The 72089-nt window shown below is 44.7% G+C and overlaps 1 protein-coding gene and 1 long non-coding RNA gene across 2 annotated transcripts; both read right to left on the bottom strand.

Annotated features, from left to right (window-relative positions):
* Positions 1-3203: 3203 nt before the first annotated feature.
* On the bottom strand, positions 3204-4286 carry LOC120700281. Its single transcript, XR_005685862.1, has 2 exons — positions 4115-4286; positions 3204-4025 (listed from the first exon to the last, which is right to left on the bottom strand). It is a non-coding gene; the product is annotated as an uncharacterized LOC120700281 (long non-coding RNA).
* Positions 4287-14584: 10298 nt separating this feature from the next.
* On the bottom strand, positions 14585-20801 carry LOC120700279 (ankyrin-3-like). Its single transcript, XM_039984513.1, has 4 exons — positions 20250-20801; positions 17024-17299; positions 16795-16932; positions 14585-16472 (listed from the first exon to the last, which is right to left on the bottom strand). Exons 1-4 carry the CDS (start codon positions 20559-20561, stop codon positions 14892-14894), a joined length of 2307 nt encoding a protein of 768 aa, XP_039840447.1. The 5' UTR covers positions 20562-20801; the 3' UTR covers positions 14585-14891.
* Between the last annotated feature and the right edge of the window lie 51288 nt (positions 20802-72089).

The following is a 72089-nucleotide window of genomic DNA, read 5'->3' as shown; positions in this document are numbered from 1 at the left end:
AAGTAAACCCACGTACCTTCAGGCGAATTCAGCAATGGTGGCATGCAGTAAATCTGCAGGACAACAAGCTCTTGGTCACCACATATTATGCACTACTACATAAATGCTTTGTAGGGGCGGGCAAAACTATATTTGTAGGGGCGGGATACCCGTCCCTACTCTTCGCAGCTAAAAATGCTCTTTGTAGGGGCGGGTCATCTCGTCGCCCGCCCCTACTAACCGATTTAAAAATCAAAATTAAAATAGCAGCGCCGGCCGTCCAGGCTAGCCCTGCCGTCGCTCGCCAGGCCACGCCGGCCGTCTGTCCGTCCGAGCTAGCCCCGCTGCCGCCGCTCGCCAAGCCGCCGCGCTTGCCGTCCGAGCCAACCCCGCCGCGCCAGGCCGTCGCTGCTCGTCTGGCCGCCGCCGCCGCTTGTCCATGGCTTCACGACGAACCTGATTGGACCTGCGAGAGCAATCATCGCTTGCATGGAGGCATGTATTGATGATTCGTGGGTGTCAAGGTGATGTGTGTTGTGTGGCATGGCATGGTAGCGAGCTCGTAGACGATGCCGCTGAAGACGGAGCAGCAGTCGCCGCTTGAAACGCCGCGCCCTGCTCACGTTGCCTGCTCCGCCTCGCGTCAGGCCGCCGCTGCGGCCGCGGCGTGCCCTGTACATGAACAGAAAAATTAAACGAACGAAGACAAGCAAACACCAAACATTCGAACGAAAAATACTATCTCAAAACTCCACCTATTCAAACGAGATTTGATCCATAGATGCAAGGTCACAAGGTCTAATAGATCCATGAAAAAGATCGCAAAACAATCAAGAAACCACTATGAATCGAATGAAAATTCGAGTGTCTCTTCCATGAACGCGATTTGGGGAAAACTCAAAATTCAAGCAGATTCAGGAGAGATTCGAGAGGGGATTGAATCAAAAATACACACAAGAATACGGAGCCCGCGGTGAGTGCTTTCTAGGGGCGGCTGACGTGGTCACCCGCCCCTACAAATGTCAAGTATTTGTAGGGGCGGGTGACCCCATCACCCGTCCCTAAAAATATATTTTTAGAGGCGGACGGATGCTACAGTAACATCGTTTTATTTGTAGGAACGGGTCACAATTTGATCCGCCTCTAGAAAAAAATGTCGTGTTGCTACAAATCATTTTTGTAGTAGTGATAGGCAATGTCAGTAGCAGCCGGTCCGAGGAACATCACCATGTCATCGGACCGTGTTGAGAGCGGTTGTAACAGCCTCGTGGGCTACTTTTTAAATCATAAATCCCAGGACATCCATTACCAAGATGAATAACATTGAAGATAGTGGGTTCATTGCTCATAACTTGAATGATTAATTGTTCGGAGGATGAACTTTTCCTATTAATATTCCACAAGTTCCACCCATTCATGACGTCCTAATATATAAAGCATGGAGTTGATCCTCTCTTGCATTGATCACCACTCTCATATACTTTCATAGTTTTGTAGAAGTAGTGCTTGAAGTTCCCTACTGGATACCGTGATGATCTCCCAAAACATCATATTTTGGAACAAGTGGGATATTCAATTAGGAAGCCATTTGGTGAAATGACCTTTGCCTAAACTTATTGAACCCTTTAGAACAAATGCTATTTATCATCCTCATAGAAGAATTAATCAGGGGGTCCACTAACTATAACGCGGAATGTAATAAGTTTTAATAAGAAAAATAGCAAAAAAATAATTGGAAATGCTATTTTATAATAATTGTTGAAAAGGTATAAGAGTTAATGTCACAGATACGTATGGATGCTAAGGAATAATCTACTACTCGGGAAGCCAAAGGTTTTATACATATTCCTCCCTAATCCTCACGTATCTCCTTCCTTATTATGCAATCACATGGAAGCTGATCCCGGCTTCCATAGGCTTGTATATATAATCCACGCAAGGTTACCTTTAATTTGAAGGTGAGGTGAACGTGGATTCTCTCATGACTGCCCTTACCCTCTCATCCCTTGTTTTTCTAGTCTCCATGTGTTCTGGTCAGAGGGTCTTCCTGTTGGACAATGAAATAGCATCTAAGCCCCTAATTTGATTTGGATAATTTATTATGACAACATGATCATTTCGATTAACATGCTTTTTGCAGCGACAATTTTGAGTTAGGTCACAATTAGGGGCTTTTCAAGCTTTTATTGCCCCATCATTGATTTTCACAATTTTGGTGGAAATGATACTTATATGAAGACTAAGTCTGATTTAAATATCATTTGGTGTTAATAGACAAAGTAGTTTTTGTCTTTGTTTTCCCATTTTCCCATATTATAAAGGGCGCTAATAAGATCAGTAGCTAGCTTAATCTAAAATGAGACCAAAGCATAGGTCTAGTGACAAGTGAAATCTAGGTCTAGGTAGCTCATGTGGATTGGGCAGCTAATTTTCAAGCTATGGGTGGTCAAAAGGGCCTCCTACATAGAGCACCCAACTTACACTTTTTATGCTCGCTTGATTTAAAAAATTAATCCGTACATAGGACAAATTAAGGATTATAAGTTGCTAACATCTTTACTCAACTAGCAACGGATATACTAATTAAACATTTGTGCACATCACATTGGCCACTAAGGGGCCATATATATCAAAATAAGTGGGGCATCATAAATCATCTAACCCATGTGTAGAGTGAAAAACGGCGCTTCTATTTTTTTTTGCACTAGGGATACTTTGAGTTCTTTTTACATAATTTAGATTTAAAGAAGAAGCGCATTAATAATAATGTATGTTATATATGCTCAGTTAAAATACTATTTTTGGCAGATGTCGAAGGCAGCAGAACAAGCAGATAAAGTGAAGGAAGACGTGTCAAAAATAGTAGCAAGTTCAGTTGCTTGGGACCTTCATGATAGACTACAACTCATCGATGACATTAATGCTACATTGACTGAAATTAGGACTGCTAATCTTACGGACTGTGATCTTCAAACGGTTGCTATGTGGTTTTATCTGCTTCGTAAGCACGGACACATAGTTTCACCAGGTAATTAAGATATGCATGTATGGATCGAGAGTGTTCCAAATAAATAACATTATAAATTTTAATTTCTAGCTGCTTTGTACCGCCTCTATTTTTAATTACATGTCGTATTAGGCTTGTCTTAAGTCAAACTTAGCAAACTTTAATCAAACTTTTTGAAAATAATAATAATATTTACATTAACAAATTTGTTTTATTGAATCCACCATGAACTATTTTTTTTTGCGAAACACAATACATAAGAAGACACTCATAAATGCACGCACACTCACTTCTATAAATACATGCACACAATTCAACCACTATGAGCACCTTCGATAGAATGAGCCTGCAGATCCTTGAGATTTACGAAGTTACCACTGGTGCCACGCTATCGACGGGCATGTCGCCTACCACTAAAAGAATATCACCGGTTAAATCCTAAAATAGAGCAGGTTCCACCACAAGGAATCTTATAAGCTGAGCTACGCTCACTACCGGACTCAGCGTATTTGCCATGTGCCGGATGCACATGGCAAAGCCCATAATGCACACGGCAAAAGCTTTGCCGTGTGCCACACACGGCAAACCGCTCACGGCAAACGCCGGCCGGCAAAGCTAGCTTTGCCGTGGGCTTTTTTTCATGCACTCGACAAAGAGTTTGCTGTGTGTTGAACCGACACTCGGCAAATACTTTTAGAAATCATAAAAAAATAAATAATCCATCGTCCCCACTGGCCGGCCACCACTGCCGCCACCAGCCCGCCGCCGGAGCTCCCCACCGCTGCCCGCACCAGCCCTGCTCCCGCGACAGTGCGTCCGCAGTGCAAAGGACGGCAGGGGCCACCTCGCCGCCGTCGCCGACGGAGTGCAGGAGCATAGATCCCGGTTCCCGGCCGCCTGCCGCCGCCCTTGCTCCCGCGACGGCGCAGACGCCGTGCAGGAGGACGGTAGGGGCCACCTCGCCGCCGTTGCCGATGGAGCGCAGGAGCGTCCCTCGCAGCAGCGGCGCCGGCATGCTTGGACCTCCGTAGTGATTATCCTAGTATGAATCAGATGTTCAGAATGAGCACACAGGATACAGAATTGAAAAATGAGAAGGAAGCATATAATTGGAAGAAAACTTCGTACCGCCAAATTAGAAGATAGGGCAAAAAAGCAGTGGTCCTAGGTGGAGTGGCCACTGCTGCGCGTCGGGGTGGGGGTGCCATGGCGGAGGGGCGGCTGATGCGCCGGGGCCGGCGCGTCGGGGTGGCCGGCGGCGTGGGGGCGGGGACGCCGCGTCGGGGTGGAGCCGCCGTGGCGGGGTCGGCGGCGCGGTGGTGAGGAAGTGGCGGTGCGGCGTCGGGGTGGGGTCGTCGGCGGCGCGGTGGCGTCGGGGTGGAGGCAGCGTGGGCCGGCGCATCGTGGGGGCAGCCGGCAGACGGTGTAGGCCAACAGAGTGGGGTGGCCGGCGGTGTGTTGTGTGTGTGTGCTGTGTTGTGTGTGGCCGGGGCTTAAATGGGGGTGAGGGGCTGTTTGCCGAGTGTTTCAGATCGGGCACTCGGCAAACAAGAGTTTGCCGAGTGTCCTAGATCCGGCACTTGGCAAAAGTTTTTTTAAATTTTTCTTTTTTTTCATTATTTCATGCAATTCTACCAAAATTATTCGAATATATTTTCAAATTTGGTCAACGACACTACCAAAATTATTTTCAAATTCTTATTTGATGCTTCAACAAAAAATATTTTATTATTTCATACACTATTAGCTCAATTTTAATTTATATGAACTAATTTTATAATTGCAAAAAAATTAAAAATTACCAAACAGACTTGAAAAATAGCCAAAATTTAGCAAGAACAAATCTATGATGTCTATTGCCTATAAAAAAGTTTGGAAGTCAAACCCCAATTCGATCGTCACTATAACTCGAAATCTTAATGAATCCTTTTCAACTCTATGGATCTTCTTCGGAGGTGCTTTGATTTATAAGCAACATATGTGTGAAATTTTGCGAAAACCTTCCCAATTTTTTTACTATAGTCTCCACGTACAATATCATGATATCATGACAAATATCATGATTTTCAAACTTTATTTGCATTTTATAGAAGTTAAAAACAATTCAGCCGCACGTTCATGGTCATGTTTCGTGAAGAAAGTGGTTGAAATTTCCTTTCATTTCTGGAAAAGACCTCCAATTGGACTCAATAAACATGAATATAATTTTTCAATTAATCATATTCCATTATTCGAAGCACTTGCAATTCATATTTGAATTATCCCCCAAAAATCCTTTTAATAGAATAAATTAACAAAATATAGCAAACAGACCGAGAGATATACCAAATTTTAACATGGAGTACCACGTATGGCATGTAGACAACAGAAAAAGTTTGGAGGGCAGATGAATTTTTTTATTTAGTTTGCCGAGGGTCACAAACGGCACTTGGGAAATTGAAATGTTTGCCGAGTGCAGTAGAAATACACTCGGCAAATAGCTTGTTTGCCGAGTGCCTTATTTCCTGCACTCGGCAAAGAGCTAGTTTGCCGAGTGCCATATGTTTATCGTGTGTATTTAGAGGGGCACACGGCAATCAGCTAGTTTTCCGAGTGCTCGTAAAAATGCTCTTGGCAAAACTTTGGGCACTCAGCAAACTAGCAGTTTCCGGTAGTGGCTCAGTTTGCCATGAAGTATATGCTGATAGTGCATATGTTGGGTAGTGTAGTTGTTGCCATAATATTCTATAGATTTAGTCAAAATTAGTCAAGTTTAACTTAGGACAAATCTAATACAACATGTATAGATTTTGTGGTGACTTTTTTTTCTTTGACACGAAGATTGATTATCATCAATTTCTGCACCAAAAATCAATAAATTTGTGTAGAATTTTGCGTCAGAATAGATGGATGAAATAAATTATATTAATCCATCCTTCTGAATAGTTATAGCAAATCAGAGGACGACTTGGAATTTTTATTTTGATAATTTCCTTTGGTGTTTATATTCATCTGTTACCGATATTTGATATGTAGAAGTGGTTCTTTCTAATAGCTTGTCCACATGAAGTTAGATGTTGGTGTTTCATCACCAGCTAGTAAATTTGGGTCGTGCTCCAGAGAGTGAAAAGAGTCAAGATAGAGAAAAGAGGGCCAACTCCATATATATCTTGGTGGGCTTGGCTACGTTGCGAGAAGAACGGGTGTCACCCCCAGGGTTGACATCCCAGTGAAGAGGTCTTGAATGCTACACGTGTCCTGCTAAAGCCCTCAGTCAGCTACTTCTGCTGCATCCGGGAGCCAAGCCCTGTCGTCCCACTCCGCTTCGCCGCTCGATGTGGCCTCCGTCCACAACTACACAAACCCTAATATGTCCCAGTTGGAAAACACTTGTTGTCCCGGTTTCCCAACCAAGAACGCCAGTCCGGGACAAAAGAAGGGGGGTCCTTTTGTCCTGGGTCTAACAACCGGGACAAAACGTGCTGCCAGTGCCACGTGGCTGGCGCACACTTTTGTCCCGGTTGGTGTCCCTTTTTTTTTCCTGTTTTTCTTTTCTCAATTCTTTTTCTATTTCAATTATACTTTTGCATTTCAATTAAACTTATGTATTAGAATTCAGTGTGTATGATCTCCACTAATATATATAGTTACTTATATAATATTTGTCATAGATAGTTTTCATATATAAATTAATTCACTTATATATATATGTATGCACATATCTATACATGTGAATTCTTTTACATATGAAAATGTCTAGGACCAATATTATATAAATATATATATACACATATATATTATTGGATTGCTTATATATATAATACATACATACTCATAAATAGAAATTTAATACATACACACATATATATTTACATAGGTATATTCGTTCTTAATTACATATATACGCGTATATTATCATATTTGTTGCGATTGTCAATATTAGATAGTCCATCATAGTAGAATTCACCGTTTGGATCGAGGACTTGCTCAACAATAAATCCGGACAATTGTTCTTGAATCGACATAATCTTTTCCTCCGGTACGAGTTTATCGCGCATCTCCTCGACCTATGGAAAAAGGGGATAATTAATTTCGTCTAATTAAAATACGAGTTCAAATATTAACAAGTTTTTTACTTACTTCCTCCTCCCAATCTGTCCAGGCCCTTGGAGGACCTACCAGACCATGGATATTCTCGCATACTATTAGTATGCGCATAAATTAGTGCCTTGTTTCTGCCTCATACACTTTAATAGAGAAGAAATTATCAGGTATTTACATGAATATATAATAAAACTAATGAATCGTGCAACGAATCGTCCAAGGGCGTACCGCAAAATCTGTCTTGATCTTCAATTCCTTGTCAAATTTGCTTGAATGATTTTTAGCGAATTGTTTCCAAATCATGTGCATGATTAGAACAATTATAGTCAAGTAACAAAGTGATTCAAATTATCGGTCATCGACGGAGTAGTGGTAGAATTACTTTTTCATCACGTTAAGAAGATTTTCGTATTGTTCTGGATTTCTCCTCAATGAGTCCATAACCACGAGTAGTCTCTTCTCGGGAATTATGACAATTAGGACCCAGTGTTCACTGCAAGATTATACGGAGGCAGTTCTTGGTAGTTAAGGTTTAAACAATTCGATTATAGAATAGAAAGAGTTAGACGGAAGGAATCACTCATGCAAAGTTGTAAGTAAACAATATCATTTGCTTGTTGTGATGAACGCTTATGTACTTGAACAAGTTTTGGAATAGCTCATCGGAAGTGTCGCGTAGAATCCTCCAATTACAAGTAATTGGGTCGATGAAGCCGAGGTGAGAGTATCCCTTTCTCCTGCAAGTTTGTATCTCCATTCTACATGATACCGAATAAATCAAGGGATCAGTATGTTGAGATCATGCAAAACAATACGTAAGGAGAGTAAAATACATACGGAACCCACAAAGCCGACCATAGAGATATCAAGGTCCTTCTGATGGAATAGTTGGTAAATTTCTTCCCAGTTTATCCATATAATGGCCTCCCCCCTAAAGAAATCGTCATCTTTAATCTTTGCGCCCTGCATGAAGATGCAATCGGCCATCGCACGCATGTAGTGCTGGTGCAGCTTATACATTTGCATTGGAAGCACGGACACTACTTCGGGGGGTACAAGAGATTTGCCCAGCTCATACGTCCATTTGACGACCACATCGGCCTTTGGAATATCTCCCCCCTGCAATCTGAGCCGCCGTTAGGTTTGATTCTTTCAAAAATGTAACAAAGTCTTGTTGTTGCATCGTCTGTCCCACTACGAGAGGCTCTATTGATTGTTTCTATTGGGCTCCGAGCTGTGGAACGTCGGACGACGATGACTTTGATTGTCTCTTCTTTTTCTCAGTAGTTTTGATAATTGTGCGTTCGTAGTCTGAAGGGGGATCTCTTGGAATAAATTTTCTCTTATTTGCTTCGCACATTCCCTTAAAAAATTTCAAATCTATCGGATTTATCTCTTTCTCGGGCTCTGGCTTCGGCTTCGGCTTGAAGTGCTCTTTAACTCTTTCTTGAGTTATCCGATCGCATTCTCAAGGCTCATGTCCCAGGGTTTAATAGGAGCCTCCTTGGTTTTCTTCTCCTTTTCCTTCTTCTTTGGAGGCTCCTTAGCAGGTGCAGCTACCTTCTTTGCCGGCGGCTGTTTCTGCTTCTTTGCCGGCGGCGGAGGGGGTGACCATGGAGGCAACGGTGATGCTTGAGTGTTCATTGGCGCATGAGATGATGGTGATGGAGAATGTGCCGGTGAGCCTTGCCGAGACAGTGCTGCACTTGGGGAGTTTTGTGGAGATGCCGGCCTTGGAGAGGCATGTTGAGATGCCGGTCTTGGTGTTTGATCATCCGACTTTAGGACAATGTAACGCTTATCCCATAGGATGTAGCCATGAATGGCTTCTGCTAGTTTCCTCTCCCCATCGCCTCTAGGAATATCAAGCTCGAGCGTCTCCCAACCCTGGCACACCTGCTCCACGCCAACTCTTGTGTATCCTAGCGGAATTTGCTGCCCGTGGTACACGTCGCCTGGTTGGTTTGGCATGGCAGTACCGTACGCAACAGTGAACATTAAGTTCTTAATGGCAGTCTGCATGTCACAAGGTGTCCGCTGGGTGATCTCATCCACTGGAAATCGCTGCGGGGCCGTCACTTCAACTGCGGCCTAGATCCCCGTTAGCTCGATGACGGCGACGTCTGTGGAAGCGCAGCTGCTTTTCTGCTGAGACAGATGATCGGCTGCGAGATTAGGCTCTGGAGGCACCATTTGCACTTGCTGTTGCTGGCTCATTGCTATGGCCACTTGGTGTTGAATCTCTTCCTCCAGTCTTTGATCGTGTGACATGAGCCGTTCCTCTAGCCTTCGCAAGTGCTCCCGCTCATCATTCTTTCTTCTTTATCGGCTTCTATATGATTCAATGTAATCCCTGAACCCATACTTCCATGGAACCACGCCTTTGCCTCTTGTGCGGCACGGATGCTCTGGATTCCCAAGGGCGTAAGTCAGCTTGTCCCTCTCTCTATCCGGCTGGAATGTTCCCTCGGCCGCTGCTTGTATGGCCTCCTGTAGTCTCTGGGCTGCTGGCTGGATGTTTGGCCCATAGATGCAGTCACCAGTCAATGGGTCCAAGCTTCCCCCGTGACCATAAAACTAGGTCCTTGAGCTTTCAGGCCAGTTCATGGTCGCAGGTTGGATGCCTCTGTCAAGCAGATCCTGCTCCATCTTCTCTCATTTGGGTATTGCAAGCTTGTAGCCTCTTTGGCCTAGAGTGTGATGGTACACTTTCTTCGAGGCGTTGTCTTTGGCCTTCTGCACCTTCTGAAGCCCAAGCTCTGAAGACTTGTATTCCACAAATGCATCCCAGTGACCCTTGAGCTTTTTGAGCTCGCCAGTAAATACGGGTGTGGTCCCGGTCTTGATATATTTCTTCGTCAAAATTTTCTTGAATGATTGCAGCTGTTCGGCCATCTTACTCGGGGTCTAGTGCTTGCATATCTCTTCGGATTCAGCTGGAAACGTGAAGTTTTTCTTAAGCTCCTGCCAGCATAATTCTGTTTCTCTTTCGGGTACCACATCCCGTTTCTCGCTTGGATTGGAAGCTTTCCAGAGCCTGAAGCTGATCGGGATGTGGTCCCTGACAATACATCCGGATTGTCTTATGAATTTTTTGGCGGCAGCTTCTGGAGCGATCGGTTCGCCATCTGGACCAACTTCCGTTATAATGAACCGCCCTTCCAGTGTTTTTGTTGGGCCTTGCTTCGTCTTTTTCTGCTGCGACGATGATCCAGATGGCTATAAAAAGCATTCATAGTATTCATATAGATTCAGATGAAAATATGATTGTCACTACAAATAAGTATAGTTGTGATATGTACATTAGCACTTTGTTCAGCAGCAGCGTCATCCAGAATAGATGGTGGCTCAATTCCATCACCGGACATATTCAAATATATGTCGGTATTGCTGCCATCATCAGCTTGTTCAGGGACATCTCCTTGACCTTTGCCAATCATATTCAACAGAAACTGTTCGTCTTCTGCGTCTATGTGTCGCGGGTCCATCGTAACTAAAATATGAATACAAATAAAACCCTTAAAAATTCTCTAAATAATCGACATATTTAGATCGGTAACGATTCGGTCGGTATCGGTAACGATCGGAAAATATCTGAAATGATTCGGTCGGTATCGGTAACGATTGGAAACTATTCGGTCGGTATCGGTAATGATCGGAAACGATTCAGTCGGGATCGGTAACGATCGGAAACTATCGGAAACTATTAGAAACAATTGTGTGTTAGCGCGAGTTTGCGAGCTCGAGAAGTAATATAAATGACAAAATTAAATAATAAATACATGATAAATTAAAGGCTTCGAATGACATAATTAAATAATAAATACATGATAAATTAAAGACTTCGAATGACATAATTAAATAATAAATACATGATAAATTAAAGTCTTTGAATGACATAATTAAATAATGAATATATGATAATTAAAGTCTTTGAATGACATAATTAAATAATAAATACATCATAAAAGAAATTCCCTCTAATTCTTTATTTCCTTCTCTATTTCTCTATAAATTCTCTCTAATTCTCACTATATCTCTATAAATAAAGAAAACACTATATCCATAATTGCATTCTAATAATGTCTCTATAAATCAATTCTACTTAATATATAATAAATAAAACACTATATCCATAATATAATTCTAAAAATATCTATATGCATAATTGAATTCTAGTTAATATAAAACAGAATTACATAAACATAAAATTTGAAAAGAAAAAAGAAAATGCCGGCGGCCACACTCACACAGGGCGGGGAAGCCTAGGGCGGCGGCCCTGGACGATGAGGCGGGGAGCTGGCGGCGCGGTGGCGCGCAGCGGAGAGGGTGGCGGTGCGGCGGCGTGCAGTGGAGGCCGCCGGGGGTGGCGAAGACGAGGGCGCGCGCGGAGTGGAGGCCGGGGCGGCGAAGACGAGGTGGCATGGGGACGAGGACGATAGTGCACCGGTGAGCGGCCTGGCGGGGTCGTCGTCCAAGGCGGCCGGGGCGTGGAGGCGGCGGAGCTCGGGCGACACTCGGGGACGGCGGCAGAGCATGAGGCGTGATGGGAGACGACTGCGGCACGGCGCGGATCAGGAATGCCCAAGTGTTGGAGGAAGGCGGAGGTTAAGGGACATATATATGGGGCCCTTTTGTCCCGGGTGAAGCCACGACCCGGGACAAAAGGCCCTTTTGTCCCGGGTCGTGGCTCCACCAGGGACAAAAGGTGTTTTTGGGCAGGCCGGGAAAATTCCCAGCCCGCAGCCCACATTTAGTCCTGGGTGGATCTACCACCCGGGACAAAAGGGGCCCGTTTTCCACTATTGCCCGTCGGGAAGAACTTCATGAGGAATGCCTTGGCACAATTATTCGAGGTTTCTATTGAACACTTGTTTGCATAGAACCACTGTTTGTCTCTCCCCAGAAGAGAGAATGAAATAGTCGGAGCCGGATCATGTCTTGAGGAACTTCCTTGATGACCAAACTACTGCAAAGCTCTAGGAATTGCTGGAGATGAGTGCTGGCATCCTCATTGGCCTTGCCACAAAAAGGGCGACTGCACCATCGTGATCAAACCCGTCTTGATCTCAAAATTCTCTTCCCCGATGCTGACTTTGGGCCCAACTAGCACGTTGGCAGATGACGGAACAGAGAATTCACTGTCTGTCTTTTGGGTGTTGGATGTTGATGGCACCATAATGACTGGTTTGTGCTGAGAGTGAAATCTGAGGGGGTACGACATGGGGTCAAACTCTTCTCAAAAGTGACTCCGGATTCTGATTGAAATTTTTGTGACAAATCAAAACTGGTCGTACACTCCCTGTTTTCACATTAAAGTCAAAATAAAGCCAAGTTAGCATGTTTAGCAAACCAATACCAATTTCAATTTTGTTCATATGCCTATTTAATTAACCTATGCTTTTCCCGGTAACGGTGTCAAAAATGCTTGTTGATGTTTACCAGCGTCACTGCTAAGTGAGTGTTCCTAAGTAGTGCCACTTGCAAAGCCAACGGGGTAACGAGTATTTCGTAAACTATGAATGAATTCATAAGTGCATGGAATACCATTGAAGCATTTTACCTAGGAGTATTTCAGAGTGTCATTTATATTTCCACAGGAAAGGCGGTGATTAAAGTATAGGACAAGCTGATGAACTAATCTAGATTGGATATTCTATTGTATAAATAGAGTTAAGATAAATGATGGGTATAGGTAGTGTGACACACAAGTTTCATAGTCAACTCAAAATAAGATAAAGGTTGGGAGAAAATAAGAAGTTAGTAGCTCAGGTTTGATGTACTTTAGTTAATTATACAGTTTATTTCATAGTCTACACCATACACATGATTAAAAATGCTTTAGTTAACCTAGCACTACTGGGAAACTGCTGACAACTGGCAGAGGAGCTGACCAAGCCGTCACGGTACTTTATGGATCTCCTACACTCCTAACCAAACATGGAGGATCTCGATGGCACGAAATAGGACTGTCACCACCTGCAGGTTACTTCTACAAACCGTAGGAAGGGCGACATCCAGCAACACTTAATTAACCTAGACACTATGTCTACACTAATAAGCGATACTCTAATATCCGGCGTGGAGCCCCCCACCCTTCGGATGGACAGACATCATAGTAGAACAAACATACAAATACTGGAACGGGCACCGGTGGTCTAAAGCTAAACATCTAGCCATGCAAAATATCGAATAAACATACAAACTAATCATGAAGTATATGTTTGACACCATAGTATATTAGTCATGCCAAAATAAAGAACTATAAGATTCGTCTATTACAAATATCCGAGAATTACAAAGGAGAGTAAGAAATGACCACATACCAAAACTCCTGAGCAACTTCGACCCGAAGACTAGCTAATTCCAGCTCAACTCCACTAACCTATAGAGCTAGACAAGAGAGAAGAGCTTCAGCTTCAACTTGGTGTGTCTCTATTCTCACCCCCTCTACTATTTATAGAAGGGAGCCATGGGGGTGCACGGTGCTGAGCTGCAGCTATGCCTTGCGAAACCATCATTGGGAACCAATCACCAACTGCCCTGTCGAAGGGGAAAAGCGGTTGTGCCTTGGGCCGGTCGGCCAATTGGCCAGTGGCGCCAACCGCCCCCAGCTTCGGGCTGGGAGGCTGCCAAGTGGGCCCTCATGCCTTATCCATGTGAATTGGTTCTGTCCTAAGTCGGTTTTTTGCTGAAAGTGGGCCCTTTGATCTGTGTGAGCCTGAATCAATAGATGCTTGCAGCCTGCATTTTAGCTCATTTCCAACATTGCATATTTTCTAGAGGTATAGTGGGTTTTCTCATTATTTTAGATATAGACACTTGTAAGAAATGTAAACTCTCATGATTTTCTGAATAAATTGATTCTTAAAAACGGTCTTTATTGAGCGTCAACACTCCTCTACTTTAAGGTTGTCCGATCCATCATCTTTGGCCCTAGACTGATTTACAATTTTTATAAGGGCCATAAGGGCCAAAAACGAATCACTTATTTTTTTGGCTTGGTGAACTATAGAGTTGAGCAAAGTTTGGTGGTATAGGAATGTGTCGCAAGGAACATGCTGGCCCATATAGCACACTTGCATTCGGTGACGAATTATATAAATTTGTATGATGTAGCATCGGCTCATTACTTCAGTTAGGCAACAGGTTGGCCGAATAACCATCATATCATTAGTAAAAACAGCTGGATGAACTTTTTTCCTTACCTAGTGGACTCGCCAAAATATGTTGGCGCAAATTTAGGACCACCAACACATGAAATGCACTAGTGCGTGCAATGATCAGGTGCGAGCGTTGCAGCATTGCCATGCAGACTGGTCAGACCGGTTTGATAGGTCGATTAGATCGGTTTTGTCAAGATGTTGGCGAGGATTCGTTAAACACTCGCTTAGGAGGGACTCTGTCAGGGCAAACGCACGCAGGGTTGCTCTCTTGCTGCCCATTATCGAGAAAAAAAACACAGCTAAAAGAACACATCAAAATAAAGCAATTTCCAACAAGAATAAATCACCATAGATAATAGCATTTGTATACACTCGCAGATAAATAATGTATTTCAGATTCGGATTCCCAAACTTACATCCTAAATCGACAGCCCAAGCATGATGACGGGACTTGATAAATATGTTATTTTCACCCTTAGCAATCCCTAATAAATATGTTATTAACTTACAAACTTAAAATATAAGCTATTAACTTGCAGATCAAAAAGTGTCTAAGCGGTACTGTGTAATATAAAAGAATATACTTTTTTTTGAGAGAAGAGCAAAATGTACACTCACACACTACGAATCCCAAGGCCGCTCTTCATGAAGACTGGCTACGCTGTTTGTTCCACTCCCACTGCCTCTTTATCCAGCCTTGACCTTGTGGACTCTTTTACAATGAGATTGATCCCTCGAACCCAGAATTCCACACTGGAAGCACAACTGGCCTCAAAATGGACCTCTCTGCCTGTCACCGTCTCAACCAGAAAGATCAACTGCTGCGCAGATCTGTCCGTGCTCCTGTTCTTGGTGAAGCTCGTAGTTGGCCCAAATCTTGCCTCTTTGCATGTAACATTCCTTTTGCGAGCGGTTCCCCATGTCAGCACTCCAGAATTTGTCATGCGCACAGTCTTTTGGTGTGGTGAGCCCTTCCCTTCTCTTGTGTGTTTCATCAGCTCCTCCCCAACAAGAACATGAGCATGGGAAAGTTGATCTAGCAACCACTCTTCTGTTGCTTTGCTCGATCTACTGCTCTTCCTTACTAACGACAGGGCTGTTTCATTTCTTTCATTCACAAGGCTGTAATCTGCCCCTCCTTGTGATACCAATATTTTGCACGAGTCTAGCCTGCCGGAAGCAGCTGCATGCATCAGAGGGGTGCAGTCATCTTCATCCAGTGAATTGGGATCGTAGCCCATTTTTAGAAGTTGCAGTAAAGATGACTTGTCGCCGATTCGAGCTGCGTAATGCAGAGGCCGGAATGATGTTTGGCCAGTGAGTGTGGTGGTAAGTGAAGCTTGGAGCAAGATCTGTTCAAAGCAATCTCTAGTCTCTGAAGATTTTTGTCGAATAATTGACACAAGAGATTTCCCTTCTCCATTTCTGATTGTGATATCTGCCCCCGCCATGACTAAAATCCTAAAAATATCAACATGACCTGACTCGGCAGCAACCATAACAGGAGTGAGCCCTGAACCATCAAGCTTGTTTAAATCTGAAGCTGACTGATGTAGCATCATTAGAAGAGGTTCTGCACGCCCACTTCTGGCAAAGAAGTGTAACGGTGAGAAGAGAGTCATGTCAGATGAAATAAGGCCTGCTCCACAGTTCAATGTTCTCATGAGAATGTCGACAGCTGAGAAGTGAAATGAACTCCGATCAGCTATCATAATTGCTGTATCTCCTTCATGGTTGACTATCCCAAGGTCAGCTCCAAATTTTATCAACTCCAGGAAACAGTCAGGATGACCAGCCCTTGCAGAGACCATGAGAGGAGTATCCCCAGCAGAGGTTTTTGCGTTCACATCTGCTCCATGTACCATAAGCTGTTTCAATACTTGCGCATAACCCAACCTTGCCGCCAAATGCATAGGATAGGAAACATGTCCACCAACTGTCATGATGGGAAATCTAGGATTCGCGCCACAATGCAGAAGCAAACTTACTGCTTTCGGGTTCTGACAGAGTATGGCATGGCACAGAAGATTTCGACCATTTTTTGGTGATTCCAACAACCAAGGAGCTCTATCAAGCAGTAGCTTGAGAATTTCACCACTGGATTCGTAGTATTCTACTGCACACCAAATAGCGTTGTAATGTTCACCAAGGCATGTACCTACACGAAGTTCTTCACCCAACACAGGATCCCAACACCAAGAACCAACTTGCACAAGAGAGTCCAAGTAAGAACCTTCCTACATATAACAGGAAAAATCTAGAATCAACAAAGGATGGGGCTTTTATTTTAAGGTACATTTTCATCTTTGTACAGATTGATTATCTGCAGCATTGACTGCCTAGCAATTTGTTCTTTTTGGAAAAACGAATCAGCAAGAACTTTAGCATATTGAAATAGCAGGCAAACACAGAGATGCTTATAAAGTGCAAATTTCTTTAAAAAAATTGGACAACATGAGTAAAGTACATTTTGTTTCACGGTAATAATAATATATTTCGACAATCCCATCTATTATGAGATTTATCAGAAGGCTGAAAATATCAGATAGCATCAAATACCTCTATCAAAAGTTTTACAATTGAAATTTGCCGACTTATAATTGCTGCCACTATTGGTGTGCAGTCCACATTAGCATGGAGCGCAGGCTTAACAGACCTCAAGAGAACCCGAGCCATGCAGTTAACATCAGCTCCATTCTGAACCATCAAAGTTGCATCAGTAAACTAGACATCATGAAGAGACATATACGGTTAATTTGTCTACATGATTAGCAATATATTACTGCACCTGGAGTAATATGACCACTATATCATCAAAGCCCCTTGAAGCAGAAGTCACTAATGCACGGGCCACAGCTTCAGAACCAAGTACCTCTGAAGAAACTAGGATTCGAACTGCTTCAGTCTCACCAAAAAGACTAGCTTCTGATAGTGCATCTTCACAAGGCTCCTGGGTGGCTCCCGCCAGCATAAGCATTTCTAGAATATCAATGTTTCCCGCACGTGCAGCAGCTGTTGTTGCATAACCTAGGAATAACTTCTGATTAACGTCAGCTCCAGCCTCCTGCAATTTGAATAGCACATCAGTGTACATAAATTTTCCAACAAAGGATAAAAAATAACATTAAAGATAATGAAAGACTTCAGGAACTGAGCCTAACTTAGTTGGGGGTGTGGATGTACACCCAGACCACCCAAGTTCAATTCCGTCGAGTCGAATTCGGGTGCCTATTTATTTTTCTTCTTGATATAAAGCCACATGGTTCCTTCTAAATTAAAAACTCTGCCATGGGAGACATGGTTCCTTCTACACTAATATAGTTTTTTTTAATATAATGAAAAAATTCCTGTTTTCATGCTATGTATGTTGTATTCTTTTCCGCTGTATAGTTTTTGTTGATTCATGAGTTAGACAAAATTGCAGTTTTATATTTCACGTTCTTAAGAGACACAAACATTAGCAATTAGCTATATTACTGAATATAAGAGCAGTATTGATTTGGGTGAAATGAAATTTAAGTAACTTGTTTGCAATATCAAAATTTTATTACTTCCCACTTGGTCTGGAAAAATAAAATGAGCACTCAGAGTCATAATATTGTCTCCATTTCAGCAAACTACCATGCTACTACCCAAGAAAGTATTAGGTCCAAGGAGTAGTCAATGTGGAGTGACCATCTGTATTCCTCTGCGGTGACATGCCAAAATACAACTGATTTTTATCTTTCAGAGCCTAATTAGGGGTAGAGTATGAAAACATCTTACTAAACATGCTCTTGATCTTTGCAATGTGTGATCGAAATGTTTGGTATGCACCAAAATTTTCACCTAGTAGCCAAGCCAAATTTTGAACATATGGTGGCCCTTGTTACTGCCAACTCTGGCCACTAAAAATGAACTACGGTTGTATTAGACATATATAGCCCGTATTGTATAGGTGTTGTATGTATTCTTGTACATGAAGCCTTATGGGCTATATCATGTATGAAAGGTCACTCCCATCTAGGGTGTGCGATGTTTCCCATCTCTCTACAGGTTCTACATGGGGGTGGTTACCATCCCAAATTTTAGCACCCAACTAAATGATGGCTAAAATTGGTCAAAAGTGCCAAATTTTGGCTTAGGCTACCTTTAGCACATGTGTTTCACAAAAACAAACACAAACACAAACTTGCAAAGCCATGGACAAACAAAGGCAGTATGTTAAAAAATATTCATGAATTTAGAAATGTGAAGGCTTGAAAAGATAACACTTGAACATTTCCTTGGTGTTCCATTACTCTAAATTGCAAAGTAAGGCTATCAAACTATTCACAATTTTCGGTCTTATTTTCTATTGAAATAGTTTTTTTCTTTCATGAAGTTCTGGTCTCCGTCATCCTTTATGTTCACCAGAACTCTAAAAGCACATCTTTAAAGACCAAATTTCAATTGGACCTTTACTTTTAATGTTTGAGCATACAATTGGCAATCGAAAGATAAAGGAGGCATATATTTTGCTGAGGTATGTTATCAAAATTTTGCATGGTAGCCTGACAATCATTTGATATTATCGTAAGAGTTGATGTTATAAATTTGGACACGGCAAGGCTTTCGGTGGATTCAAGATTTAGGACAACACCTCATAGCCTTTTAGTTGAGCAAAATACCATCAAAGCCGATAACAACATTGCCTAACTATTAATAATTGTAGAAGTGCATGGTTATCTACTTTGAAAAGCTCGTTAAGGTGAGTTATGATGCATCGGATGTGGGCATTGGACCTGTACCAATTAAGTCAACAATATGTATATCTGCTACTCTTCTCAAACACACTATTGAAGAAAACTACTGATCGACCTAATTCTTTTTGTAGAGGACTTCTAGGTCCTGGGAATCTACTTTGTTTCCCATCATCACCTATTTTAGGTCTGATTAACTCATAAGCTGTGGAGCTGAGAATTGAACTATCCAACGCACACCCTTGCTAAATCGTAAAAGCAACAGCAATCAACCTATATGTGTGACATGTCAAAAAGTCATTCTTTCTGTGGTCAGTTAGAATAACTAGGTAAATTGCGCGCTACGCTGCGCCCATTTGAAAATATAGAGCAAAATAGTTGATGCGTTGATGGTTACGTATGCATTGATTATTACGTATAGGCCGAATTCATGTCCCGCGTCGGGCTTCCTCTCACTAGGACACGAATGGGCTGATTGTTGCGTATGGGCCGAATCCATGCCCCGCGTCGGGCTTCCTCTCTCTAGGACACGTGTCGCGGCCACAATGTCCAGGCGCTCTCATCCCTCCCTTTCCATGGCGTATAAGAGTAAGAGTATTAGTTCCCGGAGACACTTCAAGATTTTTATCCAAACAATGCCAAACAGAAGAGCAAGTAATATTCAAGCTTACACTTCTAATTAGTTCAGACTGGCAGCCCGTCACATCCCTTTCGTGACAACATGCCAAGAAGATACCCAATCCCATTCAAAAGGAGAGAAGTTGCCATCACACTCACCAAAAGGTGTGAACAAGATTGCCAGTACCCTGATCCTAACTTATTTCAGTGATCCACCACAAAGTCACAGGCGACTCACATAGATTAGCCTACAGGTACTGACGCTGTCATGATTTAACAGAAAAAAACGAAGTTACAGCAGCGTGCATCTGGAAAAAGGAAGCACTAGGTTCTTAGTCATTTTCTCTTTAAAAAATCAGGGTCCTAGACTATATGTTGACATGTTGTGCAAACCAAGGTGGCTTGTGACGATTTAATCAAAAGGGTTAGTCATTTAGATGGTTTTGGACATCCACGCAATAGAAAAAACACGGTGGGAGCAGCAAATTTTGTCAAGAAAGCACAATGGACGCTAATAATATATTTTTTTGTCAACCTTTTCATCCGAAATGAAAACAGTTATAAACAGCAAATATACGATCTGATAATTAAACCGCTGGAAATGGCACGCTAATGTATTTCAACAGTTGAACTGATCGCAACGGCAATGCTACGAATTCGGGTACTGATCAATACCAGGAGGGCACGGAAGATGCCGGCTTGCCCGGCGTGCGCCGCGGCGACGAGCGGCGAGACGTCGGTCTTCAGTTCCCTCTCCTCCACGACCACCTCACCGGGCGCCTCCTCCCGCAGCACCACGTCCGCAGACCTCACGCGCAGGCGCGCCACCCCGACGCGGCTCGCGGCGGGCACGTCCGCGTCCGCCTGCAGGCACGCCTCCACGGCCCCCGCGTCCCCGCGCAGCGCGGCCTCGATGAGCCTCTGCGCCGGCGACTCCTCCTCCTCGCGCGCCGCCGCCGCCACCGCAGCCGCCCCGCGCCGCACCATCACGTGCGCACGAGCGAGGTCGAGAACTCGGGATCGATCGTGGGGCAAGGTGAGGCGGCGGTGCACGTACACCAGATGGTTTGCGCTTGGACAGGGGGGCGGGGGCGGCGGCGGCGGGAACGGTGAGGAGACGTAACGTCCTTGGGTGGGGAACGGAGAGCTGGGACCGGGTGGCAACGTTCGGATGGGGGAAGACGGGGAGGACTTGGCGTGGGGGGAGTTTGAAGTTTGAAACAACTGGCAGTGGTAGAATCGGAGGTGGGGATCTTTCTGCAGTTATCCGGTTAAGCATGTGCTGTGGAGCTGCCGCAGTGGAGTGAAGTTTCCATGCCAAAAAATCTGATTTGTTGGTTGTCTGTCAAAATATGAGCATATCAAAAATAGCATACCAATTTTTTTTAGCAAAATCTTGGCAATTTTAGAATAAGGTGGACTATATTTTTTACTGAGAAAATTTATAGTAATGCCTACGTTTTGGCATTCTGGTATTTTGGTAGCTGGAGCATATCCAAAATCTCCTAAAATAAAGAAAACTCAGGAAAAAGAAAAATTAGGATGACTAGGCACTCTGTGAAGGCTATAGCTAGATTCCACTTGCTCAAAGCATGAAAATGAAGGAAGGGACAGTTTGTTGTCTAGTCAACTTGCGACGTGCCAAGTTTTCCTACATAACAATTATCGTAAGTCCAAAATCTTTAATTTGACAATCAATAGCTAAACATTATATAATTTTGCAACATAATGTCAGTATTATATTTAATGCAATGTGAAAATTAGTTTCATACATACTAATTTTCCTATTAAAAATAATATATTAAATATATAGAAAATGGTGGTTAAAGCTGCACTTTATATACTGTGTTCAATGTCCCAAACTGCTTTAGTTTAAGTATGCAACAGCATAATTATTGAGGAAATTTTCTATTTAACACCGACAAAGATAAAGTTAAGAATTCCATATTGACACTAAAGTTTTTAACTTTCCTATTGGACACTGGTTTTTAATTCCCTATTTAACACTTCCATCTATTCTTTTAGTTACCTCAGACGAATAGAATCCATGGACTCTCCCCATTTTTTTCTTAATTATAACAACTATCAAATCACCTAAAAAATCTATGAAACCTTTTGTAGTGAGATACATACAAGTGATACAACTGAAAAAGAGCCCATAGCTCATTAGCTTGCTCGGCTCGCAACTAGCTCAGTTTGACTCGACTCGTAATTTCTTAACAACCTTAGCCAACAAGCTGGCTCGAGCAGCTAAACGAGCCGCATAAGCACAGCATGCCAGCAACCATTATAGCCCATGCGCAGAGCGTCTGGAGCCCAAGCGAGCCCAACGATCATGTCGGCAACTGATCCCACCTAGATCGGCATCGGCCACCGTTGCTCCCTCGTGTAACGCCGCCGTGCAAGCTCCCCCGCCACCAAATCAAATAGAATATTGTTGGTATTTTTTTACTATCAAGTACACATATCATTGTAGCTTTCACCTAGATATATTTTAGGGTATCGTATCCAATAAAATATATGAGTATATTATCTAAAATTCAAGTTAGCTAAACGATCAAAAATGGCTCCTTTCCCCCTCATGTTCCCCCTCGCCCATCCCACCACCGGCGATCATGTCTCCCGCGGTAGAGCAGCGTCGACTGCGCTATGGGTTCTTCCTTGGACCTCGTCAATCGCCTGGACTTCAACATTGGTTTGGAGTTCCAGGACGATATTGGGCAGCGTTTCCGATCACTTGAACACCATCCTTTCCCCTCCCCTGATGGCTCGTTTTTTGTTACTTGCGACCTTTCGACGTTTTCTCTTCCGCCTCACAGAGGAATCGGTCGCTTTGGCATTGCAATCTTGTTTGGGTGGTCGTGCTTCGGATTTCTCATGTTCAATTCCTAAACAGCAGCCACTTTTGTTTCTCGGTTTTCTCCAAAGAAGTTGGGTTGCAAGTTTACAAACTTCGCTGCATGATTACTTCCTCCTTTGATATCTACTTGGGAGAAAGAAAAGCGTGCTTGGGAAATTGAACAAGAAAAAGAATGGACTGGCGTTCTTTCTAAGAGAGACAAAAGATAGCTCAAGAAGCAGGAAAACTCTAAGAAGTGAGTTCGCTTTGAAGAAAAAATTGTTCAATCCCCGAAGAAACTCAGTCCCCTTGTCCGTCTGACATTTGGTTCATTCACCACGCAAGTGGATCCTGCCAATATCTCCGAACAATCTCCCCACAATGTATTTGGCTCAAGATGCACATCCAAATGTCATTTTCATGGCCAGATTCATCCCCATGATCACCGTGCTTCCTACAATTATAATTCCCCAGAATTTCAGGATCAATCCAGAAGGAGAGTTTTTCAAATTAGGATCCGAGCCAACAGATTTCCTGCCCGTGTTGTTTCAGTTTGGATCATAACAGATGGGCTTGCAGATCAAGAGTCAGATGCAGGCGCTGCTTCCTACTTCGGCATATGGAAAAATTGTGCAATCGGGCCACCAGACCCAGTTTGAAATGGATGCCCAAAGCCTAAAGGACCAACGCTAAGCCCAATCTCCTCTGGAGGCCCAAAGTGCCAATAGTGGAAAAGGCGCGAGAGGTGATGGATGACAGGGAGCTTTTAGTTTGGAAGAAATCTGCTGCCTGCAACAACATTCGACTTGACTACCGCGACACACCCTATTCGTCCGACCCCTCAGCTTCCCCTGCTCCACTACAGGATCCAATTTATCTGGCCACAAATCCGCCACTGCCATTGTCCCGAAACTCAAGAAACACTACCTCCGGAGCTGAACAATCCACAATGAACTTCCCAGTCAACCGCCAGCCATACCTCATCGCTGGACTTGCACTCAAGCACGGATGGAACAGGCTGGCAAGAGGATGCATAGCACTTGGTGGCGAGCCAACAAGAGAGCATGAGGATTATGTGATTGTCTCCATTAACCCAAATGCCGGACAATGCCGATAAACTGCGCCCCACCCTCAACACAATATGTGATTTTCTAGAGCACTCGCAGAGGGTTCGTGTTCTTGCTTTGCATCTTTCTTCGCTTGGACTGGGTCTAATCAGACTGTGTTCGGTAGCCTAGCGAGACCAAATCATTTGGGAATCCCCTTTTCATTTGGGACAGAATCATGAGGTTACTATTGTTGCACTAGTGGAAATCGATGCATTGGCGACGAACAGCTTTTGTCACAGAAGGGTCCAAATTCATCGTGCAAAGAATCCTATGACGAATTTGTGACGATTTGTGATGAAATTTGGTTCGTCGAAAACGGAGCATCAAGTTAGGTCTACCTTGACTAAACAGCCGAGACGTCACTGCAATGTTTTTTTTCGTGACGAAAGGAAATTTTGTCACGAAACCATTTTTACTTCATTAACGCATCGCTGAAACGTCATTGGACGCCCGGATCCACGTGTACACATCCGCGCTGGCAGGCGCCATAGGACATGCTGGTGCTCCACGTGGCTTCGTCCACGCTGGCAGGTAACGTAGCGGGCAGCACGTGTCACAAAGAGGATAGCGACGTGGCGAGCTGGTAACAGTCCACGTGGCGATATGAGCAAAGGACACGTGTCAATTTGTTTTCGATGGCATGTCATCTTCCAGTTTTACCATGTGTCCTTTCTCGATTCGACCACATGTCATTCTCTCAGTGACCCACGTGTCGTTTCCTTCTTGTCCACGTGTCATGTGCCTATTGGTCCACGTGTCACTTTCGAGTTGCTGCATGTGGCATTTTATGGATGTTCCACATGTCGATTTCCAGTTGTTCCACATGTCATTTTCATACAGTTGCATGTGGTGCTTTCGTCACAGAACCATTTTGTCATAGAACTTTTTTCTGGGCTGTTTCTGGCTGGCGCAAGCCTCATTTTTATCATTCCATTCCAGCCCAGCCAACTATTTCAGCACAGCCGGCCAAACGGACAGCATTCCTTCACAGAAGAAATGATGCGACAGGAAATCACGGAAAGGGAGCCACATAAGTTACAACCACATATATGTTGACACTCACTAACGACCATTTCTAGGCGTCAACTTGATCAGAAAATCATGAGAGTTTGCATTTCTTAAACGCATCTTTATCCAAATAAATCTCTAAACCACACTTTACCTTCTAGAATATACAAGATGTGTTTTTGAGCTAATATGCAGATTGAAAACACACTTTGGCCCGATAGAATATGACAAAAAATATCAAAGCGCAGATTCAGGATCAATTTGACCAAGTGTAGCCCAAGAACCAAAGCAAATCTACTTAAGACAGGCCATACCCCGGTGATCAGACAAAAGGAGGCTAGGACAGCCCATCCCCCGGCAGTTGGGGGCGGTTGGGGCCACTAGGTGGCCGGCCTAGTGGGCCCCACCGCCTTCAACCAGCCACATGGAGGCTTGGCATTGGCTCCCAATGGCTGTTCACCAAGGTAGAGCTGCTGCACGGCCGTGGCTCCCTCCTATAAATACAACGGAAGGGGGTTCAGAATGGACACATGCACACACACACACACACACACATCCCCTCTTATTACCTCAAGTGCATTCTTTCTTAGTCTATAGGCTTAGTGGAGTTTAGGAGAAGTCTAGGAGTCATCGAGTCCCAGGAGTTGCTCGGGACTTCTGGTATGCTTCGATCATTTGTATGGGTTCATCGAGTCTCTCTTGAAGTGTGTTCTGAGTTATCAGATATATGCTTCGTGATCTAGTTGCATTATCATTCGATGCTTGCATTGCATGATCGTCTTGCGATGGTTAACATATTGGCCTTAGAACTCTATCAATTGTCCAGTATTCGTATGTTTGCTCTAGTATGATGTCTGTCCATCCAGAGAGTCGGGACTCTGCGCGGGATACTAGAGTATCGCTTACTAATGTAGACATGGTGTCTAGACTAGATAAGTGTTGCTGGATGTCAACCTTTCCCACAGTTTGTAGAGGTAGCCTGCAGGTGGTGACAGCCCTGTTCGAGCTCTAGTAATCCTCCACGTTCGGATTGGGGGGTAGGAGGTACATAAAGCTTCCTAGGTGAACGGGCTTCTCCCGTCAGCTAGAGAAGCAGTCTCCCGGTTGTGTAGTTTAATCTTTGACAATCTAACTGAAAGGACATTAAGATGCCTAGAGGGGGGGTGAATAGGCAATCTACAGCTCAAAAACACTTAAAAACTTGTCAGACGCAGACTCAGCCCGGATACTCTGGGTATAAGCCCGGATACTCCGGGTTTTTGATCCGGAGTATCTGGAGCTCTTTCCAGAGACTCCGGGTATGAAATTGCTAAAAGAAAATTGTAGGAATCTATGTAAGAAAAGTAGATCGAGCTATAGTATGAGTGCCAAGGGTTCCTTAAGGTTGATATCCAACAAACAAAGCTCACTAGAAACTCGTATAAGAGTAGATCGAGCTCAAACCCTAGAAATGAAGTCTCACAAGCAAATAGCAATGAAATGAAGTAAAGCAACACAAGTGGGACAAAGATTTGTTTTCCGAAGTTCACACCCAAAGGTGCTACGTCTCCGTTAAGGAAGGATTCAAGAGACGGTGCTCAAGAACCCCTATGCTCCTCTCCCAAGGGTGAGATCACCTCTCAAGCCCAAGGTCACTTACTATGGATTCCTCGGCGAGGAATGAAGCTTACAAATTTCTTGTGCAGCTCACAATCGAGGTCGAGCAATCATAAGCACGCCTAGCCGTCTAGGAGCACAAGGCTCCAAGAGTAACAAATTTGAATCCGTAGGCTTGACCAAAATCAAGTGCTCAAGATGTGGGAATGAGGCTCACTAGCACGAATCCTTGCTCTTGCTTGCTTCTCACTCAAATCCCTCAAGGGAATCACTAAAGAATGGAGAAAGGGGAGTGAGAGAGCTTTTCTTGGTTTGTGTTGGAGTTCTGCTCGTCAAATGGGTAAGAGAGGGTGAGCTGAAGGAGATGAGGGGGCATTTATACCCCTCACCCAGAAAATTGCCGTTGGGCGAAGGTTACCCAGAGATTTCGGGTATATGCCCGAAGACTCTGGGCAAACCTAGTTTTCTCACTGAATCACTCATCCGGAGACTCCGGGCTTCAAGGTTCGGAGAATCCGGCCCTATACCCGGAGAATCCGGGTTAGGCAGGATAAAATCTCTCGTTTTGCTCTTTTGAGTGATATTTGTGTATCACAAATGTTGGTCTAAGTTCCTTTGAGTACTAGATTTAAATCAGAACCCTTGAACCAAGTCCCTCTTGATAGTACGGCGTTCCTATACTCAAATTTCAAAATTAAAATCTAGTTTCTTGATTACACTTGAACTCCGCTTTTTCATTTCCCTTTTTGAGGGGTCATACGTCGTCACATGATTCACCTGTACAAACTCATCACCTGCACACATGCTCAATTACATGATTAAATATACATGTGTTTTGTTATTATTCACCAAAACCCACTTAGGGGCCTAGATCACTTTCAATCTCCCCCTTTTTGGTGATTGATGACAACCCACATGTAACTCATTTGATAATCATAAAACAGTAAACATCTAGAATATAGGAGCTCCCCCTAAATGTATGCCATGAATTTGAATTTCAAATTTGACTTTACAAACGTCAAAAATGGCAAAATACACAAGAGAACCACATACGCCCTTATATCTTTTACAGTGGGGTGAGAAGGTGTGTGCAAAACATATGTGATGCATATGACATGTTATCCACTCAATAAAAGATGTGTTTTGGCAGCAGAACCCGGAGACTCCGGGTAGGAGCCCGGAGACTCCGGACAACGAAGTTCGGAGTATCTAGCCTGTAGCTCGAAGTATCCGCCCCCACATGCCAGAACACAGAAAACAGCCATCATCACAAGTCAAATATATCACAAACTAGCACAACTTCCTTAGAAAAACAATAAGTTCAACATCTAAGCACAGAGTAGCACACAATACATGAGTTCTCACACCACATAGTCATTACAAACGATCAAGGAAGTTCGAAACAGAATAAAAGCCCAAATGAGTACATAAATGGCTTTCACTCCCCCTTTGTCATCAAGTGCCAAAAAGGGAATGAAAAAGAGCATGAAGTCTATCTACTCATCATCATCTTGGGCGGCATCCTCGGAGATGTCCTCATCTTCTTCAGAGTCAGGGTGCTCGCGGTAGTTGAGGGGCGCATCTTCCTTGGTCTCCTCTTCCTCATCAAAGATCTCTCGGCCACGTGGATGAGCATGGCGGGAAGAAGTAGAAGTGTGGTGACATAGAGAGCGAGCTTGGCGACGAGCTCAGGGAAGTGGTGCATGTGCAGCTGCAATGGCGGCCTCATCGGTGGCGTCCCACTCGGCGAAAGGATCATCAAACTCAGGTAACTCACGGTGTGGATCCAAAGGAAGCCCCATGTGACCCCGAATCTCATTGATAGACCTTGCATTCTCATGAACATCTTGTGCAATATTTCTGCACATCCCAAACAAACTGCAGAGGGCCCTCTTCACAAAAGTGTCATGGTGACGGTGACGAGACGATGAAGAGGCACCCAAGGAAGATGGGGCAGGGTCATATCTTGGGTTTCTTGTTGAACCAGCATGAGATGGAGGAGGAGGTGGTGCATCTCCAGAGCGGGCACACATGTGATGAGGCTCATGCTTGATGGTCTTTGGAAATGTGACCTTTGTCACCCTCTCAATCATATACATGATATATGGCGCAGCAGGGAGTGACATCTTAGCCTCAAGTATGGTCCTTCTCAACTCATTCCAAATGAAATCCATGATTCAAAAGGGTCGTCCACCGGGCAAGGTGCGGGCAAGTGCCGCCGAATCACCATCCTTTGCATCAATGGTGGCCCTAAAGAATTGATTCAATGCATAGTAGACCGGTAGGAGATTGTGGGCCTTTCCTTCCTGGGCACAAATAGGATTGAAGAACAAAGTTGGCACTTGATACGGCTTGAGTTGCCGCTCCACATGAATAGGATCACGTCCCTCACCTCTAGTGCCAAGCCCAAGAATCCGAGAAAAGGTCATGTAATCTACTCCATATTTGACTCCCTCGGTAGTCCAATAGAAAGCAATTTCTCGTTCATCATAATATAGAGAGCAGTGAAACTAAGCCAAAATTTCCTCATTCCAATCATATTTAAAGCCCATGATGTCATAAAGACCCATCTCCTTGCACTTAGCAATGGCTTCATTAAAGAAGGGATCATTCATGTTCTCATAATAAGTCCATTCCACATACTTGCAAGGGACAATAGCTGCACGAGACTTACGCATCACAACAGATGAATAAAAGTCTTCATGAAGCTTGCACCAAAAGCGTCTCTCAAGCTCTTCACTCTTCTCATACGTATACACTTCTTCCTTGTGAGCCTCCCTAAGAGCCACATCCTGCTTATAATAGTTTCTTCCCATCTCAACTTCAAATCCATAAACAATTTCAGGTCTCTTGAGCCTTGGAATATGAGGGTAGTTGTGCTGCTCAGGTGAGTACTCAATTTGCAGACGAGGAGGAGTACGGGGACATATGTCATGAGCAATGCCCCTCCTTGTTGGATTCACACGGGATGGAGGAGGCATGGGTCGGCCTTGCATGATGTAGAGAGCTTTCCTTGGCTCCATCCTAGAGCTGCTCCCAGCCGGTTCCTTGCCAGCATGTTGACGAGGACGTAATTCCCTTGTAGGATTTGGAGGAGGATCCTCACTTTGAGTGCGAGGGTCATGGTGGCGCTTTTGCCTCCTTTGTACGGCATCATCCATGGACTCTCCAGGACGTTGCTTCACCATACCTAAAGGATATAAGCAAGATTAAGAATGAGTTTTAGCAGATTTGGATGAAAATGGAAGCTTCAAATGCCTACAAGTCCGGAGACTCCGGCCCAGAGGGTCTGAAGTATCCGGGTTCATACCCGGAGTATCCGAGCTCGAGGCACCCGAAACCCTAGGTTGCTCAAACACAAGATTTGGCCATGGGGATTTCATGAAACTTGAGGCAAAGGTTCCTACACATGCTAGGAAGAGATGCCCCGAAGATCTTTCTAAGAAACCTACGACATTGGGAGATCAGGCGATCCGAAGTTCAAAATACCTTGAGAGCGCGGGAACTTCAAATCCAACGCCTCCCCGGAGTTTTCGGAGGGGAGGAGAGCCTTCCTTCAAAGATTGACGAGTTCTTGATGGATGGAAGGTTGAAATCCCCCCTAGGGCGTGAGTGGAGGTGAAGGGAAGGAAGAAGGCGGTGGCGGTGGTGAAAAAGGACTTGAAGCTGTTTGACCCCGACCCCGCGGTATATATAAAGGAAATTTTTACTACTCGGAGTATCCGGGCCCTGGGCCGGAGTATCCGGACAGTCCGGAGACTTTGGTCCACAGGCCGGAAACTCCTGCTCCCCCTCAACCTGAGCATATTTGACATATTGCAAGTTTGATTTAGATGGAAAGGATCTAATATTGATAGAATTTGAAGATCTAATGGTGTGAGAGAAATTACTTGACTTGAGATCAGCCAACAAACAATCAAGGAGAACAATGATCTCAAGCAAGTAAAGTGAAGATCCAAACTTCTCATAAAACAAATATCACACATTTTGAAAGTTTTCAAGACCTTTTCATTTTGAGAAACACTTAATCTATAATCACCCAAGTATATGCAGTAATTCAAGCTAGGTTACGAGAATCGAAGATGTTTAGTTCACTTCTCAAAGCACAAAATCTTGACTCATCTAGAGGCTTAGTAAAGATATCGGTAAGTTGTCCGTTGGTGCTTACATGTTGTAAAGCAATGTCTCCCTTAGCCTCATGATCCCGTAAGAAGTGATGACGAATATCTATGTGCTTTGTTCGGGAGTGTTGTACCGGGTTGTTTGCTAGATTGATTGCACTCTCATTGTCACAAAATAGAGGAATTGCATCAAAATGACAACCAAAGTCACTCAACATTTGTCTCATCCACAAGAGTTGTGCACAACACGCACCGGCGGCAACATACTCGGCCTCCGCCGTGGACAAGGCAACCAAATTTTGCTTCTTAGAGCTCCAAGCTACTAAGGACCGGCCAAGAAATTGACAATTCCCCGTAGTACTCTTTCGATCTACTTTGCAACTGGTATAATCCGAATCGGAATAGCCAAGTAAGTCGAAAGATGAGCCCTTGGGATACCATAAACCAAGGTTAGGAGTGAAGACCAAACATCTTAGGATTCTCTTAACGACCATCAAATGACATTCTTTCGGATTAGCTTCAAATCTTGCACACATGCACACACTAAGTATAATATCGGTCCTAGATGCACAAAGGTAAAGAAGGGATCCAATCATGGATCGATATACCTTTTGATCCGCGGCCTTGCCATCTTCATTGAGATCAAGATGCCCATTGGTTGGCATGGGAGTCTTGATGGGCTTGGCATTTTTCATGTCAAACTTCTTGAGCATATCCTTGATGTACTTGGTTTGACTAATGAACGTGTCATTCTTGAGTTGCTTGATTTGAAATCCGAGGAAGAAGGTCAACTCACTCATCATGGACATCTCAAATCTCTTTGTTATAATCTTGATAAAATCATCACACCAAGTTTTGTTAGTAGAGCCAAATATAATGTCATCGACATATATTTGGCACACAAAGATATCTTTATCAACTTTGCGAGTGAAGAGAGTAGGATCGGCTTTGCCTATTTCAAAGCCTTTCCTTAAGAGAAAATCTTTAAGGCATTCATACCATGCTCTAGGAGTTTGCTTGAGCCCATAGAGCACCTTATGGAGCATGTAGACGTGGTTTGGGAACTTGGGATCTTCAAAACCCGGTGGTTGCTCAACATATACTAATTCGGAGATTGGTCCATTAAGAAAAACACTCTTCACATCCATTTGATATAACTTGAAATCATGGTGAGTAGCATAGGCAAGCAAAATATGAATTGACTCAAGCCTAGCTATGGGTGCATAAGTCTCACCAAAATCCAAACCTTTGATTTGCGTGTAGCCTTGAGCAACCAACCTAGCTTTGTTTTCTGTCACCATGCCATGTTCATCTTGTTTGTTTCGAAAGACCCACTTGGTTCCTATAATATTTTGCTTGGGTTTTTCAACCAAGGACCAGACATCATTCCGAGTGAAGTTGTTCAATTCTTCTTGCATCGCCATCACCCAATCCGGATCATCCAATGCTTCATCTACCTTTAAAGGTTCCAAGGAAGACACAAATGAGTAATGTTCACAAAAGGTAGCTAAACGAGATTGAGTGGTTACCCCTTTACTTATGCTTCCTAGGATATTATTCACGGGATGATCCTTTTAAATTATGTGATGATCTCTTGGATGTGTAATGTAGGATTGATGTTGGATTGGTTCAGCTTCTCTATAATCATGAGATTGAGCTTGATGTTGAGTTGTCGTTTCAGATTGAGTGGCCCGAATACTCCGGCTTGGAGTCCAGATACTCCGGTCATAATGTTCGGAGTCTCCGGCTTCATATCCGGAGTTTCCGGGCTATGCAGCGGATGTAGATGTAGATGGCCCTTGAAAAATTAACTCATCATCATCATTGTCCACTCATTCTTGTGGCTTTATTTCACCAATTGCCAACTTCTTGATAGCTTGACTTGATGGTTCTTCCATTCCTACAACATTATCAAATTGCTTCCCTTGAGAGCCATTAGATTCATCAAATATCACGTCACACACTAGTTTAACACAACCGGAGGTTTTATTGAAAACACGATAGCCATGAACATTTGAGGCATAACCAAGAAGAAAACCTTCATCAACTTTAGGTGCAAACTTAGAGTTCTTGGGCTTCTTGTTTAGAATGAAGCACTTACTTCCAAAAACTCTAAAGTAAGACACATTAGGCTTTTTACCAAGTAGAAGCTCGTATGCCGTCTTGTTCAAGATCTTGTGAAGATATAAGCGGTTGATTGCATGACACGCCGTATTGATTGCTTCCGCTCAAAATTGATCTGAGATCTTATACTCATCAAGCATTGTTCTTGCAGCTTCAATTAGAGTTCTATTCTTCCTCTCAATAATTTCATTTTGTTGAGGAGTGTATGGAACCGAGAACTCGTGACCAATTCCTTCTTCATCAAGATATTCTTCTATGTTGGTGTTCTTGAATTCGGTGCTATTGTCACTTCTTACTTGATCTTGGTCTCAAACTCATTTTGAGCTCTTTTTGCAAACTTCTTGAAGGTTTCTTGCACTTCACTTTTGTCATGCAAAAAGAATACCCAAGTGAAACGAGAATAATCATCAACAATGACAAGGCCATACTTGTTACCACCAATGCTTATATATGCCACCGGGCTAAAAAGATCCATATGTAGAAGTTCAAATGGCTTGACGGTGGTGACAATGCTCTTTGATGGATGTGGAACACCAACATGCTTTCCGGCTTAACATGCACTACAAACACGATCTTTCTCAAAAGAAATATTTGTTACTCCTAGGATGTGATCCTCCTTTAGAATCTTCTTGAGATTTCTCATCCCAACGTGAGCTAGTCGGCGATGCCATAACCAACCCAAGCTAGACTTTGCTGTCAAGCAAGTGTCAAGTTGAGCCTTCTCTTGAGAAAAATCTACAAGATAAAGCTTTCCCTTGAGCACCCCCCTTGAAAGCAATAGAGTCATCGCTTCTTCTAATGACGGTCACGCCCTCGTTAGTGAACAAACAATTGAAGCCCGAATCACAAAATTGTGAGATGGACAACAAATTGTAACCAAGTGACTCAACTAAAAGAACTTTTGAGAGAGAGAACTTTGAGTTTAGATTGATGTTAGCGGTACCAAGTACTTTTCCTTTTTGATTTCCCGCAATGGTAATGAAATGATCTCCACTTGATGCGGTTATAGTTTCAAACATACTCCTTTCTCCGGTCATATGATTTGTGCACCCACTATCAATCACCCATGTTGAGCCACCGGAGGAGTATCCCTACAAAATAAAGTTACTCTTTTCTTTTAGGTACCCAACAATACTTGGGTCCTCTAATGTTAGTCACAAGCACCTTGGGCACCCATACATGGCTTTTCATTTCGTGTTCCATGTACGTTGTCCTACAAATTTGGCAACCACTTTACCATGGTGGTTCCTTGTCAAGACATAATCGGCATAAAAGGATACATGAGATGATTCTTGTGCCTTGATCTTGGTTGGATTAAAGGCATTGAACTTATCTTCCTTAGATGAGGATGCAACAATCTTGGCACCCTCATCACATGTTGTACCTCTCTTGACAAACTTGACATGACTACTCTTTTGAGCCACATCATTTGTCTTGCGGATGGGAGTGGTCATGTTCACTAGACCTCCTTGAGCACCCAAGGTGGCATTGTTCTTGTTCTTGATAAACGGAATGGTATGTGGAGTACCTTGCCCATTCCTACCAAGTCCTTTACCTTTTTCAAACCCAAACTTGCTCATATATCTTGACCCAAATCCCTTGGTATATTTCTCAAACTCACATACCCTCATTGAGGGATTTTTCTTTAGATCTTGAACATGTGGTGGAGCCTCTTCTTGCAACAAATGAGTGAGTATAGAGATTTCTTTCTTCATTGCATTTATTTCAACATGGTTAGTAGCACAAATTTGAATATCAATGTTATAGCACCGTGCACAACCATTACTTGTTGAAGGACTAGATGAATTAGATGTCTCTCTAGTATTTGAAGCACTTTCCCAAAGAGTATTAAATTGAACTGTGGCAGAACCACCCAAAATAAATTGGATTAGTGTGCTAACCATCGTTGCAAGGCAACTCTGATCCAACTTGCACGTACCTCGGCGGTTCCTCAAGTAAAATCTCGATTAAAGCCACGAAAAACCGAGATCGAATAAGCAAACCTCACACGAAGGCGAGTCCAGAGAGTACAACAACACACATTTCATACATCACAGAGTCTTGCAGCGGAAATTTAAAATTATTACAGACCAGTTCTGAAAGTAAAGACAGTAGTACTATAGAAGTTTATCTACAACAGTCCATCAGAGTTCATTTATTCAGCGGAAGGTAAAAACACGATAACTAGCGATAACATGACATCTCGATAAATCCCATACGAGACATCACTCAGAAGGAGAAGCGTCAGCACCAGCTGAGGATCCCTCCCACTCCACAGACCAACCCGGAAGTAGAGTACAAGGGTAAGTTAAACCAGCAATCATATCCTCAAAGTTCTCACCTGAAAATAAAGCCACAAGCAAGGCTGAGTATACTAATACTCAGCAAGACTTACCCGTCAACGGATATAACATAGTCCACTTAACTAGACATGCATGGCTTTTTGGCTAGAGGGGTTTGTTTTGCCGAAAAAGCGATTAAGAGTAGGTCCTTAATTTTAGACTTTAGCTTTTCCATATTCTAGTTCAATTAACCATTCTAGATAAGCATCTATTTCTAAACAAGCATGGTAGTGAAAACATTAATCATACAATAGTATTATCATCATTAATAAATTCCACTTGTTACTCTATGTAGCAGAAGTGTTAAGCAGGCTCATGCCGTGAGAGGCGGACGATTCGAATCGAGTTTGTTAACCTGGCCAAGGGAACCTAACACACACGTATGGGAACCAAGTCACCCACACGACTTTTCCCCTTTCTTTCCAGTCCGTGGATCCGAGTCATCCCCCTCGACTACAGAGTAAGGCTACTCTAGTAGCGCGTGGCGCGACTACCCTGAACAACTCCAGAAGAGGATGAATGATCGTTCCACTCGCCGGTCCAATCAGGTACTAGAGCTTACCGATTACCATATTCCTCGGCATGTGGTTAGTACTTTCCAATGCTTAACAACTTGTACCACACACTGCGACCTTATCCATTTTTCTCTCTACGACGGGGTCCCATGATCCCATCCATAAGCCTTACATTTGCAGTATGTGATAAAACAGTCAGATCCTATAATCTCGCGAGTAGTAAGACTACTCGACTTTTACCGGTCCTTGTTAGCAGAGCATCTAGTCGAGCTTAACCTCTAGTATTCAAAATATGGGTACCTAGGATCATGCATCTATGGTTTCAACCAACGCCTGAATGTAAATGCACAATAAATAATAGTACAACATAGATTGCATAGATTAAAAATAATAGGCATTAGATGCACCGGGGCTTGCCTTCTTGGGCACCACTAGCCTTGGGCGCTTCCGGACTTTGGTCCGGGTCTAGGTTCTGTTCAAGCGCGTTCACTTGCGCATCAGCGGTGTCGGCACCAACTCGTATGTACCGTCAGCAAGATTGGCAGTTTGTATATGAATGCAAGGATGAAATTTATTACAATAAGATACAAAACGTATTTCTTTCCTTCACTATAGAGTTGTAATCCAACATAACATGCTTAGTTGTGATGAACTTAGTTAACTTCATTTTCTGTGCAATCATTTATAGAGTAGTTTATAACTTCACTTTACTTCATAAAATGAACTGGGTGGCGGTTTTTATTTCAAGTCATTATACATTAAGTTATTTGACCAATTCACTTCCTAAGCTAGAAATAGTTTCTGCAGCAACAAAATTTATACCAAATAGGACATCTAATCAGCAACTTGTAGTAAAAATTTCAGATAAAAACAGCAAAGCATAAATTTATGAAAAATGCTCAAAATAGAATGTACTTAAATGAAGATGGAATTCCACAGAACATACTACAATACTTATGAAGCTAAAAATTTCACAAAGAAGTCTACACCTGGTCCTAAACATACTGTAAATGTTTCATAATTTTTCCATTATTAAAAAACAGAAGTAATAAATTCGATGAACTTAAACCACATATGACAAAACTAATTATCACAGAAAGTTCTAGAGCGTTTCTGGATCTTAAATTTTGCAGACTTGAATATATGATCAAAATACAGTTCCAAAAAATATTTTCATATTTTTCTAAGCACGACAACTATTTATCACCATTAAAATCTACTTAACAAGCTTTAAATCAAATATATAGTTAAACAGGTCTACAAATTCCCAAACTTTCGCAACAGTAAGGTTTTAGTAACATGCATGCAATGAAAACATTTGAGATACAGAACTAGAATATTTCTACCAGAAATAATACATGAACAAATCTAGCAGATTTAGGAATCTTGGGGTTTTTGGCAAGTAAATGATGTTCATTTGTGTTCCAATTTTTACCAGACTCCAGGAAAAGTACAAGACACATTCTAGCCAAAAATCACCTAAAGTTACTGAATGGAACTCCTAGAACATTCATATCCTATTTAAATTAATATTTTTCCTAGATTAAAATTCAGACAGATTCTGAAGATGTGCATGTAATAAAACTTGTAGATCTTGTTGCAAGGATTCCAAAAAATTTTAGTTTACATTTTTCTGTTTTTTCCACGATTTTCTAGGCATTTTTGAAGTTCACTGATTCAAGTTCATATGGCTCATGCACTTTTGCAAACAAACCCCTGCAATCTAGGTTTTTATTTACAAGGAGGCCCTTGGCCGGTTGGGGAAGAACAGAGCCTAGCCCGCCGGCAGTGTTCCGGTGAGGAACGGCCTCGTCAGTGGGGGCTAGGTGGGGAAAAAGTTAGAGGGAAGCCGTGCGCACCTTTTGGTGCTAGGAATCGAGGTCGGGGCGGTTGGGAAGCGGCTCGTCGGCGGTGAGGGGCGGAGGTAGGGCGCGGTCGACGCCGGCGAGGGAGCTCCGGTGGTTTTGGGCGTCAGGTTTCGAGCTCCTGAGCACCACCGAGCAACGAGGAAGGCTATGCTAGGGTTGGTTTAGGCAATGTGGGGCTGGGGTGGTCTAGCCACATCGAGCTCGAGCTCGCCGTCAGCAATGGCGGCGGCGGACAGGGAAACGGGGAGCACGCACGAGTCCGAGGCCCTGGGCTTCTATTTATAGCGGAGGAGGCTTCGGGGCGAAGATACCATGTCCTGGGGGAGGTCGATTCGGAGCCGGGGCACTCGACGGCGTGGCGCGGCCACGAGATGCCAAGGGTGCCCGGTTTTGGCCAATACCGGGGGCGCGTGGTGCCACTTGGTCATGCGCTCACCTAGCCGGACATGGTCTATGGGCGCCGGCGGCGTACGTCGCCACCGGCCACACCGAGAGGGGAGAGGGGAGAGAGAAACAGAGACAGGGGCAGAACCGTGAATAACTTGAAGTTTTGTATTCAGTTTACAAAACTCAATTTTTCTCCCTTCTCTTGGCCTGAAAAGAAAAACTGTTGAATACCGTTTGTGTTCAGTTTTTCGAGATATACAACTTTCGTTTCAGGCTCTTTTTCATTTGAGCGATGGTTTGTGAGTTAAATTAAAAGATTCAAATACTCCATAAAAGGCTTCAATTTGATTTGTTTAATTGGGCTGAATTTGGGCCCACTTCCAATTGAGCACATGTTACTAAAGGTACCAGATTTTTGTATACAATATTTTGGTGAGGTGATTTGGACATGAAATATAGTTGGAACTTTCCTTATTTGCCCTCACAAAGGTGAACCCAATATTTGAATTTGAATTTCCTTTATCTTTTGTTGTCATTTAATACTTGTTTACTCTCTTTAATTCAACTAATTATTTCCTTTGTATTTTGATTGACTTTTAAACACCTAGGGTGTTAGAGCCTACCCCCCTTAAAAAGAATCTCGTCCCGAGATTGGATAAATGAATGGAGACGGATATAGAGATACCTGGGGTAGATGGAAGAAAAACCGGATAGTGTTGATTGAGATAACTTTCAGTCTCCCAAGTAGCTTCTTCTTCAGTGTGATGATTCCACTGAATTTTATATATTTTAACCACCTTTTTCGAGTACTTCTTTCTTTTTGATCAAGTACTTTGATAGGATTTTCATCATAAGAAAGGTCGGTTTCCACGAAGATTTCTTGCTGTTCAATAATATCCATAGGAACTCGGACGCATTTCTTGAGTTGAGATACATGAAACACATTATGGACTGCGGCTAGTTGCGAAGGAAGTCGCAGTCAATAAGCCACTGGTCCACACGCTTCGATGATCTCATAAGGTCCGATATAGCGAGGAGCTAATTTTCCTTTGATTCCAAAGCGTTGAACGCCTTTGGTCGGAGAAATCCGTACGTAGACATGATCACCCACATTAAATTGCAAAGGCTTCCTCCTTTTATCAAAATAGCTCTTCTGCCTCGACTGAGCTGCCCGTAAATTTTCTTGTATCACTATAACTTGTTCCTCAGCCTCGACCACTAAATCAGGTCCGAATATTCTACACTCGCCTGTTTGTGACCAACTCAAAGGAGTTCGACACCTGCGACCGTACAAGGCTTCAAATGGTGTCATTTTCAAACTGGCTTGATAGCTGTTGTTATATGAGAATTCCGCCAGAGGTAAACATTTGTCCCAATTCTTGCCATAATGAATGACACATGATCTAAGCATATCTTCAAGAATTTGGTTTACTCTCTTAGTTTGACTGTCAGTCTGAGGATGATAAGCAGAGCTCCAGGTCAATTTGGTTCCAAGAGCTTCCTGGAGTTGTTCCAAAAAACGTGCGATAAACTGAGCACCATGATCAGAAATAATCGTCTTGGGTACCCCGTGGAGGCATACGATACGGTCAAGATAAATCTCGGCATATCTATTGGCTCTATAGGTAGTATGTACCGGAATAAAATGAGATGTTTTTGTGAGCCGATCAACAATAACCCTAATAGAATCATGATGCTGCGAGGTATTGGGTAAGCCCACAATGAAATCCATGCTGATGTCATCCCATTTCCAAGATAGAATTGGCAGAGCTTGGAGAGTTCCAGCAAATTTCAAATGACTGGCTATTAGCCTCTGACAAGTGTCACACTCTGCAACATATTTACCAATTTCTCTTTTCATTCTTGTCCACCAAAAATTTTGCCGAAGACCTTGGTACATTTTGGTGCTACCAGGATGGATTGAAAATTTGGAGAGATGTGCTTCATCAAGAATTTGCTTTCTGAGTTCTTGATTTTTAGGAACGACCAAGCGACTTTCGAACCACAAAATCCTTTTGTGATTTACATAGAAACATTTGTATTTCTGTTCACCATCTAACACTTTCTGTTTGATAATCCCAGCACCTTTATCATGTCCTTGTGCCATGATGACTTGGTCATAAAGGGTTGGTTCAATGGAGATATGATTCAAAGTCCCTTCAGAAATAATCTCCAGATTTAGCTTTTGCATTTTAGCACATAATGTCTCGTTGTATGATTCAACTGAGAGGCAGTTACAGTGAACTTTACGGCTGAGAGCATCAGCTACAACATTGGCTTTGCCGGATTGATAATGAACATCAAGATCATAATCTTTGATAAATTCCAGCCATCTTCTTTGCCTCATATCTTTGAAACCTACAGTGGTATCCGTGCGCTTGCGTATTTTATTTGTGATGTTACAAAGCACCAACAAGCTTTCTGGCACTATTGTCGGAGAACGGTAGCTACATTATCTACGGATTCAGTCGTCCTCATATCTTTTTCATATTCTTTCCTTCTACTTTTACCCCCGCTACCCATGGGGAAGCTATCCCTTAAAAGCTTCTCTATCCTGTTAGATGTATTCACCATCCTTTTTATTTTTCTTTCTGCTATCTTCACCCCCGATATCATGGAGCAACCTTCTATCCACAAACATTTTTCTCCTAAGGGCGAGTTCTGTGAGCCATCATCACCTTCCGCATCTAGCTATGAACTCGACCCAGGCTTTATAGCCTTGGTTCGAAAGCGACCGTTCTCTGGAGAAATTCATGAAGATCCCTACGACCATTTGCAAGAATTCAAGGAACTATGTTTGGGTCTAGTGATTCTAGGCATGACACAGGAAACCTTGCGGTGGAAATTGTTTCCTTTCTCTCTCATAAGGAGGGTGGAACAATGGTACACCCGCACGATAGGGAATATGACCGGTGATTGGGAACAACTTCGAGATGACTTTTGTTACTCGTTCTCCCTCACTGAACGCATAGACTCCCTACCGACTAACATCCTCGCTTTTGAGCAATTGGAGAAGGAGTCCATAGGGGAAGCATGGGCTAGATTCTTACACCTTTTGGCGTCTAGCCCAGACTTGTTTGTACCCGATGATGTATCGTTGAACGTTTTCTACTCGGGTTTAGAGATGAAATCTGCCCTAGAGCTTGACGTTGCCAGCGGAGATTTGTTCGCACACACAACTCCAGTGGAAGGAAGAGACATCCTAGATAGCTTTCTAGAAAACTCTTTCTTCACTATCGACCATAGACAAACCCACTAGGAGGAATCCGCGTCAAGCCATGAGAGTCTCTCAATAATCGAATCTGAGCTCTCATCTTTCACATCCCAATATTCGTCTGTTGAGCCCTCTCCCGAACCACGAACACCGAGGGAAGAAGAAATTCAACCTTCGGAGTTCTCTTCCCGATTCGAGGATGATCCTTCAAGAAATGGCCAAAATACCTCGAATCATTTTAGGCACAACAAGCCTACAGAATCGTTGTGTCTTTATGAGACCATCGATGGATTTTCTCGTCGTACACCTGCAATGGATTGGTAGAAAGAAGCAAGACGTACTTCCAAAGCAATTCAGATTAGCCCAACCTCCACGACCATCCCTTGTTTTATGAAGGGAAATGTCGTAGAAGCTCTTCATGACCCTTCTACTGAGGTTTGCATCATACGCGAGTGCCTCTTGGACACTATTGTGGGTAACAAGCCTCTAACCCCGACCGACAAGTACTTTAAAAGTCCATCCGGACTCTTCTTTGAATGTCGAGAGATCACAAGGGATGTGCCTATCACAATAGACAAAATCAAGGTGCACTTAGATTTCTACATCTATGATATCCTCGATTTTGATCTTCTCCTAGGCTACCCGCTAGAAAAACTTTTAGCATCTCATGTGAGCCTAGATAAAATGCTAAGGGAAAATGTTTCTGCCACTGCTACCCCTTGTTTAGAAAATCCCATGGCAAAGCATTTCCCTGAGCAAAACATGCTCGAGGAGATGATGCATACATCTCCATTCGTATCATCTGAACCCGTCCTCTTGGAAGTTGTAGAATCTTCTGAAGAGTGCGACCTGGAAGATAGCCTTCACTTTTGTGAAGATGAATGTTCATCATCACCCTCAATCGAGTTTGAGCCTCTTCCCGCTGACCCAGAATATGTTGTTCTCAACCATGATCGAGAATCAACATCAAGCTTTCACAATGAAACTCTTGAGATGGAGAATCAATGGGCCATGGAATTTTGTGAGGCGCCGACTCTGGAGTCCAATGAAATGGATACCTCAAATGAGCATGGGAACTTCACTCATGAGATGCCACAAAAACCATTCTCATTCAATGCAACTCCAGAGTCAGGCATGCTTAGTACCCCGTTCACACACGAGAAATGCAATCACCCCAAGGCCTTTTTCCTACAAAATCTTCAGGAGGGTGGTTGTAGATGCAATTGTTTATCGTAAACATTGCAGATTTCATAGGTGCACTGTGGCACTAACCTTGTAGCTAGCTGCATCAATTGATGGTGAAACAATGACCCATCACCAATGATGGCTACAAGAGTTATCATGGTCGAGCTTATGACCATAAAAACAAAGCACTGCTAGGAGATAGCCCTCAAGATGGGAATGGGACGGCCCGGACCTGGCCCCTATGGCCTTAGGGCCATTTTGTGAGGCCACGGGCAGACCCAATCTATCATTTATATATGGCCTCGTTGACCCAATGGAGATAATGGGTCAACCCATTCAGACATAACATATAGTATAAATGGACTTATATGTGCATACAACAAATCAATCAGTGTAAATAAGAACAAGGTAGAGTGCAAAATTATGAAAACTAATATCATATCATCTAGTGCTAGCTGAAAACTCTACAAACAACAATATTTCCAAAGCCGCGATAATGTCATGAACCACATCATGCGATGCTGAGTATTAGCTGCACAAAACCAGTAGGTGAATTCTTTGGAACTAGTACACTAGCAAGCTAGCTAGGATCGAACAAAGGTGAAGTGGGATTAGATCATTAGAATGATAGATCTGGTGCAGGCTTGTCAGTATACCAACTACCTTGATACCTACTATGGCCAGGCAAGCTGTGTGTCTAGGACAAAGAAGAAGAATCATTCTCCGCAGTTGCCCGGTGGCCAGCTACTCCTTTGCACTTGGGGTTACCTAGGTAGGGCATGCAAAGATCTAGTTCTGGTTCAATCACCATAGGATACCCACGGGAGAATAACAAAGATGGAGTGCGGCATGAAGATTCATGGCCGCCGGATGACAGAGAGACGCGCCGAGATGCCGCCGCCATGGCTAACTTGCTTGCCTCCATGTTTTTCTCTCTCCCATGCGTCAGATAGAACTAGAGATTAGGTGGGATGGTATAATAGAACTAGAGATTAAGTGGGATGATAGAGTTGTTTTGGGTCGACCCATCCGGCCCGTTGGGTCGGTAGACTCCGGCTTTTATGGACTCTTATCGGACTTAAGGCCGACCCATGTAGCCCATTGGCCTTGCTGTTATGGGTCGGGTCAACTACCCGGTAGGTCAACCCGGCCCGTTCCCATCTTGAGATAGCCCGGATTATCATTTATTTTTATTTATTAAAAGCAAGAGCATGTTCTAGGATGTAGTTTTTCCTTCGGGTATTTTTGGTCACTAACCTTTCAAGGGGAAGATAAAAAAGAATGACAGACGTGTGTTGGCACTCCTTAGCCTATACGAATTACTCCGCAAGCGCACAGAGACCGATGTAGCTTTCACCAGGGAGTATACCTGGGATATCGAATCCAAGAAATGGTAAAGCTTCGATTAGGACTAGAACTAGTTCAACCGGACCCATCAGGAGAAGAGAGGTAAGTGGGTAGAGGATCTAACGCCGGTTAGCCAACTCATTACCCAGAAGACATGAAACTAAACTATCTTGTTCTGCGTCGGCAGCCTCAGGGAAGGACTCAGACTGGGGTGAGAAGGGAGTCCAACGGCAGTCGGTACTATTGCTATGAAAACACCCGAACATGGTGGACTACAAGGGATGGACAGGACTGTCACCACCTGCCGCCTACCACAATGGTACCGTGGGGTGGAACACAACCCTATGTAACTAACCCAGTCTAGGCACCATGCCTACAACTATCGAGTTACGTACTTCTACCTACCGGCAAGGCAAAGAGCACTCTCAAATAAGTAGAACTTGCTACTTACATAGACTAGGGATCCCGCAGATCAATGACAGAAAGTAAACAAGTAACTAAAGTAAAGAGAAAGACTAGAAAGATACCGACAAGAGACGAGGAACTTCATTCCAAAGATAATTCATTCCTCCGAGGTGGCTTACAAAAGTGGAGTAAGGCTGAAAGAATTCAGCACCACTCCTTTAGCTTGGCTTTCACCAAAGCTCTCACCTCACACTCTCCCTATTATACTAAGATGGACTACATCTTGCTTGAGGCTCTTCTCCTCTCTAAATGGTCTGTTGAGAGTGGAGCTGTGGGCTGCCTTTTATAGGCCTCCAAGGTGGGTGGCTTAGCTTGTAAGCAAAAGCTAAGGTTTGCTTAGCTTGTAAGCAAAAGCTATGGTTGCTTAGCTTGAAAGCCAAGCTGCCCACACATGTATGGCGGTTGTGTAACTCCCACTTGAAGGCTGCATACGTGGTGCGGAAAAATGAGGCTGGCCAGCCTCTCCTAGGCCGGCCGGCCTAGGGATGTCGTCCATGTGTCACCGCCTTTCTTACTGACGGCTCTGATCTTCTGAAGATGTCAGTTGCAGTGGCGTTGGTCCGAAGCAAGCCAGTTGGGGGCCGGACGGCCTGGGCTAGGCTGGCCGGCCTGGGCTTGTCACTTCTCGGCCCTTCGATCCACCGACGTGTTCATCAATGGTTGCATATTCTTCTCATAACGGCTTCGGGCTTGGGGTTGAGTTGGAGTACTGCATGTGGACCCATCTTATCATGGCTCTAGCCTTTTGGTCTTGGTTTGTGCATTTTGTATGAAACCACATTGGATTGTCTTGCATTTGCACTCATTAGCATTCTGACCAAAGATGAGCATGAACTCCATGGGGTACAGACCAAATTTCATACATGTTGTTCCTATAATCAAATGCTCACCAAAACTTGTGGAAATCATTAATATAAATCAGATTTAGTTTGTGTTGGCCCTCAAATCATGAATTCTAGAGAAATGTTGGTGGTAAAAATTATAGAAATCGACCGCCAACACACCCCCACACCTAGACTTTGCTCGTCCCGAGCAAAAAGGGTCGGAATAGATCCAGTGGATCAAGCAAAGTCTAGAATTCATGAACTCATAGAATGTATAAGAATTATTTCTAAGCTTTCCTCATACCTTGAATTCCGAGTGGCTAACACCTTCATCTTTGAATATTTATCCTCAGAACAACTTGATGGAAAACATGATTCATTTCCTTTTCTCTGTACTTGGAGTTTTTGCAAGATTTTCAAAACAGGAGGCATGCTCTCATCTCTTTCAACTCACTCTTAGTCTCTCTTTTGTATTTGAATCTCACTAAGGTAAATTGATAAACCTCTCCTACTTTTTGATAGGCTTTTGTGTTGCTCGAGGTAGGGATAAAGTTGCATATCTTCCTCATTTATTTTGCAAGATCAAAAATATTGTCTTTGAGAGGTCATGTCACCTTAGAACTTGGTCATGTGCATATGTGTGATGGATGAATGTCCTTTGAGTGGTGTTTGATCTTGGCTTCTCCATCCTTTCCCTTTGTCCTCTTTTTTTTTGCTCGAGTAAGAGTGTCTCCTCACTCGCTTCCCTCTTTTTCTCTTTTCTCTTTTTTTTAGGGGGGTGGAGAGCTTCCAATGAACCACTTTTGATGAACTTTATTGATGAATGTGCGTGGTGGATGACCAAAGTACTAGATGATCATGACATTTCTCAAAAGGCAACGATGTTTGATCAGGCTCAAAATGTAAAAAGATAGCTATGTGGGCTCAACTCTACACATGTATGGCTCTGGATAGGACTTTTGTAAAGTTGAGAGAGCATGAGAGTTGCCTCATTTTAGCCTTTTAAAAAGATCTCCAAGACTTTGAATTAGAAAGAACATGTCTCGCATTTCATTATATCATGAGGGTCAATAGACAAGAATTCAGGTGATCCTATTATGTAAGTTCCAAAGGTAACAAGTACTTGCATAAGAAATAAAACTTAGACACTTTTGAGAATCATGTATGAATTCATCTCTTGCAGGGTTTTCATCCAATTTTAATTTTATTCACTCTAGAATGAATTTGAATGAAAACCTGGAAGGGAAAGAAACATGGGGTCGCAAACCTCCATGACGAATAGCACTTGGCGATGTTTGGACATGCACGTGTGCATCGGATTGCACTCACTTTATCTAGGGGTTCGTTTCAATAATGCTCATGTACTTCCCCTACACACTTGGTGGAATGTTAGAATAGGGGGGGGGGGGTTGGTTGGCACACAAATGTGCACCAACCAACTAAAGCACCAGCATGAAGCAATTTTTTCTCTTTTCTTTTTCAAACAAAAACTTGGCGCTGCTGAAAACAAAATTTTTAGAAAATAATTTGGAAAATAAACCAGCGCCCACTACTAGAGTATGGCACGTTTAAGGTCTGGCGATGACCATAGATGAAGGCTCTTGCTCGAATAACTCGTAGACATCTATTTCTTCAAGTTTAGGTAATTTGGGCTCAAGGAATATATTTAATTTGGCCACAGGCCTTGAAGGTATTCCCGTCATTATCCTGGAGAGTTATAACTCCATAATTGGCTTTGGTAGATCTTCTTCCTCCAATCATCCAATTCAGCCAAACACTTTTGCCTTTTAATCCCGGCTGATTGGAGATCCATCTCCCACCTCTTGATCGCTCATTGGGATTGTACCATGTTATTCCCATCCACGTCTTTATGGATATTCAAAATGCTCAGGGTGCCTCGGATGATTTTGCTCTTCCATTCTTTCTCCTTGGTGTTCATTGTTCGGGTGATATGGAATAGCAACCCGGAGATTTACTCCAACTTGCTGAGACACTTCCTGCAGGTCTTGTCTTGTGAAGTGTGAGTCTTCACCACTGAACATGACTCTTGGAAATCCAAAGCAAGGAAACATGATTTCCTGAACCATCTTCTTTGAATTATTCGAGTCAGCCGCAACACAGGAAGTGTTTCAACCCATTTGGACACATACTGTCCACAACCACCAAGATGTACTTACGGTGCTCTGACCTAGAGGAAGGACTCATGGAGTCATTTCCCCACATGCCAAAAATTTCCAACTGAAGGTTGCTCTTCAGTGGCATAGCATCACGGGCGTTGATATTCCCGTGTCTCTGACATCTTGGGCATCACCGCACAGATTCCTTGGCATCTCAAAACTTGGTTGGCTAGAATTATCCCTTCTACCAAACCTAAGTATGGGTACGGAATACTCCGTGATATGCTCCCCATGTCAAGGGGTGGCACGCTCAAGGATCTTGCGGGTCTCACATAGTGGGTTGCAGCTGCGGAGTGATCCATTAGCACAGACTTTGAATAGATAGGTGGTCGTCCCAAAGATGGTATTCTCTGAGGTGGAATCACTTCTTCTTGTCTTCTCCTCTCAAGTAGTCATCAAACGAGTATTCTTGACTTGCATCCTTAAGAGGTGAACAGCCACTTGATTCTCTGCTCCTTTCTTTCCTTTGGTTCCCAGATCAAAATCTTGTAGGAGCAAAATCCAATGGATGAGTTGTGGCTTGGCATCCTTCTTGGTCAACAGGTACTTTTGGTGTAGCATGTTCCGTGTGTACTATCACCTCAGCACCAACCAAGTAGGATATGAACTTGTGGCAAATACCAGTGCCAAAAGTTCCTTCTCCGTTATTATAAACTCCGGTCAATGTCTTACTTGCATAAGAGAGAGCATAATGCTGATTATCCTTGCATTGAACTGGCACTGTACCGACGGCGTGATCATATGCTTAGCACGAGGGCTCGAAAGGAAATTTCCAATCGGGAGGCCGTATGATGGGTGAAGAAATGAGTGCCTCTTGGCACTCCTTGTCCGAAGACAATCCCTTCTCTGACCATGAAGCGCACTTCTCCTAGTTAAGGATTAAGTGTGTTTTCTTGGCATCCTTGAGAGTTAAACTAAGATCTCAAGGTATTTCCACGGACTGAGAAATCTTTCATGATGTTCTTGATTGGGTCGGAGAAAGTCGCCATCACTTCTGAGGTAAAGCAGGTGCGTTGCAAAGACCAAATGACATTCGCCGATAGGCAAAGTGTGCCGTAGGGACAGGTGAAGGTATTTTACTCGGTTATCCTCATGAATGGGAGAGTGTTGATACCAGAGTATATATCGACGTAGTGGAAGAATGAGTGATTGGCCAGCCATTTCAAGCATATCACCAATGAAGGGGGGAGAGAGAGGTGATCTATCCGGGTAGCCTTGTTGAGCATCCGGCAATCGATGCACATCCTTGTTGACTTCCCTCTGATGTATGCGCGCTCCTTAGAGGTGATTGCCCCCTTCTTTGGGACCACTTGAACTAGCATGACCAAATCACTGTCTTGCATGGGGTAGATGATGCCCATGCAGTAGCCTTAATACCTCTTTGTTTACTCCCTTCCTCATCGCATCACTCAGCCGTCTTTGGTGCTCTCTTAGACGGCTTATGGTCCAGTTCCATAGGGATGCGATGGGTGCACAAGTTGGGGTTGATCCCCTTTCGAGTCCTATAGAGTGTACTCGATGACAGACCAATACTTCTATAGGACTGCAACGAGCCACCGAGTCTCACTCTCTGTCAGCTTACGCTGATGAGAACTGGCGTACTCTGTTGTTTGTGGAGGAAGGCTTACTTCGGCCTAGGAGGCAGTGGTTTCAGCTCAAGAAGAAGATGTTGCGGTTTCTCTTCTTCGTTGAACTTGAGGTAGCCGCCATGATCTGTTTCCTATGTGAAGTGAATGGCATCTTCATCCAAGATAGGTTGATCAAGATTTCTCTTGTATTATGCTCATTGCCTCCTCCACTGGGTCTTTCTCCGGTCTAGCCTCTACAATTGTATTGATTGAATGGACTAGACTAACCAGGATCTTCTCTTTGCCATCCTCGAGCTGAAGTGTAGCTCGGTTTCCATTGGGCTTGACAAGTAGCCCTATTGGCTAACAGATCATGAAAACTTGTCTCCTTCAGGGATATCAAAGATGTGGAAATCAAGGAAGATCGTGTTGTGTCAAGGACACATCATGAAGAATTCCCTTACTCTCCATCATCTGGCCGTCGATCCTCCTTAGGTTCTTCCAAGATTTCTTGTGGTGCAGCGTCCCCAATAGTGCAGAGGAGTCCTCTGGTAGATCTGTATGATACTACCGTCGGATTTGCACTTCCTCAATCCATTCCTTGCTCACGATCGTAGTAAAACCCTCAATCTGCGATGTAGCGTCTGGAATGGATGCCTCAGATCTTGAGCATATGTACTTATGTTCCTTCAGCATTGCCGAGTTCCATATTCTCTTATGAAGAGGTCAGGAATGAACATTGACATATCCTTGGTGAGTGGCTCGTGGTCTGTGGACTTGAGTGGTTCGGTGATTTCCTATGTGTGGTGAAGGTGGAGAGGGTGCAGCCGATAGGATGCGAACTTGCTGCTTTTCTTTGGGCAGATCAGTTGGCAAAACTCATTAGAGGCAACATTCATGGAATGCGCTCTCTGAATTGAGTACGCCAACGAAATGATGCTTCAGCACCTTTCGGAACACCATGAGGTGCCCTGGGATATGCCATAAGCAAAAATCTATCCCACACTATTCCAAATGACCCTTCGCCTTGCTTGAATGATAGCAGTGGAATGCAAAGTGCGAACACTTTGGTAACAGGTAAGAAGAATAAGCAGACTCATCCTTCAACATGATCCAATCTCCTCCGACTCTTCTTGCCCTCTAATCGTACCAAATTTTCGCTCACCCGTCAGAGAGAACAGAGGAAGCTTTCACCATAAGGTGTTTTGGTTTATACCAGGTATGGTAGAATTCCAGCAAGAGTGTAGGAATTCGTCTTTCATCAAGGAGAAAGACTATGCATGAACCATGGCAACGAGACTGGTGAAAGCATCTAGGCCCCTAATTCGAGTTTTGGTAATTAATGACAACGATTTGTGGATTAACAATTTCATTCGAGATAATGAGCATAGGTTGATCCACGAATGAAAGGGATTTGGTTGTGAACGTGTGAAGTTTGGAGATGATATGCAAATCTAGGGCTCAAGGCAAAGGTATAAAATAGGACTTTTGTATTTTACCGGTCACAAGGCGTTTAGTGGATGAAAAGTGACCGGATTGGTTGGATAGATAGCCTTACTATCAAGAGGGGTTGTGTACTCGTGCTTGACGGGTCTTTAGTGCCATTTTGCTCAAAATATCTAGGTGCATGCATGAGGGCTAACGATGCTTTGACAAGATTTGAAAAAGAACAAGTTTAAGAGCTGATTGCACAAGCGCGGATAGTCCGCTCCCTGGAGCGCGGATGGTCCGCACCTGTACTAGACAGCATGTCTGGCTCTGGTGGAAATTAGATGTGACTGGCGGATAGTCCGGCCCAGGTGGGCGGACGGTCCGCCGCTCTAACTCAAATTGTACCAGAGAGGGTGTTTTCTCTGGTTGAGGCGATGATCTGTGCGGCGGACGGTCCGCCCCTGGGGTGAGGACAGTCCGCCCCTAGGGCACGGACGGTCCGCCAGGGCTATAATGGATAGTTCTGACACGCATTAAATGCACTCTGACTCACTGGTTTATAACGGCGGACGGTCCGGTTTTTGAACCGCGGACGGTCCGCGACTTCGCAGAAAAGAGTGTAACGGCTAGTTTTTGAGGGGATGTCTATATATATCCAATGCCCGGCCATTGGGAGGCTCTCTTGGCCATTTGGACTGCATACTTGATACTATAGAGCTAAGGCATCCCTCTCTCACACTCTTGCTTAGAGATTGCATTCTTGAGAGTGTGAGGGCTTCCTAGTGCATTGCACCAAGAGTTTGAGCTTGGTGGCACTAGGGAAACTTCAAGCAAGCATCATCGACTTGTTACTCTTGGGAATTGCCGCTCCCTAGACGGCTTGGAGAAGAGGATTTCGTGGAGCTCCTCCAAGGAGATTGTTGAGGAGCCCCGATTTCGGTTGTGAGAGGTCTTGTGCTCACCTCACCGGAGTGGTGAAGAGCAACTCTAGTGGAATCGAGGTGTGGATCGGTTCATTGATTCAAGCCGGCTCAAGATCAAGAGGTTCTTGATAGAGGAGCGGTTGATTCTTGGAATCCACCTCAACGTGGATTAGGGGTGACCGGCAAGTCATCGACACCACGGGATAAATTCGTGTGTCAAGCTTGGTTACCTCTCTTGCTCACTTTAATTCTTGTTTTTACTTTGAGCAATTTACTTTACTAGAGCTTGATTTGTATCTTGTCACCCTAGGTTGCAAACCCATCTAGAGATAGTAGTAGCATGACATAGGGCTTTCCTTTGTTACTAATTAAATTTCTCTAGTGTTGTTGGTTTTAGATTTTAAACCGCCTATTCACCCCCCCTCTAGTCAGTGTTCTTGATCCTACAACTGGGACTGTCCTCGTGACCATCAGATAAATGGGGGGTAAGATGGTGGCGGTTCCAAAGCTCGCTGGATGGAACTGCCGGATAACTACTAGTAAAACTCCACGTGGATGTGCGAAAAGGTATACAGCTGAACGGGTTCTAAACTAGTGTTGCTACCGTTCCCCGGCAACGGCGCCAGAAAACTTGTTGGCACTCCTTAGCCTATACGAATTACTCCGCAAGCGTACAGAGACCGATGTAGCTTTCACCAGGGAGTATACCTGGGATATCGAATCCAAGAAACGGTAAAGCTTCGACTAGGTCTAGAACTAGTTCAACCGAACCCATAAGGAGAAGAGAGGTAAGTGGGTAGAGGGTCTAACGCCGGTTAGCCAACTCATTACCCAGAAGACTTGAAACTAAACTATCTTGTTCTTCTTCGGTGGCCTCAGGGAAGGACTCAGACTGGGGTGAGAAGGGAGTCCAATGGCAGTCGGCACTATTGCTATGAAAACACCCGAACGTGGAGAACTACAAGGGACGGACAGGGCTGTCACCACCAGCCGCCTACCACAACGGTACCGTGGGGTGGAACACAACCCTATGTAACTAACCCAGTCTAGGCACCATGCCTACAACTATCGAGTTACGTACTCCTACCTCCCGGCAAGGCAAAGAGCACTCTCAAATAAGTAGAACTTGCTACTTACGCAGACGAGGGATCCCGCAGATCAATGACAGAAAGTAAACAAGTAACTAAAGTAAAGAGAAAGACTAGCGAGATACCGACGAGAGACGAGGAACTTCACTCCAAAGATAATTCATTTCTCTGAGGTGGCTTACAAAAGTGGAGTAAGGCTGAAAGAATTCAGCACCGCTCCTTTAGCTTGGCTTTCACCAAAGCTCTCACCTCACACTCTCCCTATTATACTAAGATGGACTACATCTTGCTTGAGGCTCTACTCCTCTCCAAATGGTCTGTTGAGAGTGGAGGTGTGGGCTGCCTTTTATAGGCCTCCAAGGTGGGTGGCTTAGCTTGTAAGCAAAGCTAAGGTTTGCTTAGCTTGTAAGCAAAGCTATGGTTGCTTAGCTTGAAAGCCAAGCTGCCCGCACATGCATGGCGGTTGTGTAACTCCCACTTGAAGGCTACACACATGGCGTGGAAAAATGAGGCCAGCCGGCCTCTCCTAGGCCGGCCGGCCTAGGGATGTCATCCATGTGTCACCGCCTTTCTTGCTGATGGCTCTGATCTTCTAAAGATGTCGATTGCAGTGGCGTTGGTCCGAAGCAAGCCAGTTGGGGGCCGGGCGGCTTGGGCTAGGCCGGCTGGCCTGGGTTTGTCACTTCTCGGCCCTTCGATCCACCAACGTGTTCATCAACGATTGCATATTCTACTCATAGACAGTTTCGGGCTTGGGGTTGAGTTGGAGTACTGCTTGTGGACCCATCTTATCATGGCTCAAGCCTTTTGGTCTTGGTTTGTGCATTTTGTATGAAACCACATTGGATTGGCTTGCATTTGCGCTCATTAGCATTCTGACCAAAGATGAGCATGAACTCCATGGGGTACAGGCTGGCCAGCCTGGCCTAGGCCGGCCGGCCTGGGATTCCTCCCATTTTGACCAAATTTCGTACACGTCGTTCCTGCAATCAAATACTCACCAAAACTTGTGGAACTCATTAATATAAATCAGATTTAGTTTGTGTTGGCCCTCAAATCATGAATTCTGGAGAAATGTTGGCGGTAAAAATCATAGAAATCGACCGCCATCAACGGGCAATGCCTACGAACATGAGAGCGACACCAACTACAACACCTCGATATGTCCTGATGGAAGAGCAATTACAAAAGGAGACTTGAACTCCATACGTGGGGGAGGTATGTGAGTACCCCGAAGTAAGTTCCTTTCTCAAACCATATCTGGTCTTGCAATTGGTGTAAGTCCTCGCATCTTGCTCTAAAAAAATGAAGAAAAAAAACAGAAAATGAGAGGAATTGCCATGGTGACAACATTGAGTCTTCATCAACAAAACGATGTGGTAAGTACTCTCAATGTCCTACTTTTGATATTAAACAAAGCCCTGCTGGGAGGTCCCCCGAGGATCACCGGGTGGGTACTCATGTTTACCCTTATTTGAATAAAGCTTAATCACGCTTCCATGCTTCCTTTATCCGTTCTCATAGGCTCTGGTTTGAATGTATGATGCAGCAAATACATTCATAGGCATTTTAAATTAAGCATGGTGCTTAGGTTAAAATGTCCTTGTTAGTCAAACTAGACCAATTGTCAAGTTTGATTAATGTTCCTGAAGTAATACCTTTATAGATATTGGTTGCATATGTGGACTAACCCTTGTAGAAATCTTCAAATCCAATTGGGTGAGTCATTGAGCTGAATCAAATAGAAAGGTAAGCCAAGGTTTTGGATTGATGCTGCATAACATAATCAAGTTGATGCAATCTTAATTCAGTCTTGCTTGAGTATGTATTCTGATGCGATTAAATTTTAGTTCAAATAAATTTTAGGAGCTCCCTGGTTATTAAAACTAGTAGAGACATTAGTTTGTTTACATATTTTTATTTTTGAATAAGCACTAGGTACAAGAACAAGTGTGGGGGAGATCCCTCGGAGCTTTCAAGCATATATACTCGAGATCTTCCACAACACATGCACAACACCGAACAAACCAGAATGCAAAAGACTAAGACGAATTAGAGCAAATGTTGGGCAGTGGAACCCCAGGTTTGGCTGACTAGCACTATCTCCACTCATCTTCATCGCGATAGTTTGTGCACTCTACCACTCACTCTCCCCAACCTATGAGTTTAAATGAAATCCTTGCTTAATTATTAAAATTAAACTCAAGGATATCCTCTGATCTTGTGCTTCTATATGATTGGCTTGCATACCTTTTATTCTTTGCTAGGCCTGAGCTTGTGAATCATATCTTAGGGAACCCATAATTGTTAATTTGTTGACTAGTGAGATATGGTTTGATGGAAGAATCCTCGCTTTATCTGATTATGTGTCTAGAAAATTTTTTATCAAAAGAAAACCTTCATAGCTTTACAACTCCGCGTGTTTGTCCTACCAAAAGACATATGTCAATATTCGTGATAGAACCTTATACATGTGTGCATTTTTGTTATATTGAGCTTCATCAAACTTTGTGATCCTAGTGAGATGTCTTTCATACTTGTTTGATCAAGATCATGTGCATTCCACCAGCTGAACTTCTACTATAGATGTCAGCTATGTCATTCCATCCATCCACAAAATAAACTCCATATTTAAAGATCTCTCTCTAGTATCTTTTAAATGAGGCATGGGCTATCTGAAAAAAAAGGAAAAGATGGCATGCCCAAGAAGCATGACCCAAAAAAAACTGGGACACAAGAAGGTCCCAGTGTTCAAAAAAAATTTGGACACATGAAGGTCAAAGAAAAGAATATATACAGTACTATAGCCATGTCTTTATGTTATCCAAATAAAAGGGAGAGAGATCCATAAAAGGAGTATTCCATTTCCACCATCCACCTTCTACACATGTGCACAATCATGATCAACTTGTGTGATCTGTCATCCCCATGGATCCGTTGTTTGATTTTGCAATATATGTGACACAAGTGCATGCTTCCATTTCTCCTACCATGAGCTCGATAAGCTATCTTTAGAAGTAGAATCAAAGGAGGAAATGCCTTGGTGAGGACATATACACAATGAGCGACATAAGAGATCCTGTGGAGAAGTAAAACTATGGTTGGTATTTGCAAAATATTTCCAAAACCCCAATCATATAGCAGGAGAGTAGAGGAGATTGAAGGCAACACCTTTCCACTCTTCAACTTCCCAAATAATTCATGGTAGACGCATCAAAATTCACAGGTAAGGGTGAAGCTTAGACTAATCTGTATGCAGGTGTCATATCGTAAAGAAGCCTGGTCTGCCTTAGTTCCAGCCTTAACTCGAGGACGAGCAAAGAACTTTGTGTGGGGGATCTTGTTGAAGGTTGCTGTTGACCCATTTTGACCATCAACTATTGTGCAAAAGTTGAGCATCAGAAGGAATAAATGTTACCATAGGGTTATTTATTGACAAATTCCACAGATGCTGGTCTGAGAATGTGTGCAGGTGAATTTGGACCAAAAACGCAAGAAACTAGCAAGTATGATCAAAGGTATAAATGCTCAACTACGTGCAAGGATCAAACGACCCATTAGACAGCCTCACATGAGAAGGAATGCAGCCCACAAACAAGGAGGTGACACGTCATCAATCAAAGGCAACACCTTCCCAATGAATCAGATGCGTTCATGAGGATCCACAGGCCCACCAGAGCATCCAAACCACCTTAAGAGAAGTCATGCAACATGTATATGACATGGGGGCCAACCTAGCAGTGCCCTGATAAAAAATTGGGCCAATCAACCAGGTTTTTCGGTCGACCGACCAACCAGGTCGGCCGACCATAGGTCGGTTCATCTCGGGCCTATCTTCCACATGTCACACGCTCATTCGATGTTGAAGTCAGATCCAGGAGGCTTCAGGCTGAATTCATAGCAGAAGAGGCAATGGTACCCTTCTATAAATAGAAGAGGAGGGGATTCAAATGGAAATATCACTCACCACCAAGTGAAGAGCCTCTTAGCTTGTGTTTAGTGTAGGAAAGAGGGTAGAGGTACTAATGAGGGGCACCGGTAATGGCGTTCTTCTCCAAATTGTACCTCTACGAGAGTGAGGAGGAGTCGGGGGAAGTGCCGGGTTTGTCAGCACTCTTCTCCACTTGTACCTTTATGGATGATTATTCGATTGTAAGTGTTCGAGACTTTCTTATTTAGAATTAGAGTTTCGTTGCAAGTTATTTCTTCTGCCTTATATAAGTTGAGTGTATGCTTAGAGTAGCATTTGATTCTAGATTAAGACTCCAGATAGAGAAGACTAATCTTGGCCAGGGTTAGAATTAGTACGGAATAGCATGGACGTGGTGTCTAGGCTAGACTCTACCACTCAGTTGTCTAATAGTCCCACGGTTTGTTGAGGTAGTTGGCAGGTGGTGATAGCCCTGTTTGAGCTCTAGTAACTGTAACACTCGGTTTATAAAAGAACATAAACCGAGCAATCATATACGTGCCAGGATCAAGTCACACGTATATACAACAGAATGAACAGTATATCATAGCACATATCACGTAAAAAGATATAATAAAGCGAATACGAATGTTATTTATTACAAAAATGACAAAATGTCTGATACAGCGGAAGCGAAGTACAAAATACGATAAAGACTCTCCGAAGCTGAAGCAGGGCGGCACAGGGACGTCGACTGGGAGACGAACACCTAGAAGTCCTCGTAGTCCTGGTAGCGCTGGACGAACTCCCTCGTGTCGGCAGGAACTGAGCAGCAGCAGCGTAGCCAAGAGGAAAAAGTAGAGAAGAGGCAAGAGTGAGTACACAACTTGTACTCAACAAGTATAACACAAACTATGAGGCTCTAGGCTGGCTGACTGACTGCATTAGCTTTTATGTCTTGGCAAAATTTTATTAAAGCTATTTACTACGAGTTGATGAATTACCATTAACCCAATTACATAGTAATTAATCAAGATTAAACATGATAATACTGAGAACCAAACCAAAACCAAGCCACCAAGGTAACCCCGAGAGGCACCCCCTCGTCGGAAGGAGCTAACCCCACTAATCAAAAGGAGAATCTGGGCCGCTCATAACCGCGAGCACGGCTAGTATACCAGTTTTACACTCTGCAGAGGTTGCACATCTTTACCCACAAGTCGTGAGCTACGCCAGGGGTTCATCACACTTCCTTAGGTGAGATGACTAGCGACTCACTACGAGGCCGTTACAAAGAATCTCGTTGGTAAGGCGTAACCGCGAGAGATAGGTCAACGACGATGGGGCCCACCTCCGGGGGTACAAGCACAGGAGCGCAATCCAAGCACAGACCAAGCCAGAGGAGCAGGGACCATTGAAGCTTACTACTCTTGCCCCGCAGGTAAGTTACTCCAAACCAAAAAGACCTAATTAGTAAGCCAAGTCTATCCCATTCTAGCCTTGTGGTAGCGCTGTTGTCCCAGGTTGTCGCTCTATGAACCGGTCCTTATGGAGAGTGGCCAACCAGGCAGTAAGCACCGTGCTGGCCCCCTAAACCATGTTTCTATCAAACCAATTTTAACGAGAAGTGAGCCACTCAAGTCACACAGAGTGCCACTCTCAGAATTAAATTCAAGTAAACCATTAGTCAAATTAATTAAAAAGGACCAGAGTGTGTTATAGCGCGGCACCTAGCACAACTAACCAAAATGCAACCCAAGGTAATATATAAAGGATAAATGTGGCTAGGAAATCCTTATAGGCATACAGTATTAAATGCAGTATAAAAAATGTATTTAAAAGTGATAGGTTGTTCATGTTACACTTGCCTTCCTCGTACTGCTCTGGCTGCTGCTCAAAATGCTCGGAAGACGGCTGCTCCGGGTACTGGTACTGGGGCTCCTCCGGTAACTCAGCGTCTACTCACGAACACATGGCCAAAACAATGCACAATAATAAACATACAAGCAAACACTAACAAAAACTAAGAAACAGTACATCAATACATAAAAACAGCAAGAAAAACTAAGCCTATACTGTTCTACATGTTACAACGATCGCGTGGATATAAAGAACGCCTAAAACGGAGCTAAAACGCATAAGCTAGGCCAAAAACAAGGTTCAGGGGCTTATTTGTAGTAAAAACAGGGTTCCAGGGACTTTTCTGCTAAAACTGAGGACTAAAACATAATTAAACCTTAGTTCCAGGGTCTAACGTGCAAAAACTATAGATCTGGACGGCGGGTTAGATTTTTAAAAAGGTCAGGGGCCTAAACATAAAAATCAGGACCCACGTGCAATTACTTTTGCACGCGACTGGACGGCGGGTTGATTCGGGAAGAATCTGAGGGCTCTTATGCAAAAGTGGCAGCGCTGACCGTTTTCTGTGAGTTTGACTCGGGCTGAAAAAGAATCTGGGCCGTTGGATCTTCATCGGGCGATCCAGAGCGCGGGTCGCGAGGGGGGCGGCGGCGCTGACCGCCGGAGGCTCTGTTCCGCGGCGGCGCGGGCTGAAGCTCGCCGGAGTTCGCCGCAATGGCGTCTCAAGGCTCTACTCAACCGGATTTCGGGTCTAGGGGAACGCGCATAACGTATCTAACCCAACTACAGCCTCGGCGAAGGGCCGTGGCACGGCGGCGTGCGAGCGCAGCGGCGGGGCGGGTTGGTGCCACACCGGTGAGCAATCGCTCACGGTGCAGGGGAAAACTAAGGGTGACTGGGCACGGGAGGGTTTTGTTACCACGGCGCGAAGGTCCTGGGATGCGTAGACGCGAGAGAGCGGTGGTGCCGGGGTGGATCCGCGGCAGCACGCGGAGCTCCGAGCTCAGCGGGGTGGCGGAGTCCGGTGGACGGCCGTGCAGTGCCTCCCTGGTCGTCCGGCCCGGCGTGAATCGACGCGCGTCTGCTCTGCAAGGCGAGAGGGCAAGTCAGGGAGGGGAGGCATGCCGATGGCGCAGGGTTTGGCGAGCTCACCGTGCTCGGGCGGAGATCCACGGCGGGGACGATGATGGGCTAGGGTTTGCGGGGAATTGGAGTGGGGATAGGGTTTAGGGGGGGTCTCGTGGTGATTTAAAGGAGGGCGCCGGATATCTCGGCGTCCGCGCCCGGTTTGGAAGGCCGGCGAGGTCTTGGCGGGGATCACGGGATCCGTTGAGCGAGCGCTGCGCGGGGGAGACGAAACTGGCAGGCGGGGCCCATGGGTCAGCGGCGGGGCGCGTTGGGCCGGGACGCTGAGGAAAAGATTCGGCGCCGACAAGCGGGGCCGGTGAGTCAGCGACTCCGAGTGGGCACGCGCGACGCAGGCTGAGCGCGAGTGGGAGGGAGGCCGAGCGGAGCCGAAGGGGAGGAACAGGCCCAGGAGAGAGGGGGGTGCGGGAGCAGGCCGAGTGGGAGCTGGGCCGGAGGGAGAGGCTGGGTCGCCTTGGGCTGGGCTCGGGAAAAATTAAATAAAGCCAATTAAATTTTATTAATAAATGCTGAAATTTAAATTAGGGTGTTACAGACCCTACCCCCTTAAAGAAATCTCGTCCCCGAGATTTAGCTGGGCTGGCTAGCAAAGAGATCTGGATAGGTCTTCTTCAACTCATCTTCTCGCTCCCATGTAGCCTCAGCTTCACTGTGATGACTCCACTGAACTCGGCACATCTTGATGCGCTTGTTCCGAGTAATCCTTTCTGATGTCTCCAGAATCTTCACCGGATGCTCAATATAAGTCAGATCTTCCTGGACATCTACTCCATCCAGTGGTGCCTGCTCCTCGGGTACTCGCAGACATCTCTTCAGCTGAGATATATGGAAGACATCATGAACTCCCGAGAGACTGAGAGGTAACTCCAGGCGATAAGCAACTTCGCCTTTCTGCTCTAGCACCTTGAATGGCCCCACATACCGAGGTGCTAACTTCCCTTTGACATTGAATCTGCGGATTCCTCTCATCAGAGACACCTTCAGGTACACATAGTCACCAACACTGAAAGTCAGGTCTCTCCGTTTGCCATCTGCATAGCTCTTCTGTCTGCTCTGTGCAATCCTCAGATTCTCTCGCACAGCCTGAACCATCTGCTCTGCATCATCTATGATCTCAGGGCCAAAGAGCTGCTTCTCACCAATCTAATCCCAATAGAGAGGAGTCCTGCACCTTCTGCCATACAATGCCTCGAAGGGGGACTTCTTCAGACTGGCCTGATAGCTGTTGTTATATGAGAACTCAGCATAAGACAGGCACTTATCCCAACTAGTACCGTACTGAATGGCACAAGCTCTCAGCATGTCCTCCAACACTTGGTTGGTTCTCTCTGTCTGCCCATCTGTCTGAGGGTGATAAGCCGTACTGAAGCGCAGCTTAGTATCCAACGAATCATGGAGCTGCTCCCAGAACCGAGAAGTGAACTGAGACCCTCTGTCAGATATGATCTTCTTGGGCACACCATGCAAGCAGACAATCCGAGAGATGTACAACTCTGCAAGTCTAGCACCGGAGTAAGTAGTGTTCACTGGTATGAAGTGAGCAACCTTCGTCAATCGATCCACTACTACCCATATGGAGTTGTACCCTTTCTGAGTACGAGGCAACCCAACAATGAAGTCCATAGTGATTTCCTCCCATTTCCACTCTGGAATCTTCAAAGGCTGTAACAGACCTGCTGGCCTCTGATGCTCAGCCTTGACACGCTGACAGGTGTCACAAATAGCCACGTACTCTGCCACCGAACGCTTCATCCCATACCACCAGAAATGTTCCTTCAGATCATAATACATCTTCATGCTGCCCGGATGAATAGAGTATGCTGTATCATGGGCCTCACTCAGAATCAACTTCCGGAGATCCTTCACATTTGGCACACAGATCCGGTTCTTGTACCACAAAGTACCCTTATCATCCTCTCTGAAATGAGGAGCCTTGCCCTTCTTGAGCAACTCACGAATCTCCTACAGCTTCTCATCATCTTTCTGATGCTGCCTGATCTCTGACTCTAGAGTTGGTACTGCCTCAAATGCTGCACTGGAGGTATGATGCAAGAAGCCCAGACTCAACTGCTCGAACTCCTCACATAACTCTGGAGGCATCTGGAAAGCCACGGCCATGTTGACATAACTTCTTCTGCTCAGAGCATCTGCTACAACATTGGCCTTGCCCGGATGGTAGTGAATCTCCAGGTCATAATCCTTGACCAACTCTAGCCATCTTCTCTGCCGCATGTTCAGCTCATTCTGTGTGAAAATGTACTTGAGGCTCTTGTGATCAGTGTAGATATCACACCGCTGTCCATATAAGTAATGCCTCCAAATCTTCAGAGCATGTACAACTGCGGCTAACTCAAGATCATGAGTGGGATAATTCAGCTCATGCCGACGTAACTGCCGTGACGCATAAGCTATCACTCTGCCCTCCTGCATCAGAACACACCCAAGACCATCCTTCGAAGCATCACAATACACCGTGAACCTCTTCGTCTGGTCTGGTAGAGTCAGGACTGGCGCCGTAGTCAACCTCTTCTTCAGCTCATCAAAGGCCCTCTGACGCTCATCAGTCCATATGAATGCCACATTCTTCTCTAGCAAAGAAGTCAAAGGCTTCGCGATCTTGGAGAAATTCTCAATGAACCTCCAATAATATCCAGAAAAGCCCAAGAATGACCTGACTTCCTTTACTGTCTGCGGTGTCTCCCACTCTAGCACATCCTTCACCTTGCTCGGATCAACAGCAATGCCTCCCTGAGAGATAACATGACCGAGGAATGGAACTTCGTCAATCCAGAACTCGCACTTGCTGAACTTGGCATACAACTGATGCTCTCTCAATCTCTGCAACATGAGTCTCAGATGCTCCTCATGCTCTTCTTCTGTCTTGGAGAATATCAGAATATCATCAATAAAGATCACCACAAAGACATCCAGATAATCCATGAAGACCATGTTCATCAGATGCATGAAGAAAGACGGGGCATTAGTCAAGCCGAAGGACATGACCGTATACTCATATAGCCCATACTTGCAGGTGAATGCCGTCTTCGGAATATCCCCAGGACGGATCCTCAGCTGAAAATAACCCGAACGATGATCGATCTTCGAGAATATACGAGCACCTCGAAGCAGATCGAAGAGATCCTCAATACGGGGCAGTGGATGCTTGTTCTTGATAGTAACTGCATTCAGCTCCCGATAATCCACACACATTCTCTTCGAGCCATCCTTCTTATCTACCAGCAACAATGGAAAAGCCCAAGGAGAGAAGCTGCGACGGATATAGCCCTTGGCTAGCAACTCATCAATAGTCTTCTTAACTTCTTCATGCTCTATAGGTGCCATACGGTAGGGCCGCTTTGCAATAGGAGCTGTGCCAGGCAAGAGATCAATACAAAACTCAATGGCGCGTTCAGGCGGCATACCTGGCAGATCATCCAGAAAGACATCCGGGAATTCAGACACCACGCGAATAACGTCCGTGGGTCTAGCCTCCATCTGATGAAGAAATCCAGAAGGCTCTACTGCACTGATAACAACCTCTTGGCCACTGGATGCTGATAGCAAGACTGTCCTTTGAGCACAATCTATCCGAACTCCCCACTTGGCCAGAGTCTCCATTCCCAGAATGACATCAATGCCCTTGGTGTCTAGCACCATCAGATCAGTACAGAACTCTACTCCCCTCAAAGAAACACTGACTCTCGGGCAGTAAGTGTGAGACCTCAACTGTCCTCCCGGTGAAGATACTAACAGGCACCTCTTTAATGTGCTAGTATGAGTACCATGATGCTCGACAAAAGACTGAGTAATGAAGGAATGCGTAGCACCAGTATCGAAAAGCACTGTAGCTGGATATGAATTAACCATGAACGTACCAATAACCATGTTGGGAGCCTCGGCCGCTGACTCGGCCGTCACGTGGTTCACTCTGCCCTGAAGTGGCGCCCTGGGCTGAGCTAGGCGCCCCTGCTGTCCCACCTGTGCCTTCCGGGGGCAAGCGTTGGCGTAGTGCCCCGGCTGGCCGCAGTGAAAGCAGGTACGAGGGGGGTCCCTGAGCCTGCTGTCCGGTAGGAGCTGCCGGACGTGGAGCCTGCGGTGCTGGCGGAGCTGGTAGAGCAGTACGAGCCGGAGGTGCCGGTAACCTCGGGCCCTGACCTGCCTGCTGCTGTCGAGGCGGGTACTGCTGCGGTGGCCTCTGCTGGTACTGCTGAGGAGGCCGGTACTGCTGCTGGTACTGCTGGGGCGGCTGGAGGCGTGGACGAGTGTTGCTGCCGGAAGCAACGGGGACAACCTTCCTCTTCTTGTCCTCCATCTCCAGGTGCTTGCGCTCAGTGTTGAGCGCGCTGTCAACCAGATGGTTGAAGTCGTCGAAGCGGAGGTTGAGCAGCGCGTACTAGAGGTAGTCCTCAAGACCCTCCATGAAGTGCTCCTGCTTCTTGCGGTCATCCGCAACATCGGCAGGGGCGTAGCGAGCCAGCTGAAGGAAGCGATCACGATACTCCGTGACCGACATAGTTCCCTGAAGTGACAAAGACAGATAGATATCGAAAGATTAACTCAAGATTCATAAGGATAGAACAAGGGGCATTGGCTCAAAAGAAACCGCTGAATGATTATATTCAAGGTTACCTGCTTCAGTGCAAGGAACTCCTTCTGCTTCATCTTCATAACGCCCGTGGGGACGTTGTGGCTGCGGAAACACTCCCTGAACTGGAGCCAAGTGAGAGACTCGCGGTCATGAACTGGGTGGGACTCCCACCAGTCCAAAGCTGCCCCTCGCAGCTGTCCTGCTGCGTACAAGACACGCTCACGATCATCGCACTGGGCGATGTCCAGCTGACATTCCACTGCACGGAGCCAGTCGTCAGCCTGAAGAGGGTCGGACGTGTGAGAAAACATCGGCGGGTGACCCCTCAGGAACTCAGCACGCCTGTCGCGAGGCTGCGGCGGTGGAGGAGGCGGAGGCTGAGTGTGAGCATGCTGAAGAGCCTGAACAGTGTTGTTCAGGGTAGCCATCATCTGCATCTGGAGCTGGAAGTACTGCTCCGGAGTCAAAGGTGGCGGCATCGGGATCCCGGTCCCCTGGGTGTTCTGACCCTGGTTGTTCTGCCCCTGCTGGTCAGAACCACGCCTGGTGTTCACCATCTGATTTTGGACAAAAGATTTCACGAGTAAGGATATTGCAAGAATAATTTCAGATGGATATGATAACTCTTTGCGGAAAAAGACTCAGCCATGATAAAGTAGACAGGATAGAGTGGACTGTTTTACCCCCCAACGATCAAACTCATTTTATTAATTAGTTAACTTTAACATCTGAGTGATTTTCTTTAAACAAATTTAAACTACTAAGCTATGCAATCAACCAAAGATCCAAATCAAACATTTGCATAATAACAAGCAGACAATTTTTCACAACCTAGCCGAGTTTAACATACGACTCGACTAACACAACACGTCACAGAGCGTGCTATCGTATTATTATAAAAGGGTCACCTAGCTTACTCATGGTGGTCAGATGACTGATTCAGGCCAAAGTCTACGAAAACTATTCTTCAGAGTGAGAAATCAAGGCAAGACGGGTAAAAAGTCATAGAAGTCAAGGGGTATAATAGTAAAATAGTTTCAGCAGACAAGGATTGGAGCGAAGAAGTCCTAAAACTCGACCAGTTCCATCTAGGCTTCGTCCTACAGTCGATATGGCTCTGATACCACTCTGTAACACCCGGTTTATAAAAGAACATAAACCGAGCAATCATATACGTGCCAGGATCAAGTCACACGTATATACAACAGAATGAACAGTATATCATAGCACATATCACGTAAAAAGATATAATAAAGCGAATACGAATGTTATTTATTACAAAAATGACAAAATGTCTGATACAGCGGAAGCGAAGTACAAAATATGATAAAGACTCTCCGAAGCTGAAGCAGGGCGCCACAGGGACGTCGACTGGGAGACGAACACCTAGAAGTCCTCGTAGTCCTGGTAGCGCTGGACGAACTCCCTCGTGTCGGCAGGAACTGAGCAGCAGTAGCCCAGCCAAGAGGAAAAAGTAGAGAAGAGGCAAGAGTGAGTACACAACTTGTACTCAACAAGTATAACACAAACTATGAGGCTCTAGGCTGGCTGACTGACTGCATTAGCTTTTAAGTCTTGGCAAAATTTTATTAAAGCTATTTACTACGAGTTGATGAATTACCATTAACCCAGTTACATAGTAATTAATCAAGATTAAACAAGATACTACTGAGAACCAAACCAAAACCAAGCCACCAAGGTAACCCCGAGAGGCACCCCCTCGTCGGAAGGAGCTAACCCCACTAATCAAAAGGAGGATCTGGGCCGCTCATAACCGTGAGCACGGCTAGTATACCAGTTTTACACTCTGCAGAGGTTGCACATCTTTACCCACAAGTCGTGAGCTACGCCAGGGGTTCATCACACTTCCTTAGGTGAGATGACTAACGACTCACTACGAGGCCGTTACAAAGAATCTCGTTGGTAAGGCGTAACCGCGAGAGATAGGTCAGCGACGATGGGGCCCACCTCCGGGGGTACAAGCACAGGAGCGCAATCCAAGCACAGACCAAGCTGGAGGAGCAGGGACCATTGAAGCTTACTACTCTTGCCCCGCAGGTAAGTTACTCCAAACCAAAAAGACCTAATTAGTAAGCCAAGTCTATCCCATTCTAGCCTTGTGGTAGCGCTGTTGTCCCAGGTTGTCGCTCTATGAACCGGTCCTTATGGAGAGTGGCCAACCAGGCAGTAAGCACCGTGCTAGCCCCCTAAACCATGTTTCTATCAAACCAATTTTAACGAGAAGTGAGCCACTCAAGTCACACAGAGTGCCACTCTCAGATTTAAATTCAAGTAAACCATTAGTCAAATTAATTAAAAAGGACCAGAGTGTGTTATAGCGCGGCACCTAGCACAACTAACCAAAATGCAACCCAAGGTAATATATAAAGGATAAATGTGGCTAGGAAATCCTTATAGGCATACAGTATTAAATGCAGTATGAAAAATGTATTTAAAAGTGATAGGTTGTTCATGTTACACTTGCCTTCCTCATACTGCTCTGGCTGCTGCTCAAACTGCTCGGAAGACGGCTGCTCCGGGTACTGGTACTAGGGCTCCTCCGGTAACTCAGCGTCTACTCACGAACACATGGCCAAAACAATGCACAATAATAAGCATACAAGCAAACACTAACAAAAACAAAGAAATAGAACATCAATACATAAAAACAGCAAGAAAAACTAAGCCTAAACTATTCTACACATTACAACGATCGTGTGGATATAAAGAACGCCTAAAACGGAGCTAAAACGCATAAACTAGGCCTAAAACAAGGTTCAGGGGCTTATTTGTAGTAAAAACAGGGTTCCAGGGACTTTTCTGCTAAAACTGAGGACTAAAACATAATTAAACCTTAGTTCTAGGGTCTAACGTGCAAAAACTACAGATCTGGACGGTGGGTTAGATTTTTAAAAAGGTCAGGGGCCTAAACATAAAAACCAGGACCCACGTGCAATTACTTTTGCACGCGACTGGACGGCGGGTTAATTCGGGAAGAATCTGAGGGCTCTTATGCAAAAGTGGCAGCGCTGACCGTTTTCTGTGAGTTTGACTCGGGCTGAAAAAGAATCTGGGCCGTTGGATCTTCATCGGGCGATCCAGAGCGCGGGTCGCGAGGGGGGCGGCGGCGCTGACCGCCGGAGGCTCTGTTCCGCGGCGGCGCGGGCTGAAGCTCGCCGGAGTTCGCCGCAATGGCGTCTCAAGGCTCTACTCAACCGGATTTCGTTGTCTAGGGGAACGTGCATAACATATCTAACCCAACTACAGCCTCGGCGAAGGGCCGTGGCACGGCGGCGTGCGAGCGCAGCGGCGGGGCGGGTTGGTGCCACGCCGGTGAGCAATCGCTCACGGTGCAGGGGAAAACTAAGGGTGACTGGGCACGGGAGGGTTTTGTTACCACGGCGCGAAGGTCCTGGGATGCGTAGACGCGGGAGAGCGGTGGTGCCGGGGCAGATCCGCGGTAGCACGGCGGAGCTCCGAGCTCAGCGGGGTGGCGGAGTCCGGTGGACGGCCGTGCAGTGCCTCCCTGGTCGTCCGGCCCGGCGTGAATCGATGCGCGTCTGCTCTGCAAGGCGAGAGGGCAGGTCAGGGAGGGGAGGCACGCCGATGGCGCAGGGTTTGGCGAGCTCACCGTGCTCGGGCGGAGATCCACGGCGAGGACGATGATGGGCTAGGGTTTGCGGGGAATTGGAGTGGGGATAGGGTTTAGGGGGGGTCTCGTGGTGATTTAAAGGAGGGCGCCGGATATCTCGGCGTCCGCGCCCTATTTGGAAGGCCGGCGAGGTCTCGGCGGGGATCACGGGATCCGTTGAGCGAGCGCTGCGCGGGGGAGACGAAACTGGCAGGCGGGGCCCACGGGTCAGCGGCGGGGCGCGTTGGGCCGGGACGCGTGAGGAAAAGATTCGGCGCCGACAAGCGGGGCCGGTGAGTCAGCGACTCCGAGTGGGCACGCGCGACGCAGGCTGAGCGCGAGTGGGAGGGAGGCCGAGCGGAGCCGAAGGGGAGGAACAGGCCCAGGAGAGAGGGGGGTGCGGGAGCAGGCCGATTGGGAGCTGGGCCGGAGGGAGAGGCTGGGTCGCCTTGGGCTGGGCTCGGGAAAAAAAAGAAGGGGAAGTGATGGGCCGGACTGGGTTGTGTTGGGTTTTCCTGGGTTTGGGTTTGGGTTCTATCTTCTTTCTCCTTTCTTTTCCAAACTACACCCAAACTAAATTGAATTCAAATTCAAATTTGAATTCGACCCTAGCACTCAATCAAATAAAAGAGATGCTCCAGCATGATGCAACAACAAAAATTAAACCTATGATAAAATTTTAACTACTTAGAGAACAAAAATTTAGATTAAATGCAAGACTAACACAATAAACCTTAGAAAAATTAAATAAAGCCAATTAAATTTTATTAATAAATGCTGAAATTTAAATTAGGGTGTTACAGTAATCCTCCACGTCCAGATATTGGATAGAGCATTACTACTGGAGCTATTGGCTTGTATAAGCCAGTTGAAATCGGTAGCTCAAAGTATAATGGCGAAGTATCTCTTCCTCTAAACATAGATTCTAAATCTTAGGAAGTCCTCTCTATTATATCCCTCCTACACCAGTGTGTGTCCTTAGATGAGCCTGAACCCGTAGGTAGTGTAATCACGTTCCTCAGTAGATACGATACCCTGGAATACTCCTGTGTGAAAGCTACAGCGGTATCCGTGCGCTTGCGGATTTTATTCGTGACGGTACAAAGTACCAACATTCCCATCCCAAGGCAAAGAACCAAGCTGAGAAGAACCATTGGAGGAAGAATTAGGGACCACTTTAGGGGCAAACCTGACTCGATGAGGAGTGGAAGGAGTGGTCTTCTTTTTCTGCTTACGAGATTGGACATAAGTAAATTCTTTCAACTGCTCTAGCTCCCACAAACAATTTTTCTCGTTCCCAATATGCAGCACCGTTAGACCAAAGATCGATGGAAATGGACATGAAAACTAGCACCAGTGAAATGTCGAAGGTTGTAAACATGAAAGCCAACAACTGTGCAGGAGACCAAGAACCGAAAGTGACAATCACTCTGAAATTGAACATGAAACCCCGCAAGAGATCCACCCAGATAGGATTGAAGAGCGCGACCAACAGAATTCTCCATTGATGATGAAAGTGGCCTAAAAGTGGCCGAGAGGAAGGGCCCATCTGGCGAAGTGGAAAGATGATGAACATATCGACCAAACCTGGCACAAACTTCACGTTGAAAATCCAAACTGTGACTTGGATCTAGGTCATCGACTAGATCTTGGCAACCGCCATAGGCACCAAGCAAGGATCAAAGAGGGATTAGATCAATCGAGAACACCATTGGAGCACCTCAAGTTCACTGCATGAACTGCCTTCACTTTTCCTTCTCAAATGTTACCTTGGGCAAGATATTGACACTTTCTCCAAGATCACTCAGGGCTTGCTCAAAGTTGCAATCAAAGATCGAACAACTAATCATTGGAGTGCCAGGATCCTCCAGTATCGTCACTGCTAGTTCACCCAAGGGTCCTCTTCTTGGTCGTGTGAGTTTCTCTACATAACTAGTGAAAGATGACTTCCGAGATGGCTTACCCCATCTTGTGGTCATGACGTTGACACTCACTAGGGTGGATTTAGGTTTCCCCGGGATCTTCTCCGATTCAGCAGCAGGAGTAGAAGTAGCCAGCTGGGCTAGTTGAGTTTCAAACATCTTATTGAAACTGGTTTGGTTTTTGATAGTGGTGGAGAAGCCATCCATCTTGGCATGTATAGTCTCCAAGGATTTGTCATTGGTGGCCAACTTCTTCTGGATTGACTCGTTGATCTTTGCTTGGTTGTAGACAAGATCCCTCAAGGTAGATTGGGTAGAATTAAAAGAATTTGAATTACCATTACCTCCTTGGTAGTATGGGCATGGCTAGTTCCACCCCTGACCTCCTTGTGGTCGAAACCCGTTATTGTATTTGTTGTTGTTGTTCAGATACATTGCCTCTTCTTGGCTTTCTGGGCAATCATTGCCTGAGTGTCTGGTATTCCCGTAGACCTTGCACGTCATGTGAGCATCCGAGGCTTGGAGTGTATGCATTTGAGCCTTGTCTTGGGAATAAGCCTCAAATTTCTTGAGGAGGACATCAATCTTTGCAGTGAGCATGTCCGTCTCCATGACGGTGTGCATGCCCCGCTGGCATGGCTGGAGTCATTCATCACTCCACCTTTGGTTTGACACCATCTTCTCTATTAAAGTTGCGGTTCTTTCAATGGTCGGCGAGAAGAAAGCTCCACCTGCAACAGCGTCTACATGGTCACGGGTTGTTTGAGTCAGCTCGTTGTAGAAGTTCTGGAGAATGAGCCATTTGTCCATCCTGTGGTGCGGATACACAAGGATGTACTCCTGAAGCCTCTCCCAAGCTTCTGGAATGGTCTCATTGGACGCCTGCTGGAAGCTCAAAATCCTTCTGCGAAGAGCATTACTATTGCCCGTTGGGAAGAACTTCATGAGGAATGCCTTGGCACAATTATTCGAGGTTTCTATTGAACGCTTGTTTGCATAGAACCACTGTTTGTCTCTCCCCAGAAGAGAGAATGAAACAGTCGGAGCCGGATCATGTCTTGAGGAACTCCCTTGATGACCAAACTACTGCAAAGCTCTAGGAATTGCTGGAGATGAGTACTGGCATCCTCATTGGCCTTGCCACAAAAAGGGCGACTGCACCATCGTGATCAAACCCGTCTTGATCTCAAAATTCTCTTCCCCGATGCTGACTTTGGGCCCAACTAGCACGTTGGCAAATGACGGAACAGAGAATTCACTGTCTGTCTTCTGGGTGTTGGATGTTGATGGCACCATAATGACTGGTTTGTGCTAAGAGTGAAATCTAAGGGGGTACGACATGGGGTCAAACTCTTCTCAAAAGTGACTCCGGATTCTGATTGAAATTTTTGTGACAAATCAAAACTGGTCGTACACTCCCTGTTTTCACATTAAAGTCAAAACAAAGCCAAGTTAGCATGTTTAGCAAACCAATACCAATTTCAATTTTGTTCATATGCCTATTTAATTAACCTATGCCTTTCCCGGTAACAGTGTCAAAAATGCTTGTTGATGTTTACCAGTGAGTGTTCCTAAGTAGTGCCACCTGCAAAGCCAACGGGGTAACGAGTATTTCGTAAACTACGAATGAATTCATAAGTGCATGGAATACCATTGAAGCATTTTACCTTGGAGTATTTCAGAGTGTCATTTATATTTCCGCAGGAAAGGCGGTGATTAAAGTATAGGACAAGCTGATGAACTAATCTAGATTGGATATTCTACTGTATAAATAGAGTTAAGATAAATGATGGGTATAGGTAGTGTGACACACAAGTTTCATAGTCAACTCAAAATAAGATAAAGGTTGTGAGAAAAGAAGAAGTTAGTAGCTCAGGTTTGATGTACTTTAGTTAATTATACAGTTTATTTCATAGTCTACACCATACACATGATTAAAAATGCTTTAGTTAACCTAGCACTACTGGGAAACTGCTCACAACTGGCAGAGGAGCTGACCAAGCCGTCACGGTACTTTATGGATCTCCTACACTCCTAACCAAACATGGAGGATCTCGATGGCATGAAATAGGACTGTCACCACCTGCAGGTTACTTCTACAAACCGTAGGAAGGGCGACATCCAGCAACACTTAATTAACCCAGACACTATGTCTGCACTAATAAGCGATACTCTAATATCCGGCGTGGAGCCCCCCACCCTTCGGATGGACAGACATCATAGTAGAACAAACATACAAATACCGGAACGGGCACCGGTGGTCTAAAGCTAAACATCTAGCCATGCAAAATATCGAATAAACATACAAACTAATCATGAAGTATATGTTTGACACCATAGTATATTAGTCATGCCAAAATAAAGAACTATAAGATTCGTCTATTACAAATATCCGAGAATTACAAAGGAGAGTAAGAAATGAACACATACCAAAACTCCTGAGCAACTTCGACCTGAAGACTAGCTAATTCCAGCTCAACTCCACTAACCTATAGAGCTAGACAAGAGAGAAGAGCTTCAGCTTGAACTTGGTGTGTGTCTCTAATCTCACCCCCTCTACTATTTATAGAAGGGAGCCATGGGGGTGCACGGTGCTGAGCTGTAGCTATGCCTTGCGAAACCATCATTGGGAACCAATCACCAACTTCCCTGTCGAAGGGGAAAGGCGGTTGTGCCTTGGGCCGGTCGGCCAATTGGCCAGTGGCGCCAACCGCCCCTAGCTTCGGGCTGGGAGGCTGCCAAGTGGGCCCTCATGCTTATCCATGTGAATTGGTTCTGTCCTAAGTCGGTTTTTGCTGAAAGTGGGCCCTTTGATCTGTGTGAGCCTGAATCAATAGATGCTTGCAGCCTGCATTTTAGCTCATTTCCAACATTGCATATTTTCTAGATGCATAGTGGGTTTTCTCATTATTTTAGATATAGACACTTGTAAGAAACGCAAACTCTCATGATTTTCTGATCAAATTGATTCTTAAAAACGGTCTTTATTGAGCGTCAACACACCTCTACTTTAAGGTTGCCGGATCCATCATCTTTGGCCCTAGACCGATTTACAATTTTTATAAGGGCCATAAGGGCCAAAAACGAATCACTTATTTTTTTGGCTTGGTGTACTATAGAGTTGAGCAAAGTTTGGTGGTATAGGAATGTGTCGCAAGGAACATGCTGGCCCATATAGCACATTTGCATTCGGCGATGAATTATATAAATTTGTATGATGTAGCATCGGCTCATTACTTCAGTTAGGCAACAGGTTGGCCGAATAACCATCATATCATTAGTAAAAATAGCTAGATGAACTTTTTTCCTTACCTAGTGGACTCGCCA

The sequence above is a fragment of the Panicum virgatum genome, chromosome 1K, assembly GCF_016808335.1.
Source record: "Panicum virgatum strain AP13 chromosome 1K, P.virgatum_v5, whole genome shotgun sequence".
In the NCBI taxonomy this organism is placed as follows: Eukaryota; Viridiplantae; Streptophyta; class Magnoliopsida; order Poales; family Poaceae; genus Panicum; species Panicum virgatum.
The sequence above is the reverse complement of the archived record's forward strand: the minus strand, read 5'-3'. Positions and strand labels throughout refer to the sequence as shown.

Bases quoted from the DNA above. Each gene is read 5' to 3' on its own strand.
- LOC120700279 (XM_039984513.1), bottom strand. From the start codon at position 20,561: ATGGTGCGGCGCGGGGCGGCTGCGGTGGCGGCGGCGGCGCGCGAGGAG. The intron at 17,300-20,249 runs GTATTGATCAGT...TTCAAATTGCAG, and splicing joins GCATCTTCCGTGCCCTCCTG to GAGGCTGGAGCTGACGTTAA. The intron at 16,473-16,794 runs GTATTTGATGCT...TGTTATATGTAG, and splicing joins TTGTAAAACTTTTGATAGAG to GAAGGTTCTTACTTGGACTC.